This window comes from Oncorhynchus mykiss, chromosome 13, assembly GCF_013265735.2.
Source record: "Oncorhynchus mykiss isolate Arlee chromosome 13, USDA_OmykA_1.1, whole genome shotgun sequence".
NCBI classification, from domain to species: Eukaryota; Metazoa; Chordata; class Actinopteri; order Salmoniformes; family Salmonidae; genus Oncorhynchus; species Oncorhynchus mykiss.
Genome location: NC_048577.1, coordinates 31,548,614 through 31,609,561, shown reverse-complemented (window position 1 = coordinate 31,609,561; position 60,948 = coordinate 31,548,614). Strand labels below are relative to the sequence as shown.

Sequence of the window (60,948 nt, the reverse complement as noted above, 5' to 3'; positions counted from 1 at the left end):
TGTGGCAGCAGTGTGTTGGAGGGAGGTTTGTAGGTGTGAGAAGGGTGAAGAAGGGCATGAGACAAAGGAATGTGTAGCATTGGGGAAGGTAGTGGTATGTGTTAATTGTAGGGGTGCCCATGGGGCTGGGGATCAGAAATGTCCCGTGTGCGAGAGGAAGGTTGAGGTTTCCAGGGTTAGAGTAGTGCATAAGTTGTAATATGCTGAGGCAGTGAAGAATGTAGAGGAAGATGGGTCATGGGGGAGGGTTCCTGAGAGGAGTGGTGTGAGTAGTACCAGTACAGAGGGATAGGCCAACAAGTGATATATGTTTCAGTAAGATTGGATTTTTTTGCATTTATAGCAATGGTTATCAAGTCACAGAGAATGGAGGTTGTGGTGGCAGCTGCAGAGAGGTAATTTGGGTGTGCGAGACTTGACATCAGAAGAGTGACAGGGTGTGTTAAGTGGTGGTGTCCCATCCGTACAGGTTGTCAGCCTTAGTTAGGACTAAATAGATGTAAATAGTCGAGTAGGGTTGTGTTATTTCTTCTTATTATATATATAATCTTTTTTGTGAGTGTTGTTAGATGGTAGGGTATTTGTTTATTTATTTATTTTTTCAAGCAAAGTATAAGGGAGTTGTACTCCAGTCGAGTAGATGGCGGTAATGCAACATTTATTGAATTGCCAACCGCTGTTAAACCTCATCAAAGAAGATGAGGTTAAACCTGCGTGCTGCCTGAGGCTTGCAACACACGGTTCAGTCATGGACACATTTGGAGACGAATTTAATAAGTATCGTTCGCCGCTGGTGTCACGATATGCCAGCAAGGAAATGGCCTATAACTTCAGTGACAAGAAGAAATTCACAACGTGGAGAAAACTGTGGATCTATTTGGCCAAAGCGGAAAAGGTTTTGCCTCTAATTAGCCACTTAGCCAGCTAGCTGTAATATTGGCTAGTTATCGTGAATGAGCATGCATGTCATTGTGTGTTTCAGTAGCTATCGTTTTCCATATTTTTTTAGCACTTTTGCTACAAAATCTATTTTAAGTTTGCGACCTTGAGAGATCCTTCTCAAGTTCCCTGCTCTAAATATAGGAGGACCTTATAGTAAATGAACAGCTTCAGAATATAACGTTACTATGTATTTGCCTTACAAGACAGAAGATGCAAACCAAACAAACTAGCTAGTAGGATGCAGTGTCTTGTGATAAACTGTGGAATATTGATGCGTGGTTGTGGAATGTGGATGTAACAATGCATGTAGTTATTCATCAACAGTACCCAGTTTTTGACAAAGTGAGGAAAGTGACTGGGATGGTTGGTAAAGTAAGTTACGCTAGTCAATCAACCCTGTAGAAGTCCTTCAGATGTATACCCCTATCTTCAATAATCTAGCCTCTCTTTAACTTGACATCAGGGTTCCAAATCACTTTCAGCTAGTTCATTGACCCCACTGTTGGCCTACACTATTTGGAAACTGGATATAGATTTCCAGCTATTCCACATGATAAACAAACCTGCAAACAGTGAAACCTAGATAAGATTTGTCCAGCAAATACCTTTTTAAGAGCGAAACACTAGGCTATTTTTAAAGACAAAAATGACTTCCACTACTCTTCTAATTTACAGGGAGGCTGTGTGTTTGTAATTAACCTTACTATCAGACCCTCTGTCACATGCAACAGCTCATCTGATCTGTTAGTTGAGGGGAAATGGACTACACAAAGATAAGGATATAGGCAGGGCCTAGACTATGGGCAAAAAGTACAAAATACAGATACTTTATGATATTTTGTATCAAAATAAATGACAAAATTCTTGGACAAATATATAAGTAGCTGGCCCAAACAGCAAAAATATTCTCAGTAATGGTTTTTACATTGATTGTATTATGTTTTTGTTTACTTACCTTAGTTGAGCAAGTCTACTCTGGTAAGGGTGTCTGCTAAATCACCTACATGTATATGTGAAAATGAACTACAAAGCACACAGTGTATTGTTTTGGGCCAGAGCTATTAGAATAATACTCAGCATGCTTTGCAATTGTTACAATTTGTATATTTAGTTAATTTAGCAGCTGCTTTTAGAACACCCATAGTGCTATCAGACTTCTGATACCAAGGTGAAAGGTGGGCCACAATGTGAACCGCTATACAAAAATGGTATAGGAAAGAAAGTATTTTGAAAATACAATTTTCAGTATTTTGAAAATATAAAATACATTGGAGTGTAATTCAAATGACGAAATACTCAGAAGTAATTAAAATACGTATTTCAAATAGATGTAACAGAAATACTGCCTATGGGGCCTTTTAGAAGCTACACACACACAGCAGGGCTATGGTGGTGGAATCTGTCTCTTCTCACACTCGCTAGTCGCTATTATAGTCTTGTGCCCTCATGAAAATGAATGTACACACAGTGTTCCCGTACAAAATGTTGTTTAGTCAGATTTCAAATAGTAAGTTTGTCTCCAATGTCTCTCTGAAATCTGCTGGGGTGGGTTTGTGTCAAAAATAGCCAGGCCAAAATGTCATGGTAATAGGACACTAACCCCCTGAGAGTTAGCCTAGCCTCTTTACGCTCTTCACTCTCCTTCCTTGTCCTTGGCCCTAAATAACCCTTCTATGTTTTCAGATATGTAAGTTGCATGTGATTATTAGTGGAAACTCCACCACTGCACTGCTTCTAGCATACCTATCCAGATCCAAGTAAAAAACATTTAAGTATTACTAACGGCTAAGTGGAAGGAATGTCGCTCGCTATTGTCATTAACACAGGGCCAAACTCCTCTGCTCTGCTTACTCGAACAACATATTCTATTTTTCAATGGTTTTAAATAGACCTGCTACCATAATGAAGATTGTGCTGGAATAGTTTTCCTAGTTTCTGTGCGAGATATGGAGCGGAGCAAAGCAACCACCTGTAGCTATCTGTTTGAAAGTGATCTGAAAATGTTGACCCACTTTCTGGACAGTTCCACCACACATCCCATTGACACAATTTTTATTAAATAGTACCATACAATGTGCAATTACTGCAATGTAGCAACAATGTTTCAGCTTAATAAAAGCCAGAGAACACTTGATAAAGTAGCTAGCGCTTACACTGAATGCATATCCTAGAGTATCAGTTAAAAACCTACAATGAAAAATTCTTACCACCAGCTCTAATTTTCTCTGCTCCTCTTGTCCTTCCTGTTGACCTCCAGGCTATTGGTCTGCTCCTTATAACGCCATCTCGTCCTCTTATTCTCCAGGCTCTTGGCCTGCCCGTCACCGAAGCCCAGGTAGCAGAGATGGAGAGCCACGCTGAGGACATCGACTTTGCCATGGCGGCAGAAGAGGAGAGCAAGCTGAGGCACGATGTCATGGCCCACGTCCACACTTTCGCCCACTGCTGCCCCACCGCTGCTCCCATCATCCACCTGGGTGCCACTTCCTGTTACGTGGGAGACAACACGGTAAGAGAAGCCCAATCCCAAATAGACCTCTAGATCTGAGATGGTTTGACAGGTGTAGGCATTGTTACTTAGCCTCTGGTGGACTAGGTGAAAGTTTCACCATATTGCTTATACCAATCAAATCCTCTTAGATCTCCACAAGTGCACAGGGCTTGGGTGTTAATTTGGGGTTGGGCCTTGAATTCTACATGCAACAGACTGCAGACAGTTACTTTTAGACCAAAAAGACCACGTTATTTTGGGATGAGTGTGCTTAATGGTTACGTTTGTTTCTCATGGGTATATCTTAGAGGTCGACCGATTAATCGGAATGGCCAATTTCAAGTTTTCATAACAATCGGTAATCTGCATTTTTAGACACTGATTATGGCCGATAACATTGCACTCCACGAGGAGACTGCGTTGCAGACTGACTACCTGTTATGCGAGTGCAGAAAAGAGCCATGGTAAGGTGCTAGCTAGCATTAAACTTATCTTATAAAAAACAGTCAATCTTAACATAATCACTAGTTAACTACACATGGTGGTTGATATTACTAGTTTATCTAGCTTGTCCTGCGTTGCATATAATAAATGCGGTGCCTGTTAATTTATCATTGAATCACAGCCTACTTCACCAAACGGGTGATTTTTAACAAGTGCATTCGTGAAAAAAGCACTGTCGTTGCACCAATGTGTACTTAACCATAAACATCAACGTCTTTCTTAAAATCAATACACAAGTATATATTTTTTAACCTGCATATTTAGTTAATATTGCCTGCTAACATTAATTTATTTTAACTAGGGAAATTCTGCCACTTCTCTTGCGTTCTGTGCAACAGAGTATATGCAGCAGTTTGGGCTGCCTGGCTCGTTGCGAACTGTGTGAAGACCATTTCTTCCTAACAAAGACAGCCAACTTTAACAAAAGCCCATTTGCGAAAAAAGCACAATCATTGCACCAATGTACCTAACCCTAAACATCAATGTCTTTCTTAAAATGAATACACAGAAGTATATTTTTTTAAGCCTGCATATTTAGTTAAAAGAAATTCATGTAAGCAGGCAATATTAACTAGGCAAATTGTCACTTCTCTTGCATTCATTGCACGCAGAGTCTGGGTATATGCAACAGTTTGGGCCACCTGGCTCGTTGCAAACTAATTTGCTAGAATTTTCCAAAATTATGACAACATTGAAGGTTGTGCAATGTAACAGCAATATTTAGACTTATGGATGCCACCCGTTAGATAAAATACGGAACGATTCCGTATTTCACTGGAAGAATAAACCTTTTGTTTTCGAAATGATAGTTTCCGGATTTGACCATATTTATGACCTAAGGCTCGTATTTCTGTGTATTATTATAATTAAGTCTATTATTTGATAGCACAGTCTGACTGAGCGGTGGTAGGCAGCAGCAGGCTCGTAAGCAATCATTCAAACCGCACTTTCCTGCGTTTGCCAGCAGCTCTTCGCTGTTTATCACTTCAAGCATATCAACTCCAGAGATTAGGCTGGCAATATTAAAATACCTATTAGAACATCCAATAGTTAAAGGTATATGAAATACAAATGGTATAGAGAGAAATAGTCCTATAAATAACTACAACCTAAAACTTCTTACCTGGGAATATTGAAGACTCATGTTAACAGGAACCACCAGCTTTCATATGTTCTCATGTTCTGAGCAAGGAACTTAAACGTTAGCTTTTTTACATGGCACATATTGCACTTTTACTTTCTTCTCCAACATGGTTTTTGCATTATTTAAACCAAATTGAACATGTTTCATTATTTGAGACTAAATTGATTTTATTGATGTATTATATTAAGTTAAGTGTTCAATCAGTATTGTTGTAATTGTCATTATTACAAAAAAATATATATATATATATATATAAAAAAAAATCGGCCGATTAATCGGTATCAGCTTTTTTTGGTCCTCCAATAATCGGTATCGAAAAATCATAAACGGTTGACCTCTAGTGTGTGTATATAGATTTCTATGCATAAAGACTGAAATGCCTGCTGTTTTTTTCTTCTTTTTTTCCCTTTAGGATTTGATCATGCTTCGTGACGGTTTTGACATTCTCCTGCCGAAGGTAAGCTAGTGGTTATAGACCAGGGAGGATTAGTTGTACTACCCCCAGGCCTGCACTAGATACAGATAGTATGCTGTAAAGTTATGTGCAACTTTGTGTTGAAAATGTCTGAGAAAGTCAGCCAAGTATGATCCTGTATATCCCTCATCTCTTCCGTAAACTAAAAACAAGTTTCTGTCTTTATAGTTGGCCAGAGTGATCGACAGACTATCAAAATTTGCTGAAAAATACGCTGGTCTCCCCACCCTGGGTTTCACACATTACCAGTAAGTATGAACACCTCAGGAGGTTCTAACTGTTAACTCGAAATGACACAACGACAAGGTTCCAGTTCAACAAAGTTTACTATACCGTATGAACACACTATAAGGTAGCCATTCCACTCAAGGCTAGGTCCATCAACAACCAAACTTCCCGCGCAGGCACACTCTTGACAGATTGATAGTCCCGTAATAACAATCTTCCTCTGTTCTTTAAAGACAAATAAAACATCAACAGCATAATTAAATGTCCAAGTATTATTCAAGTTCCCCATTACAAATGGGTTGTGTGACAGTTTTTATTTGTATTACTCAAGCTGCCACTTTCCATTACTGAGAGCCTGCTCCTTTTTTAGTCACAGTCAGCAAGCTTTTCCTTCCTGCTTCTGTGGTCGACTACAGAATCCAGCAGATGAAGGAACAGCTTGCTGACAGAGAAAGTGGTATTCCACATACAGCAACCGTCATTGGACGAGCAGAAAAAGGAAAACACCAGAACTGGTCCAACTTGCAGTACTCTGAAACAGCTACACTTTCTGGTACAACAGGGTCAGCTGACCTGTCACTTGTAGATAATCTCAGAATTGAACCAGTGGAAAATCGAGAAACAGAAATATAGGAATACTTAAAACATGAACTTAACAATAACTTCTATATTAGTCCATGAGCGTAACCCTCAAATTTGGGCTGACGATCTCAGTGATTTTCTTCAAGGTCTATGTCTCTAGAGTTGGAAAATGTGTGGTAGCAGTACAGCAATGGTAGCTTTCTGTGTTATCACTCCTTAATTTCATCCCTCCATCCCATACATTTTCCCCATAGGGATTTTACCCTATGACAAATGTTGTCAGTATAGAACAAGTTATTGCTCACGTATGACCTTTAATCAAATATCATTGAAAAGCCTAGTTTCACAGCTATCCATCAAGTCAGTATTTAAGTGTTCAACAGAACCTTGACCCCTAGGGTACATATAATAATTACCTGTGTAAATTGCTTAAAAAAAGTAAACCCTGATACATTTCCATCTTTGTTTGACAAGTGGTTCTGAAATGCCATGAATTTACATTTCAAATTATATATAATATAACCAACTTTTGAAGCACCAGCTACAACTATTGTTTTAAAAATAGCCCATGTGATGGAGGCACCACATTTCACACACACTGCTGGAACAGGCTTTTAAAAAGATGCAGGGACATCACAGGATTCAAGTATTAACTCCACAGAAGCCTTTTTCTAATATGGTCGCCGAATAACTCAATAGGGTCTTATTGGATCAATTTCGCATGATCATATCTGTATGAAATATAATTCTAATATATAATTCTAATATCATAAAATGATATTGATGTGAAAATTGAAAAAAAAAAAAGAAAATTGATGTGGAATACACAACCAAATGAGCCAAGTGTGCAGATATAAAGATTATTCACAGCTTTTCGGGTACATTCTTACCACAATTCTGTCTGAATTGCTGATTTCTGAAGATGTCATCATCAATAATTGCAATATTTTATCTTCAAGCATGTAAAATGGATATGTACAAGTGAATAGTCCTGGATGTGAGCTGATTTTAAAATGATATACAATCTTATCCTATTAACTATTGGTAATGTCCTTTCAGAACCACTTGTCAAACAAAGATGAAAATGTATGTATTAGCAATTTATACAGGTATTTGTGATATGTACCCTAGAGGTCAAAGGTCAAGGTTATGTTCACCTGGGGGAGATTGGTATCTGAGCGTTTCAATGATATAATTGAAGGTGAGCATATAACATGTTGTGTACTGACATTGTTGTATACTGACACCTTTCCAACTCTAGATATATATATATATATATATATATGTCCCTAGAGTTGGAAAGGTGTCAGTATACAACAATGTCAGTACACAACATGTTATATGCTCACCTTCAATTATATCATTGAAACGCTCAGATACCTATGTATGTGTGTGTGTGTATATATATATATATATATATATATATATATATATATATATATAACTAGGCAAGTCAGTTAAGAACATATTCTTACTTACAACGACGGCCTACATGGACTTTCAAGGAAATCAAATCACTTTATTTGTCACATGCGCCGAATAAAACCAGTCTAGACCTTACTGTGAAATGCTTACTTACAAGCCCTTAACCAACAGTGCAGTTCAAGAAGAGTTAATAAAATATTTACCAAATAAACTAAAGTAAAAAGTAACACAATAAAATAACAATAATGAGGCTATGTACCGGGGTACTGGCACCCGTGTACGGGGGTACAGGTTAGTTGAGGTCATGTGTACATGTAGGTAGGGGTGAAGTGACTATGCATAGATAATAAACAGCGAGTAGCAGCAGGGTTTGTCATGAAGAGGGCTTCACGACTGTCTTGGTGTGTTTGGACCATGATAGTTCGTTGGTGATGTGGACACCAAGGAACTTAACTCTCCACCTGCTCCACTACAGCCCCGCCGATGTTAATGGGGGCCTGTTTGGCCTGCCTTTTCCTGTAGTCCACGATCGGCTCCTTTGTCTTGCTCACATTGAGGGAGAGGTTGTTGTCCTGGCACTACACTGCCAGTTCTCTGACCTCCTTCCTATGGGCTGTCTCATCGCTGTCTGTGATCAGGGCAATCACTGTTGTGTCGTCAGCATACTTAATGATGGTGTTGGAGTCATGTTTTGGCCACGCAGTTGTGGGAGTACAGGAGGGGACTTAGTACACACCCCTGAGGGGCGACAGTGTTGAGGATCAGCGTGGTAGACTTTTTGTGGCCTACCCTTACCACCTGGGGGTGGCCTGTCATGAAGAACAGGATCCAGTTGCAAAGGGAGGTGTTTAGTCCCAGGGACCTTAGCTTAGTGATGAGCTTCGTGGGCACTATGGTCAATGAACAGCATTCTCACATAGGTGTTCCTTTTGTCCAGGTGGGAAAGGGCAGTGTGGAGTGCGATTGAGACTGCGTCATCTGTGGATTTGTTGGGGCGGTATGCGAATTAGTGGGTCTAGGGTATCCAGGAGGATGCTGTTGATGTGAGCCATGCTCAGCCTTTCAAAGTACTTCATGGCTACTGACGTGAGTGCTACTGGGCGGTAATCATTTAGGCAGGTTACCTTCGCTTCCTTGGGCACAGAGACTATGGTGGTCTGCTTGAAACATGTAGGTATTGCAGACTCGGTCAGGGAGAGATTGAAAATGTCAGTGAAGACACTTGCCAGTTGGTCCGCGCATGCTTTGAGTAAATGTCCTGGTAATCTGTCTGGCCCTGCATCTTTGTGAATGGTGACGTGTTTAAAGGTCTTGCTCACATCAGTAACCGAGAGCGTTATCACACAGTCATCCAGAACAGCTGGTGCTCTCATGCATGCTTCAGTCTTACTTGCCTCGAGGCAAGCATAAAAGTCATTTAGCTCATCTGGTAGGCTTGCGTGACTGGGCAGCTCACATCTGGATTTCCCTTTTGTAGTCCTTAATAGTTTATGCCCTGCTACATCCGACGAGTAGGATTCTTAGCGGGATTTTTTGTAAGTGTCCGGATTAGTGCCCTGCTCCTTGAAAGTGGCAGCTCTAGCCTTTAGCTCGATGCGGATGTTGCCTGTTTGGGATATGTACGTACGGTCACTGTGGGGACAACGTCGTTGACTCACTTATTGATGAAGGCGATGACTTAGGTGGTATACTCCTCAGTGCCATTGGATGAATCCCGGAACATATTCCAGTCTGTGCTAGCAAAACAGTCCTGTAGTGTAGCATCCGTGTCATCTGACCACTTCCGTATTGAGCGAGTCACTGGTACTTCCTGCTTTAGTTTTTGCTTGTAAGCAGGAATCAGGAGGATAGAATTATGGTCAGATTTTTCCAAATGGAGGGCGGGAGAGAGCTTTGTATACATCTGTGTGTGGAATAAAATCACTATGAGACATTGTCAGCCTAAGTGAGCCTGACCAACCCCCCCGGCTCATGGACTATGTGCCATTGTGGATATATCCCATTTGTCTATGAACACTTATGTTCCTCTCAGATTAAAGAGTGATGTATTCAGTGCTTCTGAGTCCACTTTTATCTCTCTGCCTTATTTCTTTCTGTTTTATTTTTATATGAATCTTTATTTTTCCCCTCCACATTTGATTTTAACTTTTCTTCTCCTCTCACCATTTATATATTTTTCCACCTCTCTCTCGTTTTCTTTTCATCTTTATCGCTATCATAAATTCATATACAGTGCCTTGCGAAAGTATTCGGCCCCCTTGAACTTTGCGACCTTTTGCCACATTTCAGGCTTCAAACATAAAGATATAAAACTGTATTTTTTTGTGAAGAATCAACAACAAGTGGGACACAATCATGAAATGGAACGACATTTATTGGATATTTCAAACTTTTTTAACAAATCAAAAACTGAAAAATTGGGCGTGCAAAATTATTCAGCCCCTTTACTTTCAGTGCAGCAAACTCTCTCCATAAGTTCAGTGAGGATCTCTGAATGATCCAATGTTGACCTAAATGACTAATGATGATAAATACAATCCACCTGTGTGTAATCAAGTCTCCGTATAAATGCACCTGCACTGTGATAGTCTCAGAGGTCCGTTAAAAGCGCAGAGAGCATCATGAAGAACAAGGAACACACCAGGCAGGTCCGAGATACTGTTGTGAAGAAGTTTAAAGCCGGATTTGGATACAAAAAGATTTCCCAAGCTTTAAACATCCCAAGGAGCACTGTGCAAGCGATAATATTGAAATGGAAGGAGTATCAGACCACTGCAAATCTACCAAGACCTGGCCGTCCCTCTAAACTTTCAGCTCATACAAGGAAAAGAGTGATCAGAGATGCAGCCAAGAGGCCCATGATCACTCTGGATGAACTGCAGAGATCTACAGCTGAGGTGGGAGACTCTGTCCATAGGACAACAATCAGTTGTATATTGCACAAATCTGGCCTTTATGGAAGAGTGGCAAGAAGAAAGCAATTTCTTAAAGATATCCATAAAAAGTGTCGTTTAAAGTTTGCCACAAGCCACCTGGGAGACACACCAAACATGTGGAAGAAGGTGCTCTGGTCAGATGAAACCAAAATTGAACTTTTTGGCAACAATGCAAAACGTTATGTTTGGCGCAAAAGCAACACAGCTGAACACACCATCCCCACTGTCAAACATGGTGGCGGCAGCATCATGGTTTGGGCCTGCTTTTCTTCAGCAGGGACAGGGAAGATGGTTAAAATTGATGGGAAGATGGATGGAGCCAAATACAGGACCATTCTGGAAGAAAACCTGATGGAGTCTGCAAAAGACCTGAGACTGGGACGGAGATTTGTCTTCCAACAAGACAATGATCCAAAACATAAAGCAAAATCTACAATGGAATGGTTCAAAAATAAACATATCCAGGTGTTAGAATGGCCAAGTCAAAGTCCAGACCTGAATCCAATCGAGAATCTGTGGAAAGAACTGAAAACTGCTGTTCACAAATGCTCTCCATCCAACCTCACTGAGCTCGAGCTGTTTTGCAAGGAGGAATGGGAAAAAATGTCAGTCTCTCGATGTGCAAAACTGATAGAGACATACCCCAAGCGACTTACAGCTGTAATCGCAGCAAAAGGTGGCGCTACAAAGTATTAACTTAAGGGGGCTGAATAATTTTGCACGCCCAATTTTTCAGTTTTTGATTTGTTAAAAAAGTTTGAAATATCCAATAAATGTCGTTCCACTTCATGATTGTGTCCCACTTGTTGTTGATTCTTCACAAAAAAATACAGTTTTATATCTTTATGTTTGAAGCCTGAAATGTGGCAAAAGGTCGCAAAGTTCAAGGGGGCCGAATACTTTCGCAAGGCACTGTATATAACCTACCTACCTCTACCAGGCCGGCCCAGTTGACCACAGTGGGTAAGAGAGCATGTCTGTGGCTCCAGGACCTGGCCATGGACATGCGGAACCTTCAGCGCGCCCGCGAAGACCTGCGTTTCCGGGGTGTGAAGGGTACTACGGGCACCCAGGCCAGCTTTCTGCAGCTCTTCCAGGGGGACCATGATAAGGTGGAGGATCTGGACAGAATGGTCACGGAGATGGCAGGCTTCAAAAAGTGAGTTAAATGTATACTTTTATGTCAACAGTCTCTTGAGTTTCCTATTTGCCACACGTTTTGTCATTTTGAGCACAAGCAAATCCCTGAAATACCTTTTCTTTTCTTTTTTTTCTTTTTTGTCTTCAATCCTGTACATTTTTTCCTCCCAGGGCTTACATGGTGACTGGACAGACGTACAGTCGTAAGGTAGACATCGACTCCCTCTCTCCCCTGGCCAGCATGGGAGCCACCATCCACAAGGTTGGGATGAGATTTGACTGGACATCAGTTTGTTATTCTTACTACCGTAAATCACAAGTCTGTCTATGGAGAAACAATGCCTCCTGGTGGTCTTTGACAGTAGTGGAATGACCCACAGGTAATGTATCTCTTCCTCAGATCTGCACTGACATTCGCCTGCTGGCTAACCTTAAAGAGATTGAGGAGCCTTTTGAAAAGGAGCAGATTGGTGAGTCATAAGAAGGAAATTGGTCCACTTCCTACCCAGGTATAAAGGTATCTAATCCCAAAACTAGGGTTGATTTCCTTTGCATGTCCTTGATTCCTCACACCCTCTCTCCTTACCTCTCAAAGCAGATTGGAGCAAAATATCAGAAGAACCTTCACCTCTGATCTTCTGCTCCAATGTACTTTGAGAAAGAGGCAAGGAGAGAATCAATAAAATACAATTGAGTTTTAGCCCTAGATTTCACTTTGATTTAAGGCACCAACTGGTAAACCATCCTGATGTTTCAGAGTTAACAGCTAGTTTAAGTTATTTCCTAAATGCCAACCCATTGTTACTTGTCTGGGTCCCTCTGACTGCCTCTCCCCCAGGCTCCAGTGCCATGCCCTACAAGAGGAACCCAATGCGTTGTGAGCGTTGTTGTAGTCTGGCCCGCCACCTGATAGCGCTGCTCGCTGACCCCCTCCAGACCGCCTCTGTCCAGTGGCTGGAAAGAACACTGGATGACAGTGCCAATAGGAGAATCTCTCTCCCTGAGTCTTTCCTTACCGCTGACATCATCCTCAGCACCCTGCAGAACATCACCGAAGGCCTGGTGGTCTACCCCAAGGTAAATTCGTTGAATTTATTAGATAATTAGAAGTAGTAGGCTTGTCCAGACAGAAATGATTGAGGATAAAAAACACAATAAACCAGGAGGCTAATTTCTGTTGTTGTCCTCATAAGGTGTTATCACCACCATTTTAAACCTTGTCATTTCATGAGTAATGCACACACAACTGCACTTATCCCACAGTACGTCTGTTGGCACATCACAGAGGAACAACATTCAACTCAAACGGTCTTGTATGTTATGTAGGGGTGTAACGGTTGTGTGTGGGAGAGAGAGCGCTCCTCCTCCTCCATCATCATTTAAATCTCCAGTTTGGCAACATTTTGGCTTCCCAGTAGACGCAAAAATGTATTTAACTTCGGAGGAAATCAACTAAATGTATTGAATTTATTAGAACATTAATTAATTTGCCCAAGATGATGATAAGACATGAACAAAATGTCATTTGTATTTTTCCTTTAACTTTCTGAAGAGGTAATGGAGCGAGAATGCCCCTGTCTGTGTATAGCTGTACACAATGATGCTAATGACAACTGTCTTCTGGTAGATGGAAAGTCTTTCCCATAAACCTTCTCAATGAAATGTTAACCATAAAGTAATCTATGGACAGTGCCTTTGGAAAGTATTCAGACCCCTTGACTTTTTCCATATTTTGGTACGTTGCAGCCTTATTCTAAAATGGATTAAATAAAATCCTCAGCAATCCACAACAATACCCCATAATGACAGAGAGAACAGGTTTTTAGAAATGTTTGCATATGTATTAAAATTAAAAACCGCTGCCTTATTTACATAAGTATTCAGACCCTTTGCTATGAGACTCCAAATTGAGCTCAGGTGCATCCTGTTTCCATTGATCATCCTTGAGATGTTTTTACAACTTGATTGGAGGCCACCTGTGGTAAATTTAATTGACTGGACATGATTTGGAAAGGCACACACCTATCAATATAAGGTCCCACAGTTGACAGTGCATGTCAGAGCAAAAATCCAGCCATGAGGTTGAAGGAATTGTCAATAGAGCTCTGAAACAGGATTGTGTCGAGGCACAAATCTGGGGAAGGGTACCAAAATATTTCTGCAGCATTGAAGATCCCCAAGAACACAGTTGCCTCCATCATTCTTAAATGGAAGAAGTTTGGAACCACCAAGACTCTTTCTAGAGCTGGCTGACCGGCCAAACTGAGCAATCGGGGAGAAGGGCCTTGGTCAGGGAGGTGACCAAGAACCAGATTGTCACTGACAGAGCTCTAGAGTTCCTCTGTGAAGATGGGAGAACCTTCCAACCTTCTTTTTTTGGACAGCAGTGGCTTCTTCTGTGGTGTCCTCCCATGAACACCATTCTTGTTTAGTGTTTTACGTATCGTAGACTCGTCAACAGAGATGTTAGCATGTTCCAGAGATTTCTGGATGTCTTTAGTTGACACTCTAGGAATCTTCTTAACCTCATTGAGCATTCTTCGCAGTGCTCTTGCAGTCATCGATGCATGACGGCCACTCCTAGGGAGAGAGCAACAGTGCTGAACTTTCTCCATTTATAGACATTTTGTCTTACCGTGGACTGATAAACATCAAGGCTTTTAGAGATACTTTTTTGACCCTTTCCAGCTTTATGCAAGTCAACAATTCTTAATCTTAGGTCTTCTTGATCTATTTCGTTCGAGGCATTTTTCACATCAGGCAATGCTTCTTGTGAATAGAAAACTCAAATTTTGTAATATTTTTTATATAGGGCAAGGCAGCTCTAACCAACATCTCCAATCTCGTCTCATTGATTGGACTCCAGGTTAGCTGACTCCAATTAGCTTTTGGAGAAGTCATTAGCCTAGGGGTTCACATACTTTTTTCCAACCTACACAATGTATAAATTATGTATTCATATAGACAATAAAAATACAATAATTTGTGTGTTAGTTTAAGCACATTTTGTCTATTGTTGTGATTTAGATGAAGATCAGATCAAATTTGATGACCAATTTATGTAGAAATCCAGGTAATTCCAAACGGTTCACATAATTTTTCTTGCCAGTGTATATGATCTATTCCTGGGTTAGTTTTGCATATTTTGCCCAAACTAAAATTAATTACAGTAACTTGGCCATTAATTTTCCTACTGTACCGAAACTAAACCGTGACCGCAATACGTACCGAAACCTGGATTTGGTGAACCGTTACACCCCTAATGATATGTATCCCTTTCTCGTCTCTATAATTTTCATCTATCTCTTTCCCTCTCGCTTTCTCTCATCCTCTCGCTCTCTCTGTCAGGTGATTGAGAGACACATCCATCATGAGCTTCCCTTCATGGCTACAGAGAACATAATCATGGCTATGGTGAAGGCTGGAGGCAACAGACAGGTACGCACCCTTCTAGTACAGCATGACACCACAACTTATTAGAACAGAACGTATTTCTCAGACTCCACGTTGCATAATTAGTCGCACATTGCATAATTAGTGTAGCACACCTATTCCTCCATCAGTTTTTAAAATATAATTTAGCTGTGGTGGCGAGTGGGGATGCAGACCCTAATGAGTTTTCTGTTACATGTGCATTTTATACATTGGAGCAATTGGAGCAGGGTGAGCAGAGTTGATACATTGTGTCATTTCATCACCTGGTATAACCAAGAGCACAGGCCAGTCTGAGTAGGCTTTTCAGTTGCAAGTTCGCTGTCATGTAGCCTCTGAGTGACATAGCGGAACAATGAAGCACCATTTCTCGACAGGCATGCTTGCAGCTTTACAGCAAAGAAAATGGTTTGTCTCTAGCTTAAGAGGTTAATAAAATATGACCTTTTTTCTTCCGGTGCGATTTCATGCACATTTGAGAAATTCACAAACCATGAGTCCCTTTTTAAACTAATCCTAGGTTGCTAATTATTAGTTTGATAACAAACGATGTTGTTCAGTCATGTTCTTAGGGCTGCAATCCCGTTAACGGGATCGATATGACAACAGCCAGTGAAAGTGCAGGGCGCCAAATTCAAAACAACAGAAATCTCATAATTAAAATTCCTCAAACATACATGTATCTTATACCGTTTTAAAGGTAATCGTGTTGTTAATCCCACCACAGTGTCCGATTTTCAAATAGGCTTTACAGCGAAAGCACCACAAATGATTGTTAGGTGACCGCCAACTCACAGAAAAACCCAGCCATTTTTCCAGCCAAAGAGGAGTCACAAAAAGCACAAATAGAGATAAAAATGTATCACTAACTGCTGATGAAACTGTGGGTTTGCACAACCAAATAATTTCTGCACAAACAGTCTTAGGGAAGCTCTATGCGAAGATGTGTTGCGCTGCATGTGGCATATGGTGGTCACACCAGAAACTGACTGGTTTTCTGATCCACTCTACATCTGTGGCCAACAGATGCGTATCTGTATTCTCAGTCAAAGTCTTTGAAATTGTTGCATGTTGCATTTGTAATTTATGTTCAGTTTATTATTGTGTAATCACACAGTAACAGTTTCTCGTATTTGTGTTCTTTCACCAGGACTGCCACGAGAAGATCCGTGTGTTGTCCCAGCAGGCTGCAACTGTGGTCAAACAGGAGGGGGGGGACAATGACCTTTTGGCCAGGGTCCAGGCTGACCCCTACTTCGCCCCTATCCTGGGCCATCTAGACAACATCCTGGACCCCAAGACCTTCATCGGCCGCGCCCCCCAACAGGTACTATACAGAACACCTGTTATCTTTGTTTTTCTCAACTTTGCCTCAGAGTTTTGTAATATCATTTTAAAATACCTGTAGTTAAACAGAAAATAATATCCAGCACACTGAGGATCTTGGTACAGATTTAATGGTGGCAAAAAGATCCATTCAATCTGTTGAGAATCAGAATCACGTGCTGTTTTGTATTTATTACATTATACAAGCTTTTCTTCATGTATCTATAGTTGATGCAACCTAACTCATCATTCTCTCTCTCACTCACTCAGGTGGCGAGGTTTCTCTCTGAGGAGGTACGCCCTCTGCTGGAACCTTACAAGGCCGAGATTGACGTCAAGATCGAGCTGGAGCTCTAAAATGGGGGACAATCCTGACCTGTAAAACGACTAGCCAAAATACTAAAACCCACCCTTAATTTAACCCTGACTTAATTTAAACCAATTCTGAAATATTGTTTAGCAAGTTAGGAGTGGCCTTCTCACTAAAACAAACACATACTGTTACACACCAAAATAAACCTCATGACTGACATTGCATGCTTTACTGTACGACAATAAAAGACTGAAATCAGAAGTCAGTGAGTTTGTAATGATGTAATGTGAAACTAGCAGAGTTAGAACATATACATATGAAATCTCTGAAATATTTCAGGCCCCACGTCTATATATTTCATACTGTTCCAAAACTGTATTTTCCTAACTTAATGTATGATTCACTAAGCAAAAAATAAACATTGTTGTTAATGAAATTCCTTGTTACCTATTTGAGGCACAGTAAACCTTTTAGACTAAAGGACCCAGCTTCCTCTTCAAATGGTTGGGATCAAAGGTCCTTTGTCCCACCAGTCTTTATTACCAAGAGTGTCATCGTATGAAGTTGATAATATTGGTTCAGTGGAACCATTATTACACTCATTTATTGCTTTTTATTTGAATGATCTAATACTCAACAGCAGACGCCCTGTTACAGCTTTCAGTCTGGAGAGAAAGAAGACTATAAGAAGACTATGTCCTGTGTTTGATATACTTTGGTTTCACTATGTTTGTGGATGTACAATATGAATTATGTATGACAGAGTTTATATTTAGAAAATAGGTACCTGAAATGGAAAGAAAGGGTAGTGTAGAGTGTGAGAACGAGGTGTGCAGAGGAAGCCCACAGCTTGTACAGTATGTTACTGGCAAGCAAGTAGTTGTAAATAAAAAAAATATTGTTGGCCACGCTGTTACCGTAATGTCTTGCATAGCAAACCCCTTCAAAAATGTACTTAAAAAAAGTATTATTTTAAGTAGAATAGTTACACATTCTAAAAATAATAGGTTTATTGTATATAGCGCTTTTCATTACAAAGATAATTTCAAATACGCTTTAAAAATAATACATTTAGGGTTCTGGCAGTAGCAAGTGATGGTGTTCCACTGCTGATGGGGTGTTTAGGCAGTTTAGGCGTATCTGTCTAAACCCAAATTCCCCAGTTCCACTGACTTGGGCATGATCTGATGCTCAAACATGGGCTATGTCCTTACCCTTTTTATTCAATGTGATTCGTGGCAACTTTATTTGAATTAATCAAAACACTGCCATGGTCAAAATCACTATCGGGTCACATCTTCACACCTCAATCAATACCGTCATCTTCGTACCAATCTTCATTATCACCGTTATAATAATATAAAATATCTAAACCCCGGGGCATAGCCCTGACCCAACGTAATACTTCTACCATACAACCTCTCTGGTAAAGCGAATGAGAAATAACTTTCTACTGGTGTTATTACGGTATATTTGACAATCAGGGCCAAGGGGGAGAGGCATTTCGAATTGAGTTAGAGGCGAAAAAATCTAGAGTTTGTCAGTTTTCCCTCCTTCCTTGTACATACAAGAAAACCTCTGTGAGTTTAAACCACTCTTTTACTAAACTTCTCTTGTATGTTACTATGACATCTTGTCATAGAGCTTGCGGGAAAGGTAATTCACTGTACTTGTGCATGTGACATTAACTTGTAACGTGAAACTTGTCAATGTATCTTTATTTGTGTAAATTGTGTCTTTTGTCGTTATTGCGGCAGGTAGCCTAGTCGTTAGATCGTTGGACTAGTAACCGAAAGGTTGCTGGATCGAATCCTCCGAGCTGACAAGGTAAAAATCTGTCGTTCTGAATCACTCAGTGATTTCTCAAGTGCTTCAATAGCTTCAAAATGTCCTTTTCACCTCATCAGCTTTGATCATGTAAGATGTGTATGAACAGATAATCAACCTATACTAATGTTACCGGACCTGGGTTCAAATACTATTTCAATTACGTTCACATCGACTTTAAATTAAGAATTAAGATATTTGAAAAGACAAGAAGTTGCATATTGGAATGTATTTGGATGTATACTTGGAAAGTATTGGCATGTATTTGAAAATGCTCAAATACAACTAAATACTCCAATGCATTTGATCCCAGGTCCTAGGAGTATTTAAAATAATGAATTTGCATTTTATATGAAATTATTTGACAATAGATTCAAGTAGTTGATTTGACCACATTATTTGAAAATACAAAAATACACAGAAAATAAGTATTTAAATAAAAAATAATTAAATACACATGTATTTAAACTCAGGTCAGGATACTACATGGCATTCAAAGAAACTACAAAGGAGTAATTGTGTCTTTCCCAGGTGACCTTAGTGTACCATTATGTGGCTCTGGGCACTGCTTCCGATCTTCTTGGCGGTGTTTGGCACTGTGGGCATATGGGTGGTGTAAGTATTTATCTGACATCCACGTGTGCTCTCCTCTTCAGCCACTTCTTTATTAGTGATAGGCAGAAGAATACTGTGGTCTCATGCTACGGCGATGAGGAAAATGTTCATGTTTACTTGCTTTCAGTAGAAGTAACAAACATAGAACACTTGTGCACTGAGTGCAAGAAACAAAACAAACATCAAATGATTGCCTCTGTCACCCTCCACAGGGTTTGGGCTGAAAGATGCACGGTGTCTTCGGAAAGTATTCAGACCCCTTGACTTTTTCCAAATGTTGTTATGTTACAGCCTTATTCTAAAATAGTTTTTTTTTTATATATTAAAATCCTACATTATGGGGCATAATGTGTAGCAATCTACACATTATACCCCATAATGACAAAGTAACCCCCCCCACGGAAATACCTTATTTACATACATATTCAGACCCCATGCTATGAGACTCGAAGTTGAGCTCAGGTGCATCCTGTTTCCATTGATCATCCTTGATGTTTCTACAACTTGATTGGAGGCCACCTGTGGTAAATTCAATTGATTGGACATGATTTGGAAAAAAGGCACTATATGAGGTCCCACAGTTGACAGTGCATGTCAGAGCAAAGACCAAGCCATGAGGTCAAAGGAATTGTCCATAGAGTTCCTGAACAGGATTGTGTTGAGGAACAGATCTGGGGAAGGGTACCAAAAAATGTCTGCCGCATTGAAGGTCCCCAAGAACACAGTTGCCTCCATAATTCTTAAATGGAAGAGGTTTGGAACCACCAAGACTCTGCATAGAGCTGGCCGCCTGGGCAAACTGAGCAATCGGGGGAGAAGGGCCTTGGTCAGCGAGGTGATGGTCACTCTGACAGGGACTGGGAGACAAGTCAAGATTGAGGGAAAGATGAACGGAGCAAAGTACAGAGAGATTCTTGATGAAAACCTGCTCCATAGCGCTCAGGACCTCAGACTGGGGCAAAGGTTCACCTTCCAATAGGACAACGACCCAAAGCACACAGCCAAGACAACACAGGTGTGGTTTAGGGACAAGTCTCTGAATGTCCTTGAGTGGCCCAGCCAGAGCCCGGACATGAACCCAATCAAACATCTTTGGAGTGACCTGAAAATAGCTGTGCAGTGACGCTCCCTATCCAACCTGACAGAGCTTGAGATGATCTGCATAGAAGAATGGGAGAAACTCCCTAAATACAGGTGTGCCACGTTTATAGCGTCATACCAAAGAAGACTTGAGGCCAAAGGTGCTTTACCTAAGTACTGAGTAAAGGGTCTGAATACTTATGTAAATGTGATATTTCCGTATTTTTGTTGTTGAAATTAGCAACAACAAAAAAATAATCCTGTTTTTGTTTTGTAATTTAGGGTACTGTGTGTAGATTGATGATGGAAAAAAAACTATTTTATACATTTTAGAATAAGGCTGTAACCTACCAAAATGTGGAAAAAGTCCAAGGGTCTGAATACTTTCCGAAGGCATTAAAATACTAACTACAGTTCTTGTTCTTGCCAGGTTTGGTATCGCTGTATCGAATGAGACTGTTAACATCACAGGTAGATTCCCTTACATCAGGTAGGAGTCACACTGGTCTTTCAATCAAGTCAATGTTTTGCAGTACTTCTTAACTATTCCCAAAGGCATGGATCAAAATGCATGAAGGCATCAAAGGCATGAATCAACACTATATAACTTTAATATTAAGATGATAACATTATTCTATTTGTATTAGTCATATGTACCGGATACGCATGGTATACATCATCCAATTAAAAACATACTTACAGGTTCCTTCTCGACAACGCAACAACAATAACAAATAATAAAATATAAGAATACCAACATAAAGTAAATTAATAAAATAAACATTTTAGCATACACAGAACAGCGTCAATTTGTCAGGACATGGACTCTACAATGTCAAGTTGGCTGGATATCTTTTGGGTGGTGTGAAAAACCCAGCAGCCTTGCAGTTTTTGAAACAATCAAATTGGTGAGCATGGCACGTAATACCATACCCCGTGTAAAGGCACTTAAATCTTTTGTCTTGCCCATTGGCACACATACACAATCCATGTCTCCAAGGCTTAAAAATCTGTCTTTAACCTGTCTCCTCACCTTCATCTATACTGATTGAAATGGATTTAAAAGGTGACATCAATAAGGGATCATAGGTTCACCTGGTCAGTCTATATCATGGAACGAGCAGGTGTTCCTAATGTTTTGTACACTGCTCAAAAATAAAATAAAGGGAACACTAAAATAACACATCCTAGATCTGAATGAATGAAATATTCTTATTAAATACTTTTTTATTTACATAGTTGAATGTGCTGACAACAAAATCAAACAAAAATTATCAATGGAAATCAAATTTATCAACCCATGGAGGTCTGGATTTGGAGTCACACTCAAAATTAAAGTGGAAAACCACACTACAGGCTGATCCAACTTTGATGTAATGTCCTTAAAACAAGTCAAAATGAGGCTCAGTAGTGTGTGTGGCCTCCACGTGCCTGTATGACCTCCCTACAACGCCTGGGCATGCTCCTGATGAGGTGGCGGATGGTCTCCTGAGGGATCTCCTCCCAGACCTGGACTAAAGCATCCGCCAACTCCTGGACAGTCTGTGGTGCAACGTGGTGTTGGTGGATGGAGCGAGACATGATGTCTCAGATGTGCTCAATTGGATTCAGGTCTGGGGAACGGGCGGGCCAGTTCATAGCATCAATGCCTTCCTCTTGCAGGAACTGCTGACACACTCCAGCCACATGAGGTCTAGCATTGTCTTGCATTAGGAGGAACCCAGGGCCAACCGCACCAGCATATGGTCTCAAGGGGTCTGAGGATCTCATCTCGGTACCTAATGGCAGTCAGGCTACCTCTGGCGAGCACATGGAGGGCTGTGCGGCCCCCCAAAGAAATGCCACCCCACACCATGACTGACCCACCGCCAAACCGGTCATGCTGGAGGATGTTGCAGGCAGCAGAACGTTCTCCACGGCGTCTCCAGACTGTCACGTCTGTCACATGTGCTCAGTGTGAACCTGCTTTCATCTGTGAAGAGCACAGGGCGCAAGTGGCGAATATGCCAATCTTGGTGTTCTCTGGCAAATGCCAAACATCTGCACGGTGTTGGGCTGCAAGCACAACCCCCACCTGACGTCGGCCCTCATACCACCCTCATGGAGTCTGTTTCTGACCGTTTGAGCAGACACATGCACATTTGTGGCCTGCTGGAGGTCATTTTGCAGGGCTCTGGCAGTGCTCCTCCTTGCACAAAGGCGGAGGTAGCGGTCCTGCTGCTGGGTTGTTGCCCTCCTACAGCCTCCTCCACGTCTCCTGATGTACTGGCCTGTCTCCTGGTAGCGCCTCCATGCTCTGGACACTACGCTGACAGACACAGCAAACCTTCTTGCCACAGCTCGCATTGATGTGCCATCCTGGATGAGCTGCACTACCTGAGCCACTTGTGTGGGTTGTAGACTCCGTCTCATGCTACCACTAGAGTGAAAGCACCGCCAGCATTCAAAAGTGACCAAAACATCAGCCAGAAGTGGTCTGTGGTTATCACCTGCAGAACCACTCTTTATTGGGGGTGTCTTGCTAATTGCCTATAATTTCCACCTGTTGTCTATTCCATTTGCACAACAGCATGTGACATTTATTGTCAATCAGTGTTGCTTCCTAAGTGGACAGTTTGATTTCACAGAAGTGTGATTGACTTGGAGTTACATTGTGTTGTTTAAGTGTTCCCTTTATTTTTTTGAGCAGTGTATAGTACAGGAAAGCACAATTTATAGTCCAATATTTACACGTGTATTGGTGAGGGGTGCACGTGTATAAATTGAGCAGTATAATACGAGTCTGGTAACAGCAGCTGTTGTGTGTGTGTGTGTGCTAAGGTGTGGAGAATCAGAGCAGGCGGTCTGTCCAGTTCAAGTGTTCAGCAGTCTGATAGCTTGTGGATAGAAACTGTCTCTGAGCCTGTTGGTATCAGACCTCATGCCCCGATACCGTAGCAAGCATGGAGCATTAAAGTTCACCCAAATTACAAAATGACATTGGTTTTCTATGGACAAGGTATGACAGCAATCCATGCTTTAGTTGTGTTTACCTGTCTGCGTGACAATGGTACTTATATTAGCTTTTTTGCGCTTCATGTCCAAATCATGTAGAAGCAACTTCATTGAGTTACATAAAATATTTTTTTGGCTTCAAATCATCCCAAAATAAGACACATTTTTTACATAAAGGATGAGAGGGGAAACAATAAGGTTTGTATTGTTAAATTAACCAATATACATTATGAGGTTGTTACATCTGATGTTGTGTTTCTAATCGTAGAGAATTGAAATGTGAATTTTGTGTTCCACAGTGAGTGTGGCACCTATAATCCACAGAGCTGCATCTTTGCTCAGATCTGCAACGTCTGTGCTGTCTTGGGTAAGTGAATAGATGCACGCACGCGCAGGCGCGCACACGCACACACACTTTTAATACCCCCTTCTCTCTCTGTGTCAGCCCTGTGGGTTGTGGTGATCCGGTTTCAGCAGGTCAGGGACTATGGTCAGAACAGCAAGGTGAACATCGCCAGTATCGTACTGGGCTTCATCTCCTGTGTGGGCATCTCCCTCATCGGAAACTTCCAGGTATCGTTTAGAATCTCACTTCAGTGTAAACTGAAGTTATCGCAATACTATCATAATATCTCTGTATTATTCTGATACAAGTCTTATTATAAACTGGGTGGTTCGAGCCCTGAATGCTGATTGGCTGACAGCCACTGGTAACCAGTTTATACAGTGCCTAGGCATGATGTATAAATAAAATGATACAAACCCCCCCAAACATCCATTTTAATTCCAGGTTGTAAGGCAACAAAATAGGAAAAATGCCAAGGGGGTGAATACTTTCGCAAGCCACTGTAATAGCAATAAGACAACTTGGGGGTTTGTGCTATAATGCCAATACATCCCGGCAAAGGGCTGTGTCCAGGCACTCTGCGTTGCGTCGTGTATAAGAACAGCCATATACCACACCTCCTTGGGCCTTATTGCTTAAATATCCTCCACCCCTTGCATGTACACATAGAAAGTTGACATATTGTTATACCCTGATAATTGCTGACAATATCTCCTTCATTCCATCTTCTCTCCCATCCCTCCCTCCCTCTCTTCATCCCTCTCTTTCAGCAATCTGTAGTGATGGGGATCCACTTGTTGGGAGCGTTTTTGGCGTTCTTCGTGGGCCTGGCCTACTTCTGGCTGCAGGTGTGGCTCTGCTACAAAGCCCATCCCTTGAAAGACCGTCACTGGGTTGGACCTCTTCGAGCTACATTCTGTAGCATCTGCACCGTCCTGGTCATCACCAGTATCCTTACAGATATAACACTGGGGCGCTCTCCATTCTCAGAGAATGTCTCTTCATGTAGGAATATATAAAGCATCTATTACTCACTTTTGATGCATGCTAAACAGTGTTTAATGCAAAATATATCAACTTGAATACCAGTGAAAATATGACACAAATACAGTGGAGGCTGTAGTGTATATTCCCTGGCCAGACTGGCAGAACACTTAGCTGGGAATGAGACTGTATACAAACTGTATCGTTTAGACATTGACAGGTCATCTGCTTGTGTTGTTGCTCCTTGACTGGCCTTTCCCTCCCCAGTGGCTATACTTCATAATACCGGCTACAAATCTGGAGCGGCCATTTGTGAGTGGGCCTTGGTCATGTCCTTCTTTGTCCTTTTTGGCCTCTTTGGGTCCGAGTTCCGTCACATCGACTTCCACCAGCTCACCGTGCAGAAACAACGTCTGAAGACTCAGAGCACCAACGGAGTGGTCAGAATGAATGATATTTCATAGTACAGCCGATGAGGCAGGTAGCCTAGTGGTTAGAGTGTTGGGCTAATAAACGAAAGGTTTCAAAATTGAATCCCCGAGCTGACAAGGTAAAAACAATCTGTCGTTCTGCCCCTGAACAACCCACTGTTCCTAGGCCGTCATTGAAAATAAGAATTTGTTCTTAACTGACTTGCCTATGAAGGTTAAAAAATAAATAAAAATGAGACCGTGACCATGCATTGATACACTGTTCATAGCTTAACATCTAAAGACACACACACACACACACAGGGTTATTTTGACCCAGCTAGTTGGGTTGCGTGAATAACCCAACTGACTGTTAAATAAACTACCAATGGTTAAATTAACCCATGGTTGGGTATTCCAAACAAACAACAAGTTGGGTTGTTTGGAATACCCAAACATGGGTTAATTTAACCATTCATAGTTTTTTAACCGTCAGTATGGTTGACCCAGCAGCTGGGTCTTTTTTTAATGTAACCCAGGTTATTTTCATGAGGCGTGGCTATTAGGGCCGTGGCTTTCAGATAATGATTTTTGTATCCCAAATCTAATTGTCTTGTACTGTTTTTCAGTCAAGCAGATCTAAGATTTTCTCCCTTTTGGCTTTATTTTTGTACCAACAGAAATGATTTAAATGAGCACATCAAGACATGAACACTGTAAACATATCTACACTATTTATGTAGAAGAAGATGTGATACAGGAATGGATACTTTTTCAAGTCATGAGGGTTTACACAAGTGTCTGATGAGGGTTTACGTAACTGTAAGTGTTTTTAATTTATTCTGCTGATGTTAAACAAAATGTAACTTTAAACATACTGTACAGAGAATATCGAGCCTTCCACCAGTGTCTGTCACGTCAAAAAAATAAAACATGACATTTGTTTTCTCAGTGCAAACACATTTAAAACATTTTAAAACAGCAGTTATATCAGATGTATTTTTTACAAACATTTAAACAATCAATGTGCAGTGCAAAGGTCCATATTGTTGATATATAGTACCAAATCTGTTTTCAGTGCTATTGTTAGTGTTTCTGAATAAATACGCACATTAGCATTATGTGTCCAAGCCTTTAGGACAAGCAGCCTTGGGTGTGGGTTACCAAAAAACATAAAGAATACCGTTGGGAAACTTACCACTTCCTGATTTACTCTAGGCGAGGGCTGTTTGCAGGGGGTGGCTGTGATCAGCTGTGCTGCCCTTCATTTTCTTCAGAACTACCCATTAAAAACGTTGCAGATAGACGTGGCATGACACCCAATTCTATGTGACATAAGTATAGCTGTTCTACATAACCAATTTCTATCTGAACGTTTTTTTAACATTGCACCCTCCTGAACACAGCCAGTCCTCCGCCGTTGCAGCCGCACAGACTGATTGACTGCCTGCCAAGGAGAACACTGCCGTTTTTGTCAGTCCATTTAGCCAGGCTATCGAGCTGAAGGTGAAGACTGACTGATTCACGCTGCATTAGAAAGACAGCATGCTACATGGTGTCTCAAGTCAACCCTGAGCATTACTGCAGAAAATACAGGTCAAGATTTGCTTGGGAGTAAGTAGTCTGCAGCATCTATTCACCTAGAGCCTACATCTTTTTTTCTGTTGAAAGGGGAGAATTTGTCTTCAATGTTTTGACTGCTGCAGTGGTGGATGTTATGTTTCGTTCCTCTGTTGTCACATAGTATTGCTTTCACTGTTACAGGAATCTGAGTGTGAGGGTGATGCAGAGGAGCTGTACTGCACTTAATCAATTCTACCACATGGTGGCACCACCAAGCCTATACTCACTTCAACATCCAACATTAACCTTTGTTTTGTTTGACTATTCCACTCCGTTGCCAGGTTACAGGTGCCTCTGACAGTTTCCTGTCTAAGGCTCTGAGGCAGGTGTCTGACATGCCCGATTGTAAAACGGTTTGTTTGTCCCGTCAATACACCTCAAAGATCATTGCAGACATCTGTGTTTCATTTTTCTGGGATAGTCACCATTTGAAGTGGCCTGGGGTAAGATGTTTTTATGAGTTCCTTAGTTGAGGACCTTTGTCCCTTTTTATTGAAATTGGTCTCAAGTGTATCTGGGTGTCTCAGTTGTCTCGTTTCGTCTTTCCCAGGTGATGTACGTAAACAAAAATCTGGGCGCTGCTTCCAATCTGTTTTGCACTGTGGGAATATGGGTGGTGTGAGTATCTAACAGATTGGTCTGCTCTCCAGCTACTTGTCTAGATAGAATAATAGTGTGGTCTTATGCACAATGAGATGGTGTTGATAAGAAACGTACTATCAGTGCAAATAACAAACAGAAAATCACTGAAGTATTGATATACTAACGACAGTACTTGTTCTTCCCAGGTTTGGTATCGCTGTATCAAATGAGACTGTTAATATCACAGCGAGATTCCCCTACATCAGGTAAGAGTGACGCTGGTCACTGTAAAGGGTGACCTTTACCCCGAATTCCACTATGTATTTGGACTATATCAATAGAGGCACTACCACAGTTAAACTGGTATAAACACTACCAAAACATGCTGGTAAATGTTAATGAGCCCACAATGCCACAATACCATACACACACGGGTGGCTCATTGTTTTAAAGTCAATATTTCATTACCAAGTCGTTTCCAGATTTGTAAATAATTTAAATGTGAATTTGTCTTCCAGTGAATGTGGCACCTATGATCCACAGAGCTGTATATTTTCCCAGGTCTGCAACATCTGTTCGGTCTTGAGTAAGTGAATTTATTCAGCACTTACATGTTGCTTCATATCACTTTATTATTCATTCTTGTCTTTCGTATGTAATTTCAACCTTCTCCTCCCTTCTATCATCCCTCCTCTACACCTCTCTACCTCTACCTCTACCTCTCTCTCTCTCTCTCTCTCTCTCTCTCTCTCAGAACAGTAATGTAATAATTATATAATAATTGAACATTCAGCTCTGACTGATGAGCTTTACATAAGTGTACATATTTTAAACCTATTGTTGAATAAACTGCTACTCTTTTTATTTAATAAAATACTACTAACTTTGATGCGGCATCTCCTTAGCTAAACCTCTCTGTTTGGTTTCTGTTGAGTTTAAGGGAAATATTGATGAGATTTTCCTGATCTTTGTTCATCTTTTGACTACAGCAGTGGTGGCTGCTATGTTTCCTCTCTCTGTAGGTTGTCTCATGGTATTGCTTTCACTGTGACAGGAATCTGTCGGGTGAGGGTGAGAGAGGCGCTACACTGTAGTTAGTCCATTCTACAACATGGGAGCACAATCAGGCCATGTAAGTCAGCCTGGCCTCAGAGCCATATGAAACATACTTAATGTATTTCTTAGCACCTCCAAGACGTATGATACCTACTAAATCAGAAACAAAAGGAGAGAGGGAGGTCAGTTGGGTGGGGGGTGTAATCCACCACCATCTAGCGATCCAAAGGTTGCGTGTTCGAGTTGAGTAGGGGACAACTGATACATTTGAGTTAACCCGTCCCCTAACCCTTATTCAAAACTTGAAGGAAAACTCCACCCCAAAAAGTATATTTTGGTATTTGTTTTATTAGTACATTATAGACCCACAATGTTTTGCTTGTCAGGAAATCTTCCCCGTGTGATGCATTTTGCATCCTTACAGGGATGATTTATGTATTTTGAAAGTTACATAGCTTGAAAACTAACCTGCTACTTAAAATCACCTAACCTTTGTCATTTTAGTTCTCCTAACCTTCATGTAAATAATCCTAACCTAACCTTTGTAGTTAGTTTCCCATCCAATTCATATGCTATTGTGCGACTGGGTAAGACATATGATACTATGCATCCTCTAATTTAGATGATAAGCGTTATTCCATTCATAATGTGACCTAACCTAATTAATAACGGAACCTAAATATACCATACTAAATGGAGTGTTTCACATTTACGAACGTAATCATATGAACTGAGTGGCAAATATTTTTCAGCTTACAATTTTGAACTTTTAAAGTACATTATACTGCAACTTTGTGTTCCAAAACAGAGTAGAGAACATATGCCATATTTAGCCCATAGCTTGTGTCTATATGGGATTAGATACTCATTAGAAGGGCAAAGAGGATCATTTAAATGACTTTAAAATGGGTGTCTAGTTTAATTTCTCCCAGGTGACCTAACTGGATCATAATGTGGTCCTGTGTGCTGCTTCCGATCGGCTTGGCGGTGTTTGGCACTGTGGGCGTATGGACGGTGCGAGTATCTGACCGGCTGGTTTGCTGTGGTCACCAATGTACAATGAAATGGTGTCTATAATTTTAAAAAAGTACTGTTGGTGCAAAGTAATAGACACAGGAAACGTACATTCTGAGAGCGAGAAACAAAATACATGAACTGAATAGCTACATTCTGTTGGTGTCAAACTCCACAGTATGTTCTGAAAAAAGTTTTATTTTCACCGAAGTGTTGAAATACTAAACACAGTTCTTGTTCTTGCCGGGTATCGCTGAGACTTCTAATATCAGAGAGATTCCCCTACATCAGGTAGGAGTCACACTGGTCTTTACAACACTGTAAAGGGTTTAAACGACTCCAGAGTAACGCAGACCTACAGTACACAAATCATGTTGCCACAAATAATCCAATTTAAATGGAGATCAAGTTTATGAATTCTATGACTGGGCATAGAGAGGAAAAGTACAATGGCAATACTTCTCTTTTTTTAAATCTTATTTTATGTGGTGTACCAAGTAGTGAAACTGTTTTGAAAAAAGAAGCAATAAAACTGGCCTTCTTTAGACTAGTTGAGTATCTGGAGCATCAGAATTTGCGGGTTCGATTACAGGATCAAAATTGCCAGAAACAAATAACTTTCTTCTGAAACTCATCAGTATATTCTTGTTCTGAGAAATGAAGGCTATTCCATACAAGAAATTGCCAAGAAACTGAAGATCTCGTACAAAGCTGTGTATTACTCCCTTCACAGAACAGTGCAAACTGGCACTAACCAGAATAGAAAGAGGAGTGGGAGGCCCCGGTGCACAACTGAGCAAGAGGACAAGTACATTAGAGTGTCTAGTTTGAGAAACAGACGCCTCACAAGTCCTCAACTGGCAGCTTCATTAAATAGTACCTGGAAAACACCACTCTCACTGTCAACAGTGAAGAGGTGACTCCGGGATGCTGGCCTTCTTGACAGATGTCCTCTGCCCAGTGTCTGAGTTATTTTGCCCATCATAATCTTTTCTTTTCATTGGCCAGTCTGAGATATGGCTTTTCCTTTGCAACTCTGCCTAGAAGGCCAGTATCCCGGAGTCGCCACTTCACTGTTGAAGTTGAGACTGGTGTTTTGCGGGTACTATTTAATGAAACTGCCAGTTGAGGACTTGTGAGGCGCACGTCCCCATTCTCATCGGGCTGTAGTAGAGCAAGATGAGAGATTCATGTTCCTTGGTGCCCACATCACCAACAAACTATTATGGTCAAAACACACCAAGACAGTCGTGAAGAGGGCACGACAAAGCCTATTTCCCCTCAGGAGATGTGAACAGATTTGGCATGGGTCCTCAGATCTTCAAAAGGTTCTACAGCTGCACCATCGAGAGCATCCTGACTGGTTGCATCACCGCCTAGTATGGCAACTGCTCGGCCTCCGAACGCAAGGCACTACAGAGGGTAGTGCGTACAGCCCAGTACATCACTGGGGCCAAGCCTCCTGCCATCCAGGACCTCTATACCAGGCTGTGTCAGAGGAAGGCCCTGAAAATTGTCAAAGACTCAAGCCACCCTAGTCATAGACTGTTCTCTGCTGCCGCATGGCAAGCGGTACCGGAGCACCATGGCTACCAGGACTATTTGCATTGATCCCCCCCCCTTTTATACTGCTGCTACTCGTTGTATATTATCAATGCAAAGTCACTTTACCCCTACCTACATGTACATATAATCTCAATTAACTCGACTAACATGTACCCCCACACATTGACTCAGTACCGATACCCCCTATATTTAGACTCATTATTGTTATTTTATTGTTGCTCTTTGATTAAATGTTTTCTTTAGTTTATTTAGTAAATATTATTTTTCTTAACTGCTTTGTTGGTTAAGGGCTTGTAAAGTAAACATATTCGGCGCATGTGACAAATAACATTTGATTTGATTCGATTTTCTCAACTGTTTACTCTGTCGAGTTAAATATGCTGTTGCCTAGCTGTTTTGTATGGTGAAGTGTATATGATTCCATGGCAGCACAATCCAATCAGAATCTGTCTATACAGAATGAGGAAGGTCACGTACTGTCAACACGGAAACCAATACCTTGACTCCCCTTTCCCTTCTTTAGTGTCTGTAGGCATACTCTCTCATGTGCCCTTCTGCTCTGGAGCGGCCATTTCTGAGTGGGCTCTGGTCATGTCCTTCTTTGGCCTGTTTGACCTGTTTTGCTCCGAGCGCCGTCACAATCGACTGTCACCAGCTCACTATGCAGAAGCAAGGTCTCAGCGAGACCCAGAGCACCGACGGTCTCATCAGAGTCGCAGGCGGCCGGCGGCACCTTAATTGAGGAGGACGGGCTCATTGCTGGAATGGAATTAAATGGAATATTATCAAACACATGGTTTCCCATTCTATTCACTCCATTCTATACACCCTGAAGGGGAGGACGCCATTATTATGAGCCGTCGTCCCCTCAGCAGCCTCCTGTGGTAAGAATGTATGTTAGAATGTATGGTAGCACAGCTAGCAGGACGGTAATGGGGAAAATGACCCCTGATTCATATTCAATATACGATGCATCATGGAGAGTGTCATGTGTAATTGTTATTTATCTACATATTTAATTATGTGAGGATGACGTAGAGGTGCTGGACTGTATTCAGTTCATTCTACCACATGGTGGCGCCACCAAGCCATTTACGTCGACTGACCTATACTCACTTCAGCGCACTGAACGCTTTTGAAGCTTCACAGTATACGACATATCTTTCGGTGTCACAAAAATCAAGTAAACTCATTAAATATAACATGTCTTACAGATTGGATGGTTTGGATGTTCTGCAACCTTATTTATGGAGCAATAGTGTGTTTGTCTAATGTTGTGTTACGTGTGTATTGAACCCGTGGCAGTAGCATTTTGTCAGGAAAAGTCTGGCCTTTGTCTATCTCTCCACCTGTCAGCTGGCTAACAATGAATGAGAGAGAGAAAGAGAGGATGGAGGGAGACTGGAGGGAGGCTTGAGCCTGCAGGAAAGGAAAAGTTCACAATGATGTAATGTGAAATGTCACTGTTAAATAAATGTAATGTCACATTTTCTTTAGCAGCAAGGGACAATTTTGTCATAACGTAGAAATACAGAATGTTGCGTTTATATCAAGTATTACAAAAAATGTCAAGGTTAATACAACACGGAGTTGTGGTCCTATCTCCCATGTCCTTTACTTCTGTGGGTACAATATATTCTGTGAGCTATTTCAAGCAGCGAATGAAACACAACGTTTTTAAAATGTGAGAAAGAGTTGCGCATATCCCCTTCAAATGCGCTCATGATTTTAGGTTGCACCCCCTCGTCTAATGTTAGTTTAGCACCTTCTACTCCACTCTATAGATGTTCTCCGTCAGCCCTGTAGGGACAGACATGGCCACCGGAGGCACTGCACTATGGAGCACCATTGAGCTGCATTGCATGATCATACTGATGGGAAAATGTCATTCTGGTGACATGTCAAAACATTTTGGAAGATACCCCTGGTCGAGCCAGACATTCTGCATTCGCAAACAATCTGTTAGGGGTATTTTAAGATGAACTGAGTATCTTGGCTGATTACAGGGCCAGCCATGGTGATCGCAGGGGTCCAGTCCTTGACTCATCTCCACGTTGATGCAGTTCAGTCTGTGTGGACAAGAGGATGATATTAAATGACCTTTGATTCTACTTCTTTGTACTTCACAACTTTTACTGCCGCTATAAAATACCTTTGGCGTCCATTTGAATGCGGCGTAATCGGTTTTAGACGGGGAATCTCAAGCCCCCTAGCTCTTCTTGCCCCCCCGTCCCCCTTTGGCATTCTTTCACATACTACACGCTGTGTGATCTCGAGACGGGGCCTTTGACGAGAGGCGAGGGGATCAGACATGCTGGAATTCGATGGGAATTTTCCCCCAAGTACCCGTTTTTTTATTTTTGGTTTCGTTTCAAACTTGGTTTATTGTTTATAGTGTGCTAAGTAAGACATTGGGGCCACTGCAGGCCTAGTACTGTGAACCATTGCAAGTAGAGTGGGAACATAACTTGGATTAAGTAGCAGAGACTAATAGATATTTTCACTAGACGGGATTGAAATTGTGTTACGGTACATCTAATGAGGAGGAATTCCTAAACTAGTCCTGGTGCCACAGAACCTTGGGTCCTGCTGTTTTCATTAAATGGCAAAGGAGGCCCCCTGATAAAGCAATAACACCTAATAAAAAAAACAGAATTCAAATAGAGAGGTCATCGATGAAAATCTTGCAACGATTGAGAGTGAGACATTCTCTTCCAGTAAAAGAGAACAGCTGATGAAATGCCCGATTTGTTAGTCTCGACTTTGATTCAATAGGCCGCCGTGCTGCAGCCTACTGTAATCTCAATAAACACCTGCCTCGGCTCAAATGGCTCTTATCCCACTAACAGCTCTTGACCAGCAACAATAGTGCTGCTCCACTATCGCAGAACGGAGCACTCGCCCCAGGCCCTCGGACCGTGGTCTCACAGTGCGCCCTAACCCTTATCTTCTGACTCCCAAAATACTGCTCCAGACCCAGCGAAAGGCCAGATCTGTCCAAGAGCAGCAGCACGAACCTGGAACTCTACGGGACAGATAGAGGGATATACTGTATGAAGAGAGAGAGAGAGAGAGAGAAAATGGAATGGGGGGGTCGGGAGAGTAAGAGAGAGAGAGATACAGAGTGGGCACTACCAGCTGTGATCTCACCCTCCTCTCCTTGGCACAAGGTTCCAGAAAACTGCCCTTTTGCATAAAAATGCCATGCGCACCACATTCCATCCACCGGCACACAAAAGCCCTCGTCTCTTTCTTTTTCCCCCCGCGCGACAATCACATAATTATATAATTGCACTAGTGTGCAGACCCAGACACTCAGAAACTGTATATTTGCCTATGTGACAATGGAGGAAGTCTAGCTCAAAAGACTGTGGTCTGTGTAGTTAGGGAGGGAGATTGTCGTGTCGGAGCATGAGGGCGAGGGAGTGACCTTCTGTCTGGTCTGTCCCCCTGTAATGGGGTGCATTGTGATTCTATGTAACGCGGGTGGGGACTTTTTTTGGGTCAGCGGATTGGGCAATCGGCACTAGCTGCTGGACACGGGGGCCCATGTAATGTACAAAAAGAGAGAAAGGAAGGGATTGAGAGAGAGAGACCACATTAGAGACATAAAATACCCACAGATCACACAGACCCACAAAGAATTTGAAAACAAATCAAACATTGATGAACTCCCATATCTGTTAGGCGAAATCCCACAGTGTGCAATCAAAGCAGAAAGATTTGTGGCACATTTGAAATGTCTATATTCTTTAACTTTTGTGTGTGTAATGTTCACTAATGTTTCCCTTGTTTATTTCCATTGTGTTTATTGCCTATTCCATTTGCTTTGGCAATGTAAACATATGTTTCCCATGCCAAAAAATACCTTTGAATTGAATTGAACTGAGAGAGAGAGTGAGCGAGAGAGAGAAAGGGAGGGATTGAGAGAGAAGGAGAAAGGGAGGGATTGAGAAAGAGAGAGAGAGAGAGAAACCAAGTTAGTTCACAGTGAATCAAAAATGCCCCATGCTATAGATGTACTGGGCTGATATGAACAGACTGAGACATAATAATGACACACACACACACGCATGCACATAGGCACGCATAAACACACACACTATCTCTCACTATCTCTCTCGCTCGCTCTCTCACTCAAACACACCATGAGAATCAGCATGTGACAGTTAAGACAGACCACCGCCCCCTGTCCCCGCTCCCAGACGAGAATTGAGCTACTGTCCCTGATGACTGGCCACCTCCCAACTCTCTCTCCCTGCAGCACGGCCTTGGGTTGGGTGTGTCCCTTCTTGCACGGGGCGCCACAGAATAGACTATTGTTAATATGCACAAGACAGGGATCGGGGGGGAAGGGGGTAGGCTGATGATGGTGGGGAGAGCTGACTGAGTGGAGATCTTAGACAATGCAGAACTTCCCCCTTCTTGTAGTGTGTGCAAAACAAACACAAACACACACACACAGGTTGCACACTGATGCATTAGGAGGAGAGTGGAAGGCAAGAGTAATGGAGAGACAATGAACGTGCTTGTTCCTTTAAATTGGCTTGACTCTCTTCTCTGACACTGTTATTCACATGTCCATCCCTGAGTACTATATTGAAGTCCTCGTTCTGTGTCCTTCACTGCCTCGTCTTCTTGCCAACCTTGCTATTTGGACAATGTACCTCTCCCATCCATCTCTCTGCCTTCTGTCCCCTCCCGTTGTCATCCCACAACAAATGTGCGGGTTTGAGAGGCACAGATTCTTTGCAGGTGTAAGTAGATCGACAAATCTTTCCAATACCTGGGGAAGCATTTAACCCAGTGCTCCTTAGTCCTGGTCCTGGGGATGCAAATGGGTGCACATTTTAGTTTTTTCACTAGCACTACACACCTGATTCCACTAATCAACTCATCCTCCTACCTTTAGTGGAATCAGGTGTGTAGTGCCAGGGCAAAATTAACAATCAGGATTAAGAAACACTGACATTTTAATAATCCTATATTCTGCTCTGGTCAGATATCATACTGTATCAATTTCTCTACTTCTCTTCTCATTCACACAAATCTCCCTCTCCGTCTCAGTCTTGACTTAGCTCTGTTGTGACAAGCTGACAGTCAAACAGAGGCTGAATTCCACACCTCACCATAGTTCACACAAAGACAGTTGTTTGATCTAATGAGAAGCTTGATGAGTGCGTGTGTGTGAGTGTACGTGCGTGAGAGAGATAGATAATGAGAGAGAGAGAGAGAGAGAGAGAGATCATGAGAGAGAGAGATCATGAGAGAGAGAGAGAGAGAGAGAGATCGTGAGAGAGAGACAGAGAGACATAGAGAGAGAGACAGAGAGAGGGAGAGAGAGAGAGATCATGAGAGAGAAAGAGAGAGAGAGAGACAGACAGAGAGAGAGAGAGAGAGAGAAAGAGACAGAGAGAGAGACACAGAGAGAGAGATCATGAGAGAGAAAGAGAGAGAGAGAGAGATCATGAGAGAGAGAGAGAGACAGAGAGAGAGGGAGAGAGAGAGATCATGAGAGAGAGAGAGAGACAGAGACAGACAGAGAGAGAGAGGGAGGGAGATCATGAGAGAAAGAAAGGGTGGAGATGAGAAAGATTGGAGCCAACACTTTATCTCCTACACTGTTCTTATTTTATTCCTCTGGTAATGTGTCATTGTTGTTGTCTTATCACCATGTAATTAGAACTAAAGAGGCTCCAAGAAAGAGTGTCTTTAGGTCGGATTTCTCTGAGTGCCAGCCTCCCCAGTAGCAGCAGGAGTAAGAGTATAGGTTCAGTTGTTTTCTGGGGCTCATCAAAAGCGGGCTTTAAAAAAAAACACAAAAAAACAATGATGAATTCATAACCACCAGTTGGGGTTATATTTGTTCTTCTGACGTTTTTATTGTGATGCACTGCACACTGTCTTTGTGTGCAATGTGAAATTGCAGTCATTACCCGCGTTCTAAAGAATGCCATCTTCATGGACCTGGAACGTTTCAAACTAACCCAGAGGGTAGTTTTACAAATTCTATTGCAGTTATCCTTTAATGACAAATAACCGATGATTGAGATATAATGGTCAACAATGGCCTTATGTCCCTACGGCTCACGTTAACGGTTAACCCGTATTATGGTATTGATAAATGAGTGCAATCCATTCGTGGCAGATAAAACATCATTTATGAATCACAGACATAACACCAGGGGGGTAAACAGCCTCCAAAAACGCACCCCAGTCGTCATCTCTCCACGCCTAACCTTTGCCTGATGCCAGTGGTCAGCGACAATACCTTCTTTTTTTTATACCGTGACCTTTTCCGCTGCATTGGGAGTGTTCAGAATGGAGAATGTTAGTTGCATATGTGCCATATTGGAGAATAGAATACAGTGCTGGCTTGTGTAACAGCCGGGGATGACATTTGGGTGGGCTGACGTGCTCCTGCTCCCCTCTCCTTTGAGGATAGAGCAGACAGATGCTGCTACATGGCCACTGTTGTCGAGAGGAATTGCTGTCTTTCTCGATCCGGTCTTACCGAAGTTAAGACGGGTCCTCTCTCTGTGTTCTGTCTATAGGGTGATTCATGACTAATCTAAAGGGAAAGTTGTACTCCTCTATTTAGGCACCCCTTTTTGGCTCATGAGCACCCCCAGAGGCAAACGCTCCATTTATAGTATCTTTATATAGTACCTTGAAAAAGTTGGATTTTGTAATACACTGAAGCTACTCTAAAATATCAGAGGTTAAAATATGGACACAATTCATAACCTTCTCCTGACATTCAGCATCACCACACAAGACATTCTACTGTGCCGTATTCAGTCTGAATAGTGGAAAACTCCTAAAACACAACCCAAACCTCCAAAACTGCCCCATGCATTGTCCAGTGATGGGTATTGTTCCGTTAGCTGCCCAGACAAAGACAAAAGGACTAAGGGCTGTTGGCCTGGCAGCTCACCAGCGATCCCAGCAGCAGCAGCCACAGAGCTGAACAACTCGCAGGCAACGGGAAGCTCGACGTCAAACACATTCGCCGTCTCTCTTTTTTGTCTGGCCTTGCATTTTCATATTTCATTGGTATTTCCGGATGGTTCCACATTTGCAAAATAAAGACCATCAGAGTAATCATTAGAACGTGAACAATAATAACGTCGGGAACCGAATGAAAGCCTGGAGAGGCTTGTTGACCTTTCAGAGCTAAACTGGTCCTGGCTCTGTGTGAGCTCTGCTGGACCCATTGTGTTCTGAGACCTTATCATTGTGTTGCAGTTTCCTCTCCCTGCCGCGCCGCGAGTGTGTGCGTGTCTTGGTGGGTGTGTGTGTGTGTGTGTGTATGTGCGTGCTGGCATGCGTTTGTGTGTGTGTGTCTGTGCACATGTGTGTGTGTGTTTAAGGGAAGATAGGACAGGGCTAGTGTGACGGCAGAGAGGGAGGGTACTCACACTCACTTAGCACATGTTTCAGACGAGACCCGAGGTACACCTGTTGACAAGACAATCCATCGTTCTCACAACTCAATAAACACTCCGTTTCCTGTATGAGGGCACAGATGGTCAGACCGAGGGATGACGTCAATGCCTAACAGAACTGTTACAAAAATAACAAAAATAACAAAACAACAAGTAGTGCATAGTAACACGTAGCAACACATCGTAACACATGACGATGATAATAGTCCATTATTATTATGACGTCGTCAAAACGTCAAGACATGCGGCCACATCACAGAACAGCTAGTTGCATAATGAGTCTGCCAAGGATTCTGATTTCCAAGGCGAATGTTACAGTAGCGGCCTCACACTCCTCAATGTGTACCGTCTGTCAGAATATCTGTTTGTGCAATTATACAGTATATATCCACCAATGCTGTGCAATGTTAATCCTGCTAAATGCTCATGAAATTAAACAATGGAGGGCATTGATCGAGTAAGAGTAGCCTATCGCCGTGGGTACAGTAGAAAGAAAGAACAACACACTAGTTCCCACCTGTGCCCCCCCCCCCCCCCACTCCCACCCCAGCCACATAAACCAAAGAGGTGAGTGGGAGATATCCTGTTATGTGATGACATGTCTGCACTCTCTAGAGACAATACACCCACGCCGCGGGGTTTCCCCTAACCATCAACAGGGGGTGCTGTTGTGCCCTGCAGGTTGGTATGTGACATGAGTCATCGCCTCCCTCCCCTCTCTAACCTTCCCAAACACCCCCCAAACCACCACTCCCTCCGTCCGTCCACTGTGTGTGTGGACAAAAGGGACAGGGACTTGGTTGCGGAGGCGGGATGATCAAATTGTTGCCACGGGCAACTCGGAATCCTAACACAAGGATGACCCTGGGAGGACTCGGGCCTAATCGAATAAATGGAGGCATTGATAGATGGAGAGAATGAGTCGGAGGGAGGGAGAGAGAGAGAGAGAGAGAGAGAGAGAGAGAGAGATGGAGGGAGGGAGAAAGAGACTGAGAGAGAGAGAGAGAGAGAGAATGAGATGGAGGGAGAAAGAGAGAGAGAGAAAGAGAGAGAGAGAGAGAGAGAAAGAAAGATTTTTATGACTAACACATCAGAGAGGCTCAATGAGTGAACTGAGTCCACTGGCTGTCCAGGACCTGTGTCTGAAATGGCACCCTATTCCCTATGTAGTGCACTACTTTTTACCACGGCCCTTAGGGCTTTGGACAAAAGTGGTTCACTGTATAGGGAATAGGGTGCCATTTTAGACACGCATAGCTGTTTTATTAGGTAAAGTCCAGGAGAGGTAATGTCCAGGCTCTAGTGGCTCTAGTGGGACTGAAGGCTGAAGGCTCAGCACTGGAGGCCGGAGGCTGAAGGCACCATATGGCAGAGGGAGAGAGCTGATGCAGTATTCAGTGTTTACACAGTCGTCTCCTGATGCATTTCTTAATGACTACCTCTGTCATCTGCAGCACCTGCCTAGCTGCTGTTTGTATCATAACACATACACCTCTTTGTGCTTCGCTGGGGTTTGTTTCATAACACATACACAACTCCAACTAATCTGTACAGCTGTTGCTAGGGCACAGTTGTGGGTTTCATCCCTTATACACTGGATATATGTGTTGACTGAATAATAATGTCTGCTACAGTAAAATGACCACATCATATGAAAAAAACTATTTATTTCAAAGATATTAGGAACGTAAGAGCAACCAAGATTGAGTTTGACTCCAGATCTATGACTCAGGTTGTGATTTCAGGGTTGATAAGCCAGCACCTACAACAACCTACCACACGCCATCAAAGCTATCCTACTATTGTTCCCGTTCTGACAGGAAGTGGAGTTTGTTGTGTTATTGTTGGATGCGGGGAAAGAGTGAGGAAGCCGGGAGCAGGGTCCCGGGGCGGATACGGGAGGTGTAGGACCACGGCGGTGAAGGAGGAGAAGAGAAGCGAAGGAGAGGGAGGGGAACCACTTGTACCTGAGTCAGAGGATGACGGGCTTAACCAACTCTTTCCGTTACAGAACGCAGATCCAGCCAGCGATGGAAAACACCTGGGACCTGAACGGAGGACAAACAAACACAGGAGAGGAAGCTGAAGGAGGAGAGGCGAGAGGAGAGGAAGAGGCGAGAGGAGAGCTGATGTGAAAGCCATATGGAGCTGTGAGTAGCGCGGAAGGGTGGGGCAGGATTTGGCTGCTCTGTAATGTATGAAAGCAGACCAACGATGGAAATAGTTCTTATCGTAGCTCAAACGTGTTAATTTGACTATCATCCAGGGATCAAAGGTCAATTTGGAATCAATCGCATCATGCCTGCATTGATTCATGAACCCAGAACACCAACCTGAAAATGTTGACTTCACAAATGTTTCCGTTTGTACGGGCTAGCAAAATGCACAAGGTGAGTTTGCCATGGTGTTGCATTGACAGCTAACTTTATGGTGAGGTGTTACCACTGTGAAGGAAGAAACTTTAAGATCTGAGGTTAAATAGCAAGGCCCTACATTATAAAACATAGTCAGTCCCCTGCTCTGTTGTGCATGCAGTCAAGCATCACATCCTTGACACAGTTCTCTGCTACCCCTGTCAAAGTAGGCCACTCCAAACCTTTTCTTTACACAATGCCGAGAGCTCACATTGTTTTCCGACACAATTTTCATTGTATTTGGAGTGCCAAGAGGGAGCAACCCAATGGAAAGCCCTGCAGGAGAGGAGAGCAGCTGGCTAGGAATGTAGTCAAGCCTTTTGGCTTCATACCTAACAGGTGGCGCACCCTCTCCCTCTCCTCCTTAGAGGTGAGATGTGGATTTCCCCTCTTTCTCTCTCTCTCTCTTTCCCTCTCTCCCTCTTTAACCACTAACGCTCACTCCTACCCTCTCATTTCCTTTCCTCGCTGGTAAAACATAATGTGTTTTATTTCATGAGGTTCTTCCTCCTCTTGCTTCTTTACCATTCCTCTGCTCTAGGCAGGGAGGTCACTGGCAGGGAGGTCACCGTTTTACAGTGTAGACACCTGTGTTGTCTGTAAGTGTTTGCGTTCAACTACTTAAGATGCCCTTGATTGATCTTAGTGCAATGGGACCAATGGAATGGTCCCACAAGCCCAAACACTGGGACTCTGTGGTATCTTCACTCCAGGCAGGCTCAACCAAAACACAAAGTATTTGAAAAATGTTGTATACTATTTGAACCCAGGTCTGGCTTGCCCATGGACCTCAGTCAATGATCATCATCATCTCTTTACCGGCAGCTGTCTCCCCCAAAACGATTTAATAAACGATCATTTCACTTATATATAATGAGGTGTATATAGACACAGGCGTATAAACATGGCAGATATTCGGATGCGGTTACTGCTTTTTGTCTCGTGATTATTCCACAGTGGCTCAGTGCTGTCTGGGCCTGTCTGATTATTTGCTTTGATTGTTGGGTCCTGAGGTGAACCAGTCAACACCTCCTTCTCCACTGTGTGTTTGCATGGTGTGTGTATACACAGTACGTGTGTGTGTGTTGATGTAAGTGCAGATGCGACTTGCTGTGTATAAATGTCTTCCAAGAATCCCAGTTGATCTGACGTCTTTAATTTATGAGATCCTATAAGGATTTTCACTTTAGTTGTGCAGCTGCATGGCAACACTATAAAGGTTTTGGGTTAGGCATTGGGACCAATGAATTATCTCTGTTTTTCAACCTTCTCCGTCTTGTGTACCTTACTCTCTTACCTGTGTCCATGTTACTTGTTTCTCACTTGACCATGTAATGTAAATGCATACAACCATGTAACACCCAATAACGTGCTTTGGGCTTGAACTTGGGGCCCTAAGATGGCATAGCAGTCAGACGTCCTTTGTCCTCGTCTTGTCGTGTCCCGTATTTTCTTCGCACATCTTTTTATATATATTTTTTTCTAAAAATCTCAACTTCAAAACACTCTCCTGCAACCCGCCTCACCAATAAAAAAATGTAAAAAGTATTATTCACCTCAAATCCACAATAGAAGCTAGCCAGAAGCTAGCCAGAAGCTAGCCAGTTTACTGGCTAATGTTAGTATTCAGCTAACGACGGTTGGTGGTCATCGGCTATCCTTTTGCTTGAAAAGCTATCGCCAGTTTTGTACAACACGACTCAGACCAGAGCGTATCGGACCTATTTTCTCTCCATATCCCCGGATTTCAACCGCAAGCTCTGGACATTTACACCTGGATCTTGCCGCTAGCTAGCTGCTATCCGAGTGACTATTGCTTACGTCGATCCCGGAGCAAACATCAATTATTCCGGAGCTAGCCAGCTGAAGAGTTCCATCAGCCACTCCTGGGGTACAATCACCTATCCGGACCCGTTTTACTGCCGACGCGGAGCCCCACCGGGCCTTTATGACTGGATTACCGACGTTATCTGCCCGAGGGAGTTATCCAACTGGCCCCTCCGTCACGACGTTACCTGAACGCCCATCTGCGGCCCGCTAATCGTTAGCTTTCTTATCGGCTGCTATCTGAATAGGTCTATCGGACAATTTTCTTGGGTCACTATAACTATATCTATTTTGCCAATTGGATTGGTCCCCTCTACCACACGGAACCCCACTAATCTACCTACGGAAACGCACAAGGTGGCTAAAAACAGACCTCCATCCTATGCTAGCTTGCTACCGATGGCCCGGCTAGCTGTCTGAATCGCCGTGACCCCAACCAACCTCACTACTCACTGGACCCTTTTGATCACTCGGCTAAGCATGCCTCTACTTAATGTCAATATGCCTTGTCCATTGCTGTTCTGGTTAGTGTTTATTGGCTTATTTCACTGTAGAGCCTCTAGCCCTGCTCATTATACCCTATCCAACCTTTCAGTTCCACCACCCACACATGCAATGACATCACCTGGTTCCAATGATGTTTCTAGAGACAATATCTCTCTCATCATCACTCAATGCCCAGGTTTACCTCCACTGTATTCACATCCTACCATACCTTTGTCTGTACATTATACCTTGAAGCTATTTATATCGCCCCAGAAACCTCCTTTTACTCTCTGTTCCGGACGTCCTAGACGACCAATTCTCAAGGCTTTTAGCCGTACCCTTATCCTACTCCTCCTCTGTTCCTCTGGTGATGTAAAGGTGAATCCAGGCCCTGCAGTGCCTAGCTCCACTTCTATTCCCCAGGAGCTCTCTTTTGATGACTTCTGTAACTGTAATAGCCTTGGTTTCATGCATGTTAACATTAGAAGCCTCCTCCCTACGTTTGTTTTATTCACTGCTTTAGCACACTCTGCCAACCCGGATGTTCTAGCCGTGTCTGAATCCTGGCTTAGGAAGACCACCAAAAACTCTAAAATCTCCATCCCTAACTACAGCATTTTCAGACAAGATAGAACGGCCAAAGGGGGCAGTGTTGCAATCTACTGCAGAGATAGCCTGCAGAGTTCTGTCCTACTATCCAGGTCTGTACCCTACGTTTAAAAATCCAACTCTCTAAAAACAAGTCTCTCTGGTGATTCTCTGATCCACCTCTACGCAGACGACACCATTCTGTGTACTTCTGGCCCTTCTTTGGACACTGTGTTAACAACCCTCCAGACGAACTTCAATGCCATACAACTCTCCTTCCGTGGCCTCCAACTGCTCTTAAATACAAGTAAAACTAAATGCATGCTCTTCAACCGATCGCTGCCTGCACCTGCCCGCCCGTCCAGCATTACTACTCTGGACGGTTCTGACTTAGAATATGTGGACAACTACAAATACCTAGGTGTCTGGTTAGGCTGTAAACTCTCCTTCCAGACTCATCAAACATCTCCAATCCAAAGTTAAATCTAGAATTGGCTTCCTACTTCGCAACAAAGCATCCTTCACTCATGTTGCCAAACATACCCTCGTAAAACTGACCATCCTATCGATCCTCGACTTCGGCGATGTCATTTACAAAATAGCCTCCAATACCCTACTCAATAAATTGGATGCAGTCTATCACAGTGCCATCCGTTTTGTCACCAAAGCCCCATATACTACCCACCACTGCGACCTGTACGCTCTCGTTGGCTGGCCCTCGCTTCATACACATCGCCAAACCCACTGGCTCCAGGTCATCTACAAGACCCTACTAGGTAAAGTCCCCCCTTATCTCAGCTCGCTGGTCACCATAGCAGCACCCAGCTGTAGCAAGCATATCTCTCTGGTCACCCCGAAAACCAATTCTTCCTTTGGCCGTCTCTCCTTCCAGTTCTCTGCTGCCAATGACTGGAACGAACTACAAAAATCTCTGAAACTGGAAACACTTATCTCCCTCACTAGCTTTAAGCACCAGCTGTCAGAGCAGCTCACAGATTACTGCACCTGTACATAGCCCGTCTATAATTTAGCCCAACCATCTACCTCTTCCCCTACTGTATTTATTTATTTAGCTCCTTTGCACCCCGTTGTTTTTATTTCTACTTTGCTCATTTTTCATCTGCAAATCTACCATTCCAGTGTTTTACTTGCTATATTGTATTTACTTCGCCACCATGGCCTTTTTTTTGCCTTTACCTCCCTTATCTCACCTCATTTGCTCACATCGTATATAGACTTATTTTTCTACTATATTATTGACTGTATGTTTGTTTTACTCCATTTGTAACTCTGTGTTGTTGTATGTGTCGAACTGCTTCGCTTTATCTTGGCCAGGTCACAATTGTAAATGAGAACTTGTTCTCAACTTGCCTACATGGTTAAATAAAGGTGAAATTTTTCATCGAAAAATAAAAAACACAACATTCATCTTGGGCTGTGAGAATGCATATGATTATATTGCTAAATAAAAATGAACAATATATTGAAACTTGGTAGGCTTTCAGTTTGTAATTGGTTTCAACGTAATCACAGACCCAGCCTCCAGGAATCTAGACCAATAGAAATAGTATTACCGGTACACCACAGAACATTGACTCAAGTGAGAATGTCTGTTCCAATAATGATATTTCTATGCCTAGACCTCCGGCCTGAGAGTGATCTCTCATCTGAAAGGAATACCAGATGAGGGACTATGACACTGACAGTGTCATCAGGAAGCTGCACTCTAAACAGGAAGGACAGCGGTGGGGAGAGTGGAGGTGGGGGGGGGGGGGGGGGGGGGGGGTGTAAGGGAAGAGCCTTCAGACTGACCAGTAGAATACACACCTGTGACCGTCCCTGTTTCTATTTCTGTGGTGGATGTGGCGGTCCCTCCCAGTCAGGCTGTCTCCTGGTCTCCTCTCCACACTCTCTCTCTTTAACTGTTTGGGTAGTTTTTATGTACATTTACATTTATTGAGGTTTGTGTTTATCTCCGACAACGCCTGTATGTTGCTCAGACCTGGGAGGTTGGGTGAAGGTTGATCGTAAGTAGGGGGAAGGTTGGGAGGAGGTCAATGGGAGGTTGAGTGGAGCTTTAGGGAATGTTGAAAAGGAGGTTGATGATAGGTTGAAATAATGTTGGAGGGATTTTGTTTGGGAGATGGGGGGGGGGGGGGGGGGGGGTGCAGTGAGGTAATGTGTTTCCTGTCAAAGGAAAAGTCTGTATAGGATATTAATATACTGTGGTACATTGTGGAAGTCCTCCCCCCCAACCAGGATAGGGAGGAGAGGCAGTCAGAGGATATACTGTACAGTCGTGTCCAAAAGTTTTGAGAATGACACAAATATTAATTTTCACAAAGTTTGCTGCCTCAGTTTGTATGATGGCAATTTGCATATACTCCCGAATGTTATGAAGAGTGATCAGATGAATTGAAATTAATTGCAAAGTCCCTCTTTGCCATGTAAATGAACTGAATCCCCCAAAAACATTTCCACTGCATTACAGCCCTGCCACAAAAGGACCAACTGACATCATGTCAGTGATTCTCTCATTAACACAGGTGTGAGTGTTGATGAGGACAAGGCTGGAGATCACTCTGTCATGCTGATTGAGTTCGAATAACAGACTGGAAGCTTCAGAAGGAGGGTGGTGCTTGGAATCATTGTTCTTCCTCTGTCAATCATGGTTACCGACAAGGAAATAAGTGCTGTCATCATTGCTTTGCACAAAAAGTGCTTCACATGCAAGGATATTGCTGCCAGTAAGATTGCACCTAAATCAACCATTTATCGGATCATCAAGAACTTCAAGGAGAGCGGTTCAATTGTTGTGAAGAAGGCTTCAGGGTGCCCAAGAAAGTCGATTCAGCTGCGGGATCGGGGCACCACCAGTACAGAGCTTGCTCAGGAATGGCAGCAGGCAGGTGTGAGTGCATCTGCACGCACAGTGAGGCGAATACTTTTGGAGGATGGCCTGGTGTCAAGAAGGGCAGCAAAGAAGCCACTTCTCTCCAGGAAAAACATCAGGGACCGACTGATATTCTGCAAAAAAGTACAGGGATTGGACTGCTGAAGACTGGGGTAAAGTCATTTTCTCTGATGAATCCCCTTTCCGATTGTTTGGGGCATCCGGAAAAAAGCTTGTCCGGAGAAGACAAGGTGAGCGCTACCATCAGTCCTGTGTCATGCCAACAGTAAAGCATCCTGAGACCATTCATGTGTGGGGTTGCTTCTCAGCCAAGGGAGTGGGCTCACTCACAATTTTACCTAAGTACACAGCAAAGAAATAAAGAATGGTACCAACACATCCTCCGAGAGCAACTTCTCCCAACCATCCAGGAACAGTTTGGTGACGAACATGCCTTTTCCAGCTTGATGGAGCACCTTGCCATAAGGCAAAAGTGATAACTAAGTGGCTCGGGGAACAAAACATCAATATTCTGGGTCCATGGCCAGGAAATTCCCCAGACCTTAATCCCGTTGAGAACTTGTTATCAATTCTCAAGAGGCGGGTAGACAAACAAATTCCCACAAATTCTGACAAACTCCAAGCGTTGATTATGCAAGAATGGGCTGCCCAGAAGTTAATTGACAGCATGCCAGGGCGGATTGCAGAGGTCTTAAAAAAGAAGGGTCACTACAAATATTGACTCTTTACTTCAACTTCAAGTAAATTGTCAATAAAAGCCTTGACACTTCTGAAATGCTTGTAATTATACTTCAGTATTCCATAGTAACATATGACAAAAATATCTAAAGACACTGAAGCAGCAAACGTTGTGGAAATTCATATTTGTGTCATTCTCAAAACGTTTGGCCACGACTGCACACTGTACAAGTACTGAGGACAGGTAGTCAAAGGAGGCTGATATATGTACAATATAAAATTATTACATTGTTGTGGTCCATTCTGTATTTCTGTATAATTCTGTATTTAGAAACCCAATACAGTAACAGTCCCTATTGCATAGATTAAATGTCAGTCCTTAGTAAGGCATGATCTAATCCAAAACCAGTGTTGACATCAGTATAGGGAGGAAAGTGGACACCATCAGCAAACAGAGCACGTTGACATACTGAGACAGCCATGACTGTCATTTACCCTGCAGATCATTGAGGCTTAATATGTTGAGCAGGAAAATGTGGATAACAAGTATTGGCATCATTTCCTTGTCATTTCCTTCCTTTCCTAAGGACCCAATGATCAGTTCAATGTATGGTGGGTGGAGTGCGGGCATGTGCAAGACCACAGGACCATAGTGCAGGCATACGTGTAGGTTGGGAAAATGCCATTTACAGTGGGGCAAAAAAGAATTTAGTCAGCCACCAACAGTGCAAGTTCTCCCACTTAAAAAGATGAGAGAGGCCTGTAATTTTCATCATAGGTACACTTCAACTATGACAGACAAAATGAGGGGAAGAAAATCCAGAAAATCACATTGTAGGATTTGTAATGAAATTATTTGCAAATTATGGTGGAAGTTTATCTCAATACTTTGTTATATACCCTTTGTTGGCAATGATAGAGGTCAAACATTTTCTGTAAGTCTTCACAAGGTTTTCACACACTGTTGCTGGTATTTTGGCCCATTCCTCCATGCAGATGTCCTCTAGAGCAGTGATGTTTTGGGGCTGTTGCTGGGCAACACGGACTTTCAACTCCCTCCAAAGATTTTCTATGGGGTTGAGATCTGGAGACTGGCTAGGCCACTCCAGGACCTTGAAATGCTTCTTACGAAGTTGCCCAGGCGGTGTGTTTGGGATCATTGTCATGCTGAAAGACCCAGCCACGTTTCATCTTCAATGCCCTTGCTGATGGAAGGAGGTTTTCACTCAAAATCTCACGATACATGGCCCCATTCATTCTTTCCTTTACACGGATCAGTCGTCCTGGTCCCTTTGCAGAAAAACAGCCCCAAAGCATGATGTTTCCACCCCCATGCTTCACAGTAGGTATGGTGTTCTTTGGATGCAACTCAGCATTCTTTGTCGTCCAAACACGACAAGTTGAGTTTTTACCAAAAAGTTATATTTTGGTTTCATCCATATGACATTCTCCCAATCTTCTTCTGGATCATCCAAATGCTCTCTAGCAAACTTCAGACGGGCCTGGACATGTACTGGCTTAAGCAGGGGTACATGTCTGGCACTGCAGGATTTGAGTCCCTGGCGGCGTAGTGTGTTACTGATGGTAGGCTTTGTTACTTTGGTCCCAGCTCTCTGCAGGTCATTCATTAGGTCCCCCCGTGTGGTTCTGGGATTTTTGCTCACCGTTCTTGTGATAATTTTGACCCCACGGGGTGAGATCTTGCATGGAGCCCCAGATCGAGGGAGATTATCAGTGGTCTTGTATGTCTTCCATTTCCTAATAATGCCATTAATACAGGTAACGAGTGGAGGACAGAAGAGCCTCTTAAAGAATAAGTTACAGGTCTGTGAGAGCCAGAAATCTTGCTTGTTTGTAGGTGACCAAATACTTATTTTCCACCATAATTTGCAAATAAATTCATTAAAAATCCTACAATGTGATTTTCTAGATTTTTTTTCTCATTTTGTCTGTCATAGTTGAAGTGTACCTATGATGAAAATTACAGGCCTCTCTCATCTTTTTAAGTGGCAGAACTTGCACAAATGGTGGCTGACTAAATACGTTTTTGCCCCACTGTACATTAGCCAGCATACAGGTAGGCATGAAGATAGAAAAACGTTCAGGAGATTAAAAAGTTGCTAATCACTTTGGGCAATTAAGCCTGCAAATATTAGAGGAGCTTGACTCTTGGTTCGTATCCAGAATAATGAATTTGGAAAGGGGAGACTTGTGTCGAAATAACATGCATACCTTCCGGTCTGCGAGCATCTGTTTGAGTTCCTGTCTCATTTCTGCAAATATATCCTTTACTGTCTCTCTCTTTGTCTTTTTTTTGTTCTTATTATCCCTCTCTATTTGCCTGTCTGGGTAGCCTAATCCTTCACTCCTTCTCCTCTATGCATTACCACACACTGTACATTCCAGTAATGCCTCCCTCTCTTCTCTCTCTCTCTCTCTCCCCCCACTCTCTATCTCTCACCCCCCCCCCCCCTCTTTTGCGCTCTTTCTTTCTTTCTCACTCTCTTTATCTTTCTCCCTCTCTTTCCCTTTCTCTATCTCTCACTCCCTCTCCTAGACTCAGTCGTTCTCTTGGCTCTACTTTACAGTGTTCTGCAGAAACATGACTACCTGGACCGTCAAAAATGTAATGTGTGCCACATTAACTCGGTAGTCTACCCGCTCCGTCACACTCTTCACATCAGCACACACAGCAACTTCACCTCTCTATCGCTGACCAGGAGAACATACTCAGTCAAATGAATGACTGTTAGACACCCTGAAATCCTTTACTGGTGCTTGTTAAAGAAAAAATAGTATCTGAGTGTTTTGCTATTTAGTAGTGCTAAACATTTCTGTAAACGACAGTACATGTAGGTGCATCCATGTTTAACGTTCATGGACAAGTGAATTCACCATAATGTAAAGTTCAGTTTGCCAAGGCCTCTGAAGAGTGACGGAATACATATACAGTGTCTTCAGAAAGTATTCACACCCCTTGACTTTTCCACGTTGTTGAATTACAGCATTCATTTAAAATGGATTACACGTGTAGATGTTGTGTCACTGGCATACACACAATACCCCACAATGTCAAAGTGGAGTTATGTTTTGAGAAAAGTTTTTGAAATTAATCAAATGGTTAAAGCTGAAGTGTCTTGAGTCCATATGTATTCAACCTCTTTAAAATGGCAATCCTAAATAAGTTCAGGAGTAAAAAATGTGCTTAACAAGTCACATAATGAGTTGCGTGGACTCACTCTGTGTGTAATAAGAGTGTTTAACGTGATTTTGGAGTGACTATCTCATCTCTGCACCTCAATTATCTGTAAGGTTCCTCAATCGAGCAGTGAATTTCAAACACTCATTCACCCACAAAGACCAGAAAGGTTTTCCAATGCCTCGCAAAGAAAGGCGCCTATAAGTAAATGGGTAAACATTTAAAAAACATTTAATATCCCTTTGAGCAGTAATTAACTAGACTTTGGATGGCGTATCAATGCACCTAGTCACTACAAAGATACAGGCATCCTCATACTCAGTTGCCGGTAAGGAAGGAAATAAAGTGAAAGAAAAGGAGGAAGCCTGTACAGAATAAAAAATATTCCAAAACATGCATCCTGTTTGCAATTAGGCACTAAAGTAAAACTGCAAAAAATGTTGGAAACAAATTACCTTTATGTCCTGAATACAAAGTGTTATGTTTGAGGCAAATCCAATGCAACACATCACTGAGTACCACTCTTCAGATATTCAAGCATATTGGTGGCTAAATCATGTTGTGGGAATGCTTGTCATCGGCAAGGACTAGGGAGTTGTTTAAGATAAAAAGGAAACGGAATAGAGCTAGTGCATTGGAAAAATCCTAGAGGAAAACCTGGTTCAGTCTGCTTTCCAACAGACACTGGGAGACAAATTCCCCTTTCTGCAGGACAATAACCTAAAATACAAGACCTGAAAATGGCTGTCTAGCAATGATCAACAACCAACTTGACAGAGCTTGAAGACTTTTTTAAAGAATAATGTGCAAATATTGCACAATCCAGGTGTGCAATGCTCTTAGAGACTTACCTAGAATGACACACAGCAGTAATCACTGCCAAAAGTGATGCTAACATGTATTGACTCAGTGGTGTGAATACTTATGTAAATTGGATACAGTGCATTCGGAAAGCATTCAGACCCCTTTAACGTTTCCACATTTTGTTACGTTACAGCCTTATTCTAAAATTGATTAAATCGTTTTTTCCCTCATCAATCTACACATTACCCCATAATAACAAAGCAAAAACAGTTTTTTTGAATTTTTTGCAAATTTATAAAAAACTGAAATATCACTAGTACATAGGTATTCAGACCCTTTACTCAGTACTTTGTTGAAGCACCTTTGACAGCGATTACAGCCTTGAGTCTTCTTGGGTATGACGGTACAAGTGGGCACACCTGTATTTGGGGAGTTTCTCCTGCGTTGTCTGGCTGTGTGCTTAGGATCATTGTAGGGGCGGCAGGTAGCCTAGTGGTTAGAGCGTTGGACTAGTAACCAGAAGGTAGCAAGATCGAATCCCTGAGCTGACAAGGTAAAAATCTGTTGCTCTGCCCCTGAACAAAGCAGTTAACCCTCTGTTCCTAGGCTGTCATTGAAAATAAGAATTTGTTCTTAACTGATTTGCCTAGTTAAATAAAGGTTAAATACAAAATTGTCCTGTTGGAATGTGAACCTTTGACCCAGTTCTGAGCGCTCCGGAGCAGGTTTTCATTAAGGATCTCTTTGTATTTTGCTCCGATCATCATCATCATCCTCAATCCTGACTAGTCTTTCAGTCCCTGCCGCTGAAAAACATCCCCACAGCATGATGCTGCCAGCACCATGCTTCACCGAAGGGATGGTGCCAGGTTTCCTCCAGACGTGACGCTTCGCATTCAGGCCAAAGAGTTGGTTTCATCAGACCAGAGGATCTTGTTTCTGAGAGTCTTTAGGTGCCTTTTGGCAAACTCCAAGCAGGCTGTGCCTTTTACTGAGGAGTGGCTTCTGTCTGTCTGGCCACTCTACCATAAAGGCCTGATTGGTGGAGTGCTGCAGAGATGTTTGTCCTTCTGGAAGGATCTCCCATCTCCACAAAGGAACTCTAGAGCTTTGTCAGTGTGTGTAGGAAACATTTTTATTTAATCAATTGATTAAATAATGTGGAAAAAGTCCAGGGATCTGAATACTTTCCGGATGCACTGTATTTCTGTATTTCATTTTCATGACATTTGCAAAAATGTCTAAAAACATGTTTTCACATTGTCATTATGGGGTATCGTGTGTAGATGGGTAAGACAAAAAAAATCCAGTTAATCCATTTTGAATTTAGGCTGTAACACAACAAAATGTGGAGTAAATCAAGGGCTATGAATTCTTTATGAAGGAACTGTAGTTCTGCTGTTGGCTGCCTACTGCTGCTGTGCAGTAATACTTAATCATATGAGCATTTTGTCTGTTTCATAAGAATCATGCATGTAGACCACATTCGTCTATAGCAGTAGTTAACTCACCTGGGGCGAGACGCAAACTATTGCCTGCCAAAGTAATCTGTGCACTATCCTAAAGAGCTCTAGACTTGGAATATTTCTACTTGGATGCAAATAAGGCTTTGGCTTGGGCTCAATTGACAACCTGCCCATCTTCTCTCAACGTGTACAGAAAACACATCCACATAAGAATTGGTTTTGTCTCAGCCGGGGATTCTAGCCGAATAATTGTTTATTCTCGTTTTTATCAAGATAGCCACATTCCTCCATCCAGCGAGGGAACCTGAGCCATGTGAACGGTAATGGTGGTGCTAACATAAAAGGTTGAGCTAATGAATCCCCGCCTTCCATTTGGTGTATTTGATACTCTGTTATCAGCAGGCTAGGCACGTGCTGTGGTAAACCTAGCCCCAAAACTAATGGAGGATCCGTCTGTGGAGGTCCACAAGGCTCCCTACTGAGACATTCTGTCAGTTGGAGCTGGACTGGTCGAGAGGGCAAGATGGAACAGCATAAGCATGGAATAGGCCAGATATCACCTAGAATCGATTTTTAAATGCTTTATCTAACCTTTATTTAACTAGGCAAGTCAGTTAAGAACAAATTCTTATTTACAATGACGGCTTAACCCGGCCAAACCCTAACCCGGGCGATGCTGGGCCAATTGTGCGCCGCCCTATGGGACTCCCAATCAAGGCCGGTGGTCATAGCCTGGAATCGAACCAGGGTCTGTAGTGACACCTCTAGCACTGAGATGAAGTGCCTGAGACTGCTGTGCCACTCGGGAGCCCCAAAATGAATGATATGGCCTGGAATAGGCATGGAATAAACAAGATATGAACAAGTTTTCCATGTGGATATAGATAACACATGGAACAAGGCGTTATCCCAAAGTGGCATTGTAGTCCACATTTCTGAATATATTGAAGGGGTCAGGTGCTGCTGATACTTGTGTCAGTGAACTGCTTCATTTTTTACACCAACATCGAAAATAGGCTCCAATTTGTGAACAGTGCCACAGCCTTCACACCCTGTCCTTTATATTCATCTGAGCTCAGTGCAGCATTTCTAGTGTTGATTCGGGTGTTAAATGAATTCTGAATGTGTTAAATTAACACTAATGTGTTTGTTTTTTTAACTGTTAATAACAAGTGCTATTATTTCCCAGCATTGCAGTTTGATTTTTAGAATTGTTTGTTCCCGTATCTATGTTTTTGCATGCACATTGATCGATTAATTAATCGTATACTACTCAAATATAAATAACATACATTTTTCTAAACTAATCCAATCTGTTACTTGGACTTATTTTTAAATGCTTTAGGTAGTCTCATATATTCAGTCATTCTGAATGCAGGTTGTGGGTGAATACAAATTCCAAATGTTGCAGGCCTGATATTGCCTATAAACCATGAGTTTCAGGCAACTGTATTTGGGTAAAACTAGGCCCTCAAAATAAGGCCTAATTAAATATGTGTTTTATTGTTTTAAATAATACACTTTTAATGATAACATATTCACTTAGGATCTCAATTGGTGGACACAGGCCTGCAAATGAAAACATTGTCTTTGTCACTAACAAATACAGTCATGGTGTTAAATCTACAGTTCACTCAAAAGGCCAGGCACTCTGGGAAATATTAAAATTAGGCTATACACTAAGCAGTGTGTTAATTTAATAATAAAAAGTGTGGACCTGTATAGACACTGGATCAGTGTTAAATTTAACACTCAGTTTTGATTTAACACTGGATAATTTGCAATGTGGAAAGGTACAGTGGGGTAAAAAAGTATTTAGTCAGCCACCAACTGTGCAAGTTCTCCCACTTAAAAAGATGAGCGAGGCCTGTAATTTTCATCATAGGTACACTTCAACTATGACAGACAAAATGAGAGAAAAAAATCCAGAAAATCACATTGTAGGATTTTTTATTTATTTATTTGCAAATTATGGTGGAAAATAAGTATTTGGTCAATAACAAAAGTTTATCTCAATACTTTGTCATTGCCAACAAAGGGTATATAACAGAGGTCAAATGTTTTCTGTAAGTCTTCACAAGGTTTTCACACACTGTTGCTGGTATTTTGGCCCATTCCTCCATGCAGATCTCTTCTAGAGCAGTGGTGCTGGAGCTGTTGCTGGGCAACACGGACTTTCAACTCCCTCCGTGTGGTTCTGGGATTTTTGCTCACCGTTCTTGTGATCATTTTGACCCCACGGGGTGAGATCTTGCGTGGAGCCCCAGATCGAGGGAGATTATCAGTGGTCTTGTATGTCTTCCATTTCCTAATAATTGCTCCCACAGTTGATTTCTTAAAACCAAGCTGCTTACCTATTGCAGATTCAGTCTTCCCAGCCTGGTGCAGGTCTACAATTTTGTTTCTGGTGTCCTTTGACAGCTCTTTGGTCTTGGCCATAGTGGAGTTTGGAGTGTGACTGTTTGAGGTTATGGACAGGTGTCTTTTATACTGATAACAAGTTCAAACAGGTGCCATTAATACAGGTAACGAGTGGAGGACAGAGGAGCCTCTTAAAGAAGAAGTTACAGGTCTGTGAGAGCCAGAAATCTTGCTTGTTTGTAAGTGACCAAATACTTATTTTACACCATAATTTGCAAATAAATTCATTAAAAATCCTACAATGTGATTTTCTGGATTTTTTTCTCATTTTGTCTGTCATAGTTGAAGTGTACCTATGATGAAAATTACAGGCCTCTCTCATCTTTGTAAGTGGGAGAACTTGCACAATTGGTGGCTGACTAAATACTTTTTTGCCCCACTGTATATCTTTCATCTCTCAAGGGGGGAACATTGTAGATGAGGGGGAGTACATGTAGGCCAGGGTTTAGTAGAATACTTAGTAGATGGCTGCAATGCTGGCAATACAGAAAATAATCATACTGTACAATCCTGATGAGACAAATCTTAAGCTATAGCCTCTCATCTTGCAGCTTGAGTGGAGTGTGTGCCTGTATTTGGTTTCCAGGGAGGGATAGACATGGAAATGGAGGAGCAGGTACAGTATAATATGCATCTGATGAGAGAGGGATTTCCCCACAGACAAGACCAGCACTCAGATCAAACAGAGGATCCTACATCTGCCCGCGTCACAGAGACACCTGGGACCATAACAACTCACATCAAACCATGAAGGGGAGAGAGAGGCATAAATCATCCTCCACAGAAGTGACAACTTAATAACCACATCACATTCATACTGTATGGAGCATGGACACACATATTCCTACAAAACACACACACACACGTTCATACCAACATACACGTATCGTACATTCTTATACCTCTTGCCACATACAGATACGTAACATACATGACATAAAACAGAAAGGTGGACGTTTCATGCACGCATACACACAACGATGGATCGTTTTATCAGAGGGATAGTTTTATACACAGCAGATAAATGAACAGCATTCAGCTACATTAAATCTGCAATGTTGAACACCTTCGCACACTCACACTCACTGGCCTTGTCTAGATCCCATTTCCTCCAAACAGAGAGAGCTTTATCGGCCATTGAGAAATGACAGCACTCGCTAAAATATTTGAGGGCTTTTTCCGAGATCCAAAGGGGGTCAAGGGTTCCCGGGCTAACCTTTCATTGCTCTTGGTATTTACTTTAATTCCCTTTTTCCCATCGTGGCTAGAGTGGTTAAATAGCTAGCACACTGTATTAAAACGCCTCAATATAAATGTCCTTAATATCAACATAAATATGAATGTTGCTAAGCATTAAAAGCGGGGAGGTTGGTGTAGATTGTTGTTGGCAGTGGAGCCTTGGGCCAGTTCAGAGTTGAGTTAAGGTCAGTCCTCCTTCCTAATTATGGTCCATTAACCTTTGGTGTTGTTCTTACCTCCAGCCCTAACATAGGCCTCGACTCGTATTCCACTTCAGTCCCCCCATTCCCCTCTTAAACCTCTACTCTGACCCCCCACTAGAACCCAAATACTACTTCTTCCCCGACGGAGACTTTTGAGGGTCAAAGGATGATGTCCTCCCTCTCAGACGAGATGGTCTACACAAACAGATGTTAACAGATGTTACAGCTGTTACTGTATGATACGGTTCAGTAATTAAATGACTATCGTGGTTATCTTGTCTCTCTTATTTCTCTCTCTATTTTACACTCTTCTTTCTCTCTCTCCCTCACTCGCTCTCTCTAACGCACTCGTCCTTTCTCTTTATCTCTCTCTCTCTTTGTCTTTTGTTCGTTCCGTCATTATCATGACTAATACTTCCACCAGTGACTTGACTCATAATGGATATGCCATACAGCTCGTGGCCTTGGATAAATGTGTGAACGTTATGTACATATACATATATATATAGCTCAACAGCTCAGTTTCCTCCATCGATTGCAGGCAGAACAGAAACAATGGCATCATATTATTCATCAGGCTTTAATTAGGCACCTTCCGGCAGCAGCCCTACTGGTGGTCATGTGTGGTCAGCAGAGACTATGGAACTAGTCTATATTCTTTCAACGCAACCTCCAAAGCAAATGGAGAACTTGGCCATAACTGCAGGCACCACATATTATGGAGTGTGTTTTCATTGTAAGTATGGAGTGTGGTGCTGTCTGGAGTTTGGCATGCTTTCTTTCTGAGGAAGTATAAGGTGACTCCCTACATACTGTATAAAACTGAATTTAAATATAACATAATTATAAAGCTCATATAAGTTTGTCCTGGGCTCATGTTTAAGGACAATGATCACGATGTGATACGAGAGCAAATGTCCATAAAGGCAGAGAGCCTGAAAGAGGCTGGACAGGGAATAGAGTTCAGCCTTGACACAGTTTAGCTCATCCAAACTAGCTCATCCAAACTTCACCTCTGGCCCTCTCTTTAAAACCACAATGTTTCACTGAACAGTTTTTCAATCGGGACTGATTCCTCTAACACCCACACACAGCTTCTATGAGCCTCAGCGCAAAATGCCAAACACAGTCACATCTCTGTCTTTGAGCAATGAACATTTCCTCCCTGACCGCAATGTGGTTTTGTCCCTGGCAATTTACAGCAAAGCACTGTATTATTTTCCCATTATATTTATGACATACTTATCTGCTAACAAGTGATGTGGTGTTTCTCAACCCCGTTGCTGAAGCTCACTCTGTGATCTAGTTCTTTTGGCTGTGACTTCTTCCTCTCTCTTTTCTCCCTTTTCTTTTTCTCTCCTCTTTTTTCCGCTTTCCCTTTCTACAGTATAACGAAAACTATAAAACAAGTGACACATGTTTTAATTTGCAATAATAGAGATGTATCAACAAATCGAATCAACTTGTAAGCATTGCATCCAGTCCATAATGTTGGCTCGCTATTTTGGGGTTTAAGTCTAAGTGAGTCTACGTTTGCTGAGTCACAGGCAGTATTGCCCAGAAATGTTCCATAAACATGAGCAGATACTGTAAGGAAAGGTTATCATATCTGAGACACCCCATAATATAGCCCATAATGTCAAAATGGAGTTGTGTTTTTAGACATTTTTTACAAATTATTTAAAAATGAAAGGATGAAATGTCTTGAGTATTCAACCCCTTTGTTATAGCAAGCCTAAATAAGTTCAGGAGTAAAAATGTACTTAACAAGTCACATAATAAGTTGCATGGACTCACTCTGTATGCCATAATAGTGTTTAACATTATTTTTGAATGACTACCTCATCTCTGTACCCCACACATACAATTATCTGTAATGTCCCTCAGTCAAGCAGTGAATTTCAAACACAGATTCAACCACAAAGACCAGGGAGGTTTTCCAATGGCTCACAAAGAATGGCACCTATTGGTAGATGGGTAAAAATAAAATAAAAAGCAGACATTGAATATCCCTTTGAGCATGGTAAAAGTTTTTAATTACACTTTGGATTGTGAATCAATACACCCAGTCACTACAAAGATACAGGCGTCCTTCCTAACTCAGTTGCCTGAGAGGAAGGACACTGCTCGGGGATTTCATCATGAGGGCAATGGTGACTTTACTACTCTGTGACAGGATAAAACTGAGGATGTATCAACAACATTGTAGTTACTCCACAATATGAACTGAAATGACAGAGTGAAAAGAAGGAATCCTGTACAGAATAAAAATATTCCAAAACATGCATCCTGTTTAAATAAAGCACTAAAGTAGACCTGCAAAAAATGTGGCAAAGAACTTAACTTTATGTCCTGAATACAAAGCGTTATGTTTGGGCAAAGGCAACACATCCCTGAGTACCACTCTTCATATTTTCAAGCATATTGGATGCTGCATCATGTTGTGGATATGCTTGTCATCGACAAGGTCTAGGGAGGATTTTAGGATAAAAATGAACGGAAAAGAGTTAGGCACATGAAAATCCTTGAGGAAAACTTTTACCCGTGGAGAACAGGCTACTCAGATGAATGGTGCTCATTTAATGAAGTTAGACCAAAGTTGAATCAATGTATGCAAGGTCACATAATGATAGTATTATACATAACATAACCAAATATAATAGCATAGTATAACGTTACTGTAAGACAAAAACACCACCGCAATTTTCTTTCATGTCGCCAAAAGTAGGCTATGCTACAGTGTCAGTGGTGTAAAGTACTTAAGTAAAAATACTTTAGAGTACTTCTTAAGTAGTTTTTTGGGGTATCTGTACTTTACTTTACTATTTATATTTTTGATTACTTTTACTTTAATACATTCATAAAGAAAATAATGTACTTTTTACTCTTTACACTTTCCCTGACACCCAAAAGTACTTGTTACATTTTGAATGCTTAGCTGGACAGGAAAATTGTCAAATGCATGCACTTATCAAGAGAACATCCCTGCTCATCCCTACTGCCTCTGATTTGGCAGACTCACTAAACACAAATGCTTAATTTGTAAATGATGTCAGTGTTGGAGTGTGCCTCTGACTATCCGTTCATTTAAAAAACAAGAAAATCATGCATCTGGTTTGTCTAATATATATTTTTTATACCTAAGTATATTTAAAATCAAATATTCAAGTAGCATTTTACTGGGTGACTTTCACTTTTACTTGAGTCATTTTCTGTTAAAGGTATCTTTACTTTTACTCAAGTATGACAATTGGGTAATTTTTCCACCACTGCAGTTTGTTATCACCACCGGCTCTAAAATTCACCCACGGTACAGTACATGATTCCAAACAACATTGTAGGCTACTTTGAAACAACAGTGTATAACTCAAGAAGTTCTAAGTTCATATCCCCATGAAACTGATAGAGATCAACTGATTGGTATGCAGATTCTGCATGGATGTTTCATGGTAAAACTTGAAGAATTATCTTTCACATCTTTTGAATGAGGTGGTGTTTTTGTCTTACAGCAAAGTTATACTGTGCTATTACATTCAGTTCTGTTATGTAGAATACTATCATTATGTGATCGTGCAGACATGGATTCAGCTTTGATCTAACTTTATTAAACAAGCACCATTCGCCTGAGTAGCCTGTTCTCACCGCATAAAGTAGAGAACATACACATGTGCAGAACATGATCTGCACATGTGCAGAAGCTTCAGGATATTTAGTCTGCCAGAGTTGTACCGATTAACTTAAGAATAAATATTGCATTTATAATAATAATTAGAAAAAACGTTCTCTCTTGCTTCAGAGGATTTGCTTTGATTTTGTTGCCTGTATGCTTTAAGTCTGGCCTATTTATTTGAATATTCACAAATACAGTAAGTGAACTGCTACTGTATGTTATGCAGCATTTTTTACATTAATATTCCAAAATACACAAAATATTTCCCCGAAGTATACATTTTTCCCACACTGCAATGTAATTTATGGTAATATACTATATTCAGTTTATAAGTATGTTACTGCTGATTATACAGTAATTAACCATGACATTAACAGGATTTGTTTTACAGTACTTACAAACATCTGTGCTAATAGGCTATTAAAAGTATGCTGAAATCGCCATTTCCTGGTTGCTAAAATTCTAATAGTTCACCTAATTTCAGTTTATTTGACAAACAAGCAAGTGTAGAGTAGTGTAGAGAATCTTTGTACCATCTAAACCGCTGTGAAACATA

At 41.9% G+C, this 60,948-nt stretch overlaps 2 protein-coding genes across 2 annotated transcripts; both read left to right on the top strand.

Moving 5' to 3' along the window:
* The first annotated feature begins 672 nt into the window (after positions 1-672).
* Positions 673-17,374, top strand: LOC110486126 (adenylosuccinate lyase). Its single transcript, XM_021557496.2, has 11 exons — positions 673-895; positions 3,248-3,451; positions 5,494-5,538; positions 5,725-5,804; positions 11,668-11,886; positions 12,039-12,129; positions 12,268-12,337; positions 12,706-12,944; positions 15,216-15,305; positions 16,450-16,626; positions 16,896-17,374. The coding sequence occupies exons 1-11, from the start codon at positions 749-751 to the stop codon at positions 16,980-16,982; spliced, it is 1,449 nt and encodes a 482-aa protein (XP_021413171.1). The 5' UTR covers positions 673-748; the 3' UTR covers positions 16,983-17,374.
* A 1,016-nt stretch (positions 17,375-18,390) lies between these two features.
* tmem150b (transmembrane protein 150B) lies at positions 18,391-28,296 on the top strand. The gene is made up of 11 exons (XM_021557495.2): positions 18,391-18,518; positions 18,696-18,765; positions 19,297-19,380; positions 20,891-20,950; positions 23,754-23,821; positions 23,900-24,027; positions 24,571-24,748; positions 25,052-27,260; positions 27,368-27,435; positions 27,606-27,665; positions 27,918-28,296. Exons 3-8 carry the CDS (start codon positions 19,316-19,318, stop codon positions 25,246-25,248), a joined length of 696 nt encoding a protein of 231 aa, XP_021413170.1. The 5' UTR covers positions 18,391-18,518; positions 18,696-18,765; positions 19,297-19,315; the 3' UTR covers positions 25,249-27,260; positions 27,368-27,435; positions 27,606-27,665; positions 27,918-28,296.
* The last annotated feature ends 32,652 nt before the right edge of the window (positions 28,297-60,948 follow it).

What these genes read in the sequence shown, in the direction of transcription:
- tmem150b (XM_021557495.2), top strand. Translation starts at nt 19,316, where the DNA reads ATGTGGCTCTGGGCACTGCTTCCGATCTTCTTGGCGGTGTTTGGCACT. An exon ending in ACTGTGGGCATATGGGTGGT is followed by an intron (nt 19,381 to 20,890) that starts GTAAGTATTTAT and finishes TGTTCTTGCCAG; the next exon opens with GTTTGGTATCGCTGTATCGA. An exon ending in CACCGTCCTGGTCATCACCA is followed by an intron (nt 24,749 to 25,051) that starts GTATCCTTACAG and finishes TTCCCTCCCCAG; the next exon opens with TGGCTATACTTCATAATACC.
- LOC110486126 (XM_021557496.2), top strand. Translation starts at nt 749, where the DNA reads ATGGACACATTTGGAGACGAATTTAATAAGTATCGTTCGCCGCTGGTG. An exon ending in ATTTGGCCAAAGCGGAAAAG is followed by an intron (nt 896 to 3,247) that starts GTTTTGCCTCTA and finishes CTTATTCTCCAG; the next exon opens with GCTCTTGGCCTGCCCGTCAC. An exon ending in TGGGAGCCACCATCCACAAG is followed by an intron (nt 12,130 to 12,267) that starts GTTGGGATGAGA and finishes TCTCTTCCTCAG; the next exon opens with ATCTGCACTGACATTCGCCT.